At 38.6% G+C, this 72,089-nt stretch overlaps 3 protein-coding genes across 3 annotated transcripts; 2 read left to right on the top strand and 1 right to left on the bottom strand.

Moving 5' to 3' along the window:
- Positions 1 to 15,645: 15,645 nt before the first annotated feature.
- On the top strand, positions 15,646 to 30,543 carry C13H5orf46 (chromosome 13 C5orf46 homolog). Its single transcript, XM_004664668.2, has 4 exons — positions 15,646 to 15,728; positions 20,566 to 20,746; positions 27,194 to 27,251; positions 30,283 to 30,543. The coding sequence occupies exons 1-3, from the start codon at positions 15,659 to 15,661 to the stop codon at positions 27,240 to 27,242; spliced, it is 300 nt and encodes a 99-aa protein (XP_004664725.2). The 5' UTR covers positions 15,646 to 15,658; the 3' UTR covers positions 27,243 to 27,251; positions 30,283 to 30,543.
- Positions 30,544 to 38,935: 8,392 nt separating this feature from the next.
- On the bottom strand, positions 38,936 to 42,529 carry Scgb3a2 (secretoglobin family 3A member 2). The gene is made up of 3 exons (XM_004664743.1): positions 42,475 to 42,529; positions 39,318 to 39,520; positions 38,936 to 38,959 (listed from the first exon to the last, which is right to left on the bottom strand). The coding sequence occupies exons 1-3, from the start codon at positions 42,527 to 42,529 to the stop codon at positions 38,936 to 38,938; spliced, it is 282 nt and encodes a 93-aa protein (XP_004664800.1).
- Positions 42,530 to 47,261: 4,732 nt separating this feature from the next.
- On the top strand, positions 47,262 to 53,044 carry LOC123454055 (zinc finger and BTB domain-containing protein 18-like). Its single transcript, XM_045132134.1, has 3 exons — positions 47,262 to 47,301; positions 50,022 to 50,513; positions 52,929 to 53,044. The coding sequence occupies exons 1-3, from the start codon at positions 47,262 to 47,264 to the stop codon at positions 53,042 to 53,044; spliced, it is 648 nt and encodes a 215-aa protein (XP_044988069.1).
- Positions 53,045 to 72,089: the final 19,045 nt, after the last annotated feature.

The following is a 72,089-nucleotide window of genomic DNA, read 5'->3' on the forward strand; positions in this document are numbered from 1 at the left end:
GAGAGTGATCCTGCAACCATTTAAGTTTCAACTCTCTCAAACTTGACCTTTTCATTCCCTCCTCGCTCCAGGAGGGAATATTTCAATTTCGAAGAACTTGCTATACAACCCATTCTGATTGGTAAGATGGAATTTCTGAGTCATTTGGATTTGCATGTGTCTCTTGTAGCTAGTGAAGCTAAATTCTCTTCTATGCTTATTGGCCATTTATAGTTCATCTTTTGAGAACTACCTATTAATTTCTATAGCCTATTTATTGTAGATTATATTATTATTACTATTGATTTTCAATTAAGAAAAATGCAACACTACCCTTTTTATCTGTTTTTTTTGGGGGGGTGGATTCAAGGTAGGGTCTCACTCTAGCTCAGTCTGACCTGGAATTCACTATGGAGTCTCAGGGTAGCCTCGAACTCATGGCGATCCTCCTACCTCTGCTTCCCAAGTGCTGGGATTAAAGGCATGCGCCAACACACCTGGCTATCTTTTTTTTTTTTTTTATGTTCATCTTCTCATTACTCTGTAGACTAAAAAATAAAAGTGTGGAGCTCTAGCAAGGAGTACAAATGGAGGCATTAGATAGACAGCTGATGGAAAGTGGTATAACTCTTAAGACATTTATATCCTTGATATAAGCCTTCTTAGTTGCATGGGTACCTATATCTTGAATAGTTTTTGCACATACAAAGTTACATTCAATAGAGTATGAAAGCAGCAGAGTTAGCAAAAATAAATTTCTCTTTCTTATGTATGTCAAGATAATAAGGTCACCTTATTCTGACTCACATTAACTTTTTTTAATAATTTTATTTATTTATTTTAGAGAGAAGGCAGAGGCAGAGAGAGAATGAGAATGCTAAGACCTCTTGCTACTGCAAATCTACTCCAGATGCATGTGCTACTTTGTTGTCTGGCTTTACTTAGATACTGGGGAACTGAACCCTTGCTGGCAAACTTTATAAGCAAACTTGAGCTACTAGCTACTTAACTGTATCTGATCTTCAAACATTTTACATTCCATGTACTTCAGAAGTGGAAAGAGACCACCTACCTCTGTTTTTCACAGGCTTGGAAACAAGGCTCCACAGAAAAGCTAATCAAGGGATTTATTTCCCAGCCACCTATTCCCACTAGTGCCTCACACCACCACTTGGTGGTCCTACAGTCACTAGCCCTGGAAAGCATTCCAGCCTCACTCTTCAGGACTTTTTAGTATTAATCATGGAAAAGAACTTCTTCCACAAACCTGTATGGCCCTGGTTGCCATGGTATCTAAAATATCATCTTTTTCATTGCTTTCTTTTAGATAACATTTGCTAAATTTATCCTGAAGGTTCTACTTGTTTTGTGTGATCCTGCTTCAGTATTTTCTTCTAATTCTATCAACTATCTTTAGATAGTGCCATGTGCTATATGCCTTTGTTTCCCAACTGTACATCTATACATCTCTCATGACTCCAAAACCATACTCTAAGTAAAGTCTTCTTTTCTGAGCTTTAGACTTATAGCCATATAGTCTTTTTAAGTAAATAACTATGAATTAGCCACAATAATCATGCCTCTGATGCATTTTATTTATCTATTATTTATATTTATTTATGAGTGTGTGTGTACACTTGCAGAGGTTAGGGGTCCACATCGAGCCTCTTTCACAGTTGGTTTCCACCTTACTTTTAAGACAGAGCCTCTCACTGAGCATAGAACTCACCAACTTGGTCAGCGGGCCTCAAGGACCCTTGTCACCAGCTTCCCAGGGATAGGGTCACAGTCACACATACCACGCTCAACATTTTTATTTGGGTGTTGGGGACCACGACTCAGATCCTTCTGCTTGCATAGCAAACACTCTACCAACTAAGCCATCACTCAATCCCCATGAGCATTCTAAATTCAACATGTGAAATATTAAAGATATACGCTTTCCCATAGCCCAAACTCTTGTTTTACTTAAAATGCTCAATAGTATACCACAAGTAATTAGCCACCTACAATGGAAAGAGAAGTAACACACTTGATTTGACTTCTCTGTATCCTCACACAACAAATGGAACCATCAAGTGAACTGCCACCATGTCTATCTTGATATCATTTGGACCTAGCTGTCCTCAGTAACAATGACCGTGCTTCAGCAGAACATTTACCAATTTTCCAGAGGATTTGATTTTCTAGCTCTGTAGAGTTACTGGTACTTTATAAATTAGTATCTGGGATGAAAGAAAGAAAAAGGAGAGTGTGAGAGACAGAGGGAGTGAGGAAAGAAGGAATGAAAGAATGAAGGAAGGAAAGAAGGAAGAAAGAAAGAGAGAAAGGAGGGAAGGAGAAAAGAAAGTGGAGGTAGGAATGGAGGGAAGAAATAAAAAAAGGGAGGAAAAGAAAGAAATCCTAGAGCTGGAGAAATCATTCAGTGCCTAAAGTGCTTGCGTACAAAGCCTGAAGACCCAGGTTTGATTGCTTCATACACATGGAAGCCAGATGCACAAGGTGGAATGTGCTTCTGGACTTTGTTTGCAGTGGTTAGAGGCCCTAGCATATCCATTATCTCTATCTATCTATCTATCTATCTATCTATCTATCTATCTATCTATCTATCTATATGTAGAGAGAGAGAGAGACATGTGTGTATGTATATATATATGTATATATATTCTCCAGTAAATAAATAAAATATGTATTTAATATTTTATTTATTTAGTTGAGAGAAAGAGGGAGAGAGAGGGAGAGAGAGAAAGAGAGAGAGAATGGGCACACCTGGGCCTCCACCCTCTCCAAACAAATTCCAGATGCAGCACCCTGTGAAACTGGTTTATGTGGGTCCTGGAGAATCAAACCTAAGTCCTTTGGCTTTGTAGGCAAGTGCCTTAACTGCTAAGCCATATCTCCACCCCTCCATAAAATTTATTTTACAAAAGAAAGAAAGTCTAAGAATAATGACCATGTTCCCATTATTCAGGATAAAAATTAGTTAGATAAACTCCCCTTATTGGTATTGGCACCACATCACAATGAGTGTAAGTTCTAGCTTTGCCCTTTAATAATTGATTGACATTATATTTGTGAATGAAAATGTGCACACCTCATTTATTTGTCATTGTTTCTGTTAAGGTTTATTTTTATTCTTTTTAATCATTACAAAAGGAAGATAATTACACCCATCTGACCTACATTTCATGTAATTGTAAGGAATGCATGAGTTCCCACAAGGGAGTGGCCCTGAAGAATGGAAATTATTCTTACTAAATTGTATTGAGCTATTCAATCAAGATGAATAGAGAAAACAAGGTGTGATGTACAAGCTAAATGTTCAGGATTTATTTTACTTTGTTGTTTTAGAAATTTCTTCCCAGGCTCTGGGTTGCTATTGATAGCAGCTGTCAACAGCTCAGTCACAGACCATGTGGAAAGGATGCCAGTGAGCACTAAAGGCTGATGACCTGTAAAGTCTAGCCCTCATCATCCACAACACACACCTCCCTGCAATATATGGTAATAGGTCAGAACATGAGCCCAGCCCCAACTGCAGCAGATACCAGGTCTCAAAGAATGACAGAATATAATGATATCACAAGTTGCCAAGACAAGGAATTACATTTTTCTATCCAGCCTCCTCATTAGAAAACTGTAGAAACTAAGGACCAAGAAGGGAAAAAAAGAAGTGATCATGTTCACCAGCCAGCTGGGCATGGTGGAGCACGCCTTTAGTCCCAGCACTCAGGAGGCAGAGGTAGCAGGATTGTCATGCGTTTGAGGCCACTCTGTGACTACATAGTGAATTCCAGGTCAGCCTGGGCTAGAGTAAGACCCTACCTCAAAAAACAAACAAAAAAAGTTCACAAGCAAATTGGTTATGTAACCAGCACACACCATATGCAACCAGTACATAATTATTCTAACCACTTGCCCACAACTGTCATCCATAATGCTATTTTAATTTTTAAATTTTCTTTTGTTCAGGTATAATTTATATGGAGTAAGATATTAAAGTATATTTTATACACAGTTTGAAGTTGCTTTTGAAGAATGAGCCTCTGTGGGTTTTAGCAAACATACTTTTGCAACCCAGTCCAAACTCATGACATATTATCTCAATTAAATCATTCCATTTTACTATGATTTCCTCCTCACAGCAAATCCCCTGGTAGCTTCTGATCTGTTTTCTTTGTCTACTTTATTTTTTTTGTGGAATAAAATACAAATGGAATTAGAAATTTTGGGGAGATGGCACAATGGTTAAAAACACTTGCTTTTAAGTTCAATACCCTAGCATCTATGTAAAGCCAGACATCAAGTTGTGCACTCATGTGGGATCTCAACATGCATAGGACATTGATAGACAGATACAGGAGAATCCATAATCTTGGAATCCAGCTAGACTTGCACATGTGCAACAGAAAATACAATGGCGACCCTGTCTCAAAAAGGCGTAAGAAGAGAGCCAACATGCAGACCTTGTCCTCTGAGTTGTTCTGTGACCTCCACAGTGCCTGTGGTACACGCCCATAAAAACACATGCAGCATATACATGTACAAATGCAGAAATGATGACTTAAAACAGGAATTATAACTATACAGTGGGTAGCGTTTTGCTTTTGGCTCCTGTCACTGAGAATAATGTTTGAAGTTTACCCATGCTACTTCATACATGCTGCTGCGCTGGATTTTACCACAGGCAGGGACTTGCCTGTTTGTGCAAGTGCCAACTGAGGGACACTTGGATTGATTTTAAGTCTGAAGTTATTACCAAAACAGTTACTACCACCATTCCACAGAGAGAGAGAAAAAGAGAGAGAGAGAGAAAGAGTGTGTGTGTCTAAGTATTAACTTGACTTAAGTATATAGTCAGAAGTAGAATTATTGTGTCATATGGTTAAAGATATACTCAAATTTATAAGAAACTGTCAGAAATAAAAAAATATTTTCCTATTTTAGATTCCTACCTATAATGCATATGGTAAGAAGTTCTGTTTCTCTACTTATATTACATATTCATTTTTCACTTGCTTTAATTTTAGCCACTTTTAAAATAATTGAGTAGAGATATCTCATTATGATTTTAACTTTTATACCTTTCAGACAAGGTTTTGCAATATCTATACTGTTACTCATATTTCTAGTTTGATGAAATATTTTCTCAGATCTTCCGGATTATTTTTAAATTGACCTGATTTCCTACTACATAGTTTTGGAAAATAACATATATTCTGTCTATAAATTCTTTAATAGGTAGGTGAGTTTTTCCAGTATGTTACTTAATTTTGTTTTTTTTTTAATGTTTGTGTGTTTATGTTTTTAGGGTTATATGTAAGAAATTTTGGTCTAACCTATGATACAATTTTTTGTATTATTTTTTCTGCAAATTTTAGTTTACAGTTTTAAAATTGAAGTATATGATCCATCTTTATTTAATTTTTATAGATACTATGAATCCAAAGATGCACTTTGTAATGTATTATTTATTTATTTGAGAGATAGAGTGAGAGATAATGGATGTGCTAGGGCCTCCAGCCACTGCAAACGAACTCCAGACTCATGCCCCATACACTTGTGCATCTGGCTTTATGTGGGTACCATCTCTCCAGCCCCAAATTAACTTTTGTCTATAGTGCAAAGTATAGTACAAGATGCTTTTTCTCAGTCTGCATTGTCTCTATGCATGTCTTTAGCTGTCTCCTATAAATATTCATTTGGTAAGTGCTTATTCAAATTAAAATACCTGAGCTGGAGAGATGGCTCAGCAGTAAAAACACTTGCCTGCAAAGCCTAAGGACTAGGGTTCCATTCCCCAGTACCCACATAAAGCTAGGTACACAAGGTGGTGCATGCACCTGAAGTGCGTTTGCAATGGCCCTGGTGTGCCCATTCTCCAAGCCCTCTCTCTCTGACTGTCTCTGCCTCTCTGTCTCTCTCTCACACCAAACATGCACACATAAACAAATAAATAAATAGCTAAAATATTTTAAGACTATATTTTAGTTCCTCTTGAGACATCTTCCTTGATCTAATCTTATATTTGGTACATTTAGATTTAATTTATAAATATTTTGAGATCTTTGACACAAATGGCTATTTGACTTCTAGTTTGATTCCATACAGGAAAAAATATCCTTATTCCTTTAGTTTTGATAAATTTGTTAAGATTTAATTCATGATTCAGTTAAGTCTAGCTTGATTAATGTCCCATCTGCATATGAAAAAAGTGATATTGTACAATATGGTTTAGAGTATTGCTTGAAATATTTATTAGCAAATTTTGTTAGTTGTGGTTCAATTTCAGTTATTATAATCTGAACAAAGTTACTGTTGTCTAAAATTAACACATAAAGCTTTCTAGAAATTCTTAAATTTTAAATTGTTCACCATACTTAGTAGTAGATGAAATCTCATATTATTCTTTACCATCCCACCTGGGCCAAAAACTACTCTTTATTCAGAATTTACATTGGCTACATTACCCACTTTTCAGTCACTTAGTAACTCTGTCTATTATCAGATCAACTGTAACTTTATCACAGTGTTTATATACAAGTAACTTTTATTTTACTTAATAATGGCCAAAAGTACAGTAGTTACAGTGTTGTCTGATATTCAAAAAAGGAGCCATAAAATATTTATTTTAAGTGAGAATATGACAGTTCTTGAGTTAATAAGAGAAAGAAATCATATGCCGAGACCATTCCATTGCTGCAGTATTGTCAAATATGTTATAAAGGTCTTTGTTGTTATTGCTGGGACTCTTACTGGGTCTGATTCATAAATTAAATTTCATAACATATATATGTACATATACTATATACAGAGTTGTATAATACCTGCACTGGGGTCTTAGTATGTGCAACCTGTGGAGAGAGGAGGAGCACTGCACCCTTTTTGACTTTCTGTTTGTTTGCTCTGTGAATTAATGTAAAACTGCTTTGAAAGTTTAAAAAAACAGTTGTGTGAATATATTCCTTGCCTGTAAGTTTTTGCCTTTTAGGCTTTGGGACTCTATTGCTATTTGCCTAAAATTTCCCTATACTATTTCTTAGTTAATTAACTCCTTCATGATTTGGCAATAACTATTTTTATCTCTGATTGCAATTTGTTATGAATGCTATTTGTTTTTATTAGTCTTTGGAAATATACCTTTTTTTCATTCTTTTACTCTTGTGTCTATAGTCAAAGCTTATTTGTTATATAGAGTGTTATAATTAATATGTTCAGACTATTTATACTTCATGCAATTATTAGAATATTTATGTTAAAACTACAGTGTTATTAGATGTTCTCTTTGGTCTCACATCCTTCTTACCTACTTTTGGACACACACATGCGTATACATATGTGATAGAGAGAAAGAGAGATTACAAAGTTGACAAAGGGTAAAATGTGCTCAGGACCCTAAATTCAATTCATAAAAGTATACACACATGCACAAACACCTCTCTCTCCATCCTATGTATTAAACTGAGGTATGATAAGGTTCCTCTTCTATAAAGTTACCTACCTACTCAACCATCCTACTCAACTATAATTCAAGCTGTTAGAAAAATGAATGTCAATGTACTCTTAACTACCTCACTTGTTTATATTTCATCCTTTGACCTGAGCCTTGGCTGTCACCCCATGGAACTCTGGAAACACCTCTGACCTCAATTGTTCATGCACATACTCCAAAAACATCCCCTGAACACTCACTGCATTTATTCCACACCCTGTTCCTGCCAGTCATGATTGTAAGGAAAGAACTCAATGAAAAATAAGTTGTCGCTCATTCTTGAGGAGCCTGTAGCTTAACTGAAGTGGCAGACATGACTTATAAGCAATAACTTATGATTCACTGTAATGCATAGGATCATAGAGGTGCGTGAGGAGTGAGCTGATAGTAGTGATTAATTTTCCTTTAATCATATCATCACTGTAGTCACATTTTCTTTCTGAGGGATACAATATTTAAACAATTAATTGGTGGAATCTGGATAGTCAAAGGTATGAGGATGGGGAAGGTACTGCTGGTAAGGTAGAAGGAGAAGTGACATGGTTAAAGAGTGGTGGGAATTTATAGTATTTATTAGAAACACATGATGCCAAGCTCTTCACAGCATAATTTCATTTGCACCCATAGAATTTTTGAGGCTGATACTTTGATTATATTCATGTTGAAAATGCAGGTTTGAAGGTTACAAAACATAAGGAAGTTGCAAAAACAAACAAAAGAAGAACTCAGTAACTGAGGGGATGTTATATGATTTAACAATGGGGTACAGGCATCAGTCTAGCAGGGTGAACTAGATATAAGCATCCAATGTGTGCATTCCACTGCAGGCCAGGCAAATTCTAGTCCTAGTAAAGTCAGAGACAGGATGGAAGCCATCTGAGCAGTGCTCGAAGAATTGTCCATTATTATTCCTGGGAAGAAACAAAATAGTGAGTGTGGATGGAATATGAAAGACCTTATCTATAAGCAGTAAAGAGTAATGGAAACTATTAGATAAGGGACATGACAGAGTATGTAAACATAAATATACTTTAGATGGATTAAAATGACAGCCATGTGGAGGACAGCTTGAAGTGGGGGCAGGCACACATCAGATGCCTTAGTTTGCTGTTACCAAGCACCAGACAAAATTTCCAACAGTGACACCTATTGTGGAGGAGAGAAGTAGATACATTTTAAGGACGTTGGAAAGGACAATTGATAGGACTTGATGACAAGTTTCGTTCCTTTGGTGATACAGAGTTAAAGAAAGTTTGTGTTTCTAAATGATAATTGAGTGGGTAGCCATACCCTCATTAGAAATTCTGATTAGAAAAGCAGAGCAGAGAAAGTGCTAGCTAAAAGTTATGAACACAGTGATTTTTAAACATTTTTATTGGGTATCTCAATACATAAACATATTGTATTTTAATCATATTCCCATCCTGTTACCTTCTTTGGTTCCATCTCTCCAACCCCTGTTTCACAGTGATGATTTTAAATTTTTGCCTGGAACATTCCTCTACCTCCTCCATTATCTCCTCATGTGAATTAATTAAAGCAAATTTCTGGATTCAGTCAACTTACTTTAACCTTCATTTCTAATATGAACACTCAAGCATGAATAGTCCATCCCTGGAAAGGCTCTGATCTTTTATGTGCCACTGCCTTCATGCCTTTCCTCCTACCTGAAGTGTCTCCTCTACACCTGGCTTGCATGGGCAATGCTTACACAATTGCCTTTCAAGGACCAAATGACCCCCTGTGACCCTCTGGCTCCAAGCAGAAACACTGTGCTATTGCCCTGTAGGAATCTGTTCACAATCCATTAGCACTTCTCATATTTACAGTGTAATTATGAAGTCACAAGCTTGTCTCCTTAATAGATGGAGATCAGGATAGGTGTTAGGCTGTTTCCTTTTTCCCAGTGCTTGTCACAGGATGTATCAAATTGTATAACCCAATAAATATACATTGAATAAGTAATTAATAGATGAATCTCTAACACAAGAATTGGCCAAGTTCTAAGCTGCAGATAGAAAGGACTTACAGGGACACAGTACTGCCATTTTTCAGCAGGGGGATGAAACCATGAGAGTATGAGCCTTGCCGGAATCCATATTCATCCCTTCCAGGACCGATAGGAAACTTCAACTAAAGAAGAGAGAAAGGCTTATGATTTCTTTAAGATATACACAGAAACAAACATGTTCCAGATATGATTTTCTTATGGGATATACAGGGTAAAATATATTCTAAATGTCCTATTAAAGAGAAATTACGACTATTACAATCTTCAAGCTTTATATATGATTTGAACTTCTCAGACACTTTTCTTTCTTTAACATACTATTTTTAATTTTTTAAATTTGACTCCCTTCAGGATTTATCACTTCATTATATGAGTTTTTATGTAAAAAAGTTGTGGCAGCTAGGAAGATGGTTTAACAATTAAAGGCATTGTCTTTTTTTTTTAATTTTTTTTTTAATTTTTATTTATTTATTTGAGAGCGACAGACACAGAGAGAAAGACAGATAGAGGGAGAGAGAGAATGGGCACGCCAGGGCTTCCAGCCTCTGCAAACGAACTCCACGCGCGTGCGCCCCCTTGTGCATCTGGCTAACGTGGGACCTGGGGAACCGAGCCTCGAACCGGGGTCCTTAGGCTTCATAGGCAAGCACTTAACCGCTAAGCCATCTCTCCAGCCCAAAGGCATTTTCTTGAAACACTTGTTGACCTTGAGTCAATTTCCCATAAATCTCCACGAGGCATTGATTTGCAAGGACAAGAGACCCTGAAGCACTTGTTTGTGTATGCGCATGAATGAGCAAACACACAGAAGCAGCACACACACACACAAATAAATAACTTTTAGAAAGATTGTGTATTAAATGAAAAAGAAAGAAAAGAAGCCTTAGGTGATGGCTCAGCAGTTAAAGGTGCCCACTAGCAAAACCTACCACCTCATGTTCAATTCCCCAGGAAAAACCAGGTCCACAAAGTGGTCCAAAGCAGTTCCATTACAACAGAAGAGGCCCTGCAGCACCTCGTACACTCTTTCTCTCACACAAATAAATGAATCAAAATATGTTTTAAAAAATTGAGGGCAGAAGAGATAGCTTAGCAGCTAAGGTATTTGCAGGTAAAGCCAAACGATTCCTGTTCAATTCTTCAGTACCCACATAAGCCAGAGGCACAAGGGAGGCATGTATCTGGAGTTTCTTTGCAATGGCTGGAGGTCCTGGCATGCCCATTCTCTCCCAATCTCTTTCTCTCTCTCAAATAAATAAATACAGTATATTTAAAAAAGAAAAATTTAAGTCTACTTCAGTGATGGGCACTTAGGAGCCTCTGGATCTCTGGTTTGGTAGGTGGTGAATGTCCTCAGTGTCTATCTCCTTCACCTTTGTGCTGATACCACATTCACTAAGAAAGCAGCACTCTTGGTCATTTCCCCAATTCCTCTGTGGTTGCAGCTGGGGCCAGGGTGGAGTGTCCTGGGTTGGGCTGTTTATCTCCTCAGGTCCAGCTCACACCTGAAAAAAGAGAGAGAGATTCTCCAGTGGAAAATGAAATCAGCACCAATTATGTGGGGTAACCATTATTGATTTAGAGAGAATTTAAAGGATGTTGACCCTCTTATAGCCCAAGGTTAGTAGGATCTTGACAATGGAAAGCAGAATCATTATCTGGATATGATTCTGACTGGTTTCCCAAATCCAGATATGGTGTCCTTTCCACTGAGCAGATCTGTTAGCCAATTCAAGAGCATCCGGTTACCCACCATGGCTGTATGCCATTACTACACTTGTGTGAGCATCACATCAGGTTGTTTGCTTCTGAGTTGCTTACCAGAAGAGGGGCTAGAAAGACTGTTAGAGCCACAAGTTGGGACAGTTTGCCCACAGACATTGTCTTGCCCCTCCCCAATAATACATGACCCACAATCCCCATGGGGTTGTCCTACAACCCCAATGAGGAAGGCCTCTTCAGAAAAGGGGCAGGGAGGAGAGAAAGGATTGTACCAACATATGTTGTTTACATACTGAATATGTCAATATCTAATAAGAAAAAATTATGAGGTAATTTCTAGAGCAACAATAATTTTTTTAAAAATATTTTATTTATTTATTTGAGACAGAGAGGCAGAGACAGAGACAGAGAGAAATTCAGATAGGGAGAAAAAGAGAATGGGCATACCAGGGTCTCTAGCCACTACAAATGAACTCCAGATGCATGAGGCCCCTTGTGCAGCTGGCTAATGTGGGTCCAGGGGAATCAAACAGGGTCCTTAGGGTTCTCAGGCAAATTCCTTAACCACTAAGCCATTTTCCCAGCCCAACAATAAATAATTTTAATATAAATATGTTCTGTGGCTAATATTTTAGATATGCTTCTACTAAATGGTTACTCTTTAATATGAAATTCAAATTTAATTGGCTATCATACAGTTGAACTGAGATTCCTACAAGTATTACAAAGACACTGTGAACCCTATATGTCAAGCTGAACTCAAGCAAGCATGAGTGAAGAGGAGGTCAATATGAAATTAAGTTAGTTAGGGGGGAAAGAGCAAATGGAGATGAATCCATGGATAAAGAGGCTTGTGACTATAGTGTTCCCTGCTCTGCCCAGGCATTTTAACAGACATGCTCTGCACTTCCCAGAGCAATAGATTAGGAAAGTTAAGTACAACTTCTTTCAAGTTACACATTCTTGAGCCCAATACCCTGCTCTGACTCATACAAGATTTGCAACATTGGGAAAATTACTTAACCCCTACAAACAGCAATTTCATTGCATAAAATGAGGATAATAATGGTAGCCTCCAGCATCTTTATTAATTTGTTGTAACTAGTTTAGCAAAGACTAGAGTATTTGAGCCTATTAGTAGTGGCGGTGGTGATAGTCTTAATGATTCATGTGTAGTTAGATACCACTCTCTTCTCTAGGAAAATATAAGTTAATGGGATGGGATGAGATGGGATGGAATAGAATGGAGTACTGTAGAGTACAATGGAATAGGGCAGGGCAGGGTAGTATAGGGGAGGGGAGGGGAGAATAGGATGGAATAAGATAGGATAGGATAGGATAGGATAGGATAGGATAGGATAGGATAGGATAGGATAGGATAGCATAGCATAGCATAGCATAGCATAGCATAGCATAGCATAGCATAGCATAGCATAGCATAGCATAGCATAGCATAGCATAGCATAGCATAGGACAGAACAGGACAGAACAGAACAGAACAGGACAGAATGAATACAATAGAAAAGACAGTTTATCATGTGTCATTCCCTTAGAACATATGAGGGTTTTTTTTTTTCACTCTGAAAAACAACTCCAGCATTCTTCAATTAAGTATGATTATATCCATAGAACCACCACTCTGAATAGTATTTCCCAGTACTTTACAGCTTGCTGAGAGGAAAGTGGCTTCCTCAGTGTCCTGTGACTTCACCTTGTAGTGTCTTCAGCAGTAAGGTCTTACCATCTAGTTCTCATGGGTAACCCGCATTCTTTTGCAATAGCCAGAGGAATGTTTGTTTTTCTATGGATATGGCATACCTAATCTTTTCAGATACAGCATGCATTCCATGGAAGTAAATGAGTTCAAGTCAGTTAATCATTTTTTTCTTTCATTTTCTTTTTGAAAAATAGTTAAGGCAGATTTTACAACAACTGGATCCATGACAATAGATATGGATGGGACAATATACAATTTAGTGTAGGAAAGAGATTTGACTGCAAAAGGAGCTGCACTCACTGATAATCTACCTATTCATTCTATCTCTTCTCTATCTTTTTTCTTTTATTAAGAAAGAAAAAAAAAAAAGAAAGGAAGAGAGGGGGGGGAGGGAGAGAGAACGGGCACACCAGAGCCTTTGTCTGCTCCAAACAAACTCCAGTCTTATGCACTACCTTGCAATCTGGCTCACATGGGTCCTCAGGCCAGCCTCTTTGTCTTTGCAGGCAAGAGCCTTAACAGATAGGCTCTCTCCAGCCCTACTTTCTTTTTCTTTTAATGTTTGATAAATATCTTGGACAATATGATTTCACTCTTAAAAGATAACCTTGCCTTGGAGAAGTCTGAAGCCTATTGGTAGAGACATCTGTCAGGGATAGCAAAGCATCACTTATTTCTGCCTAGAAAAAAAGCCTGACCAGAGGAAGTGAAATCAAAGCTAAGACTAATGTCAGCCACTAGGATTCTTGAGAATTCCAAAGTGATAAGACTCTCTTGTCCTTAAGAGGGCCACAGAATAGGAATCAAAGTATATGTCCATTAACAGATGAATGGTTGAAGGAAGTGTAGTCTATGTGTTGGATTACTACTGACTCTTGAAAAAGAAGACAAGCTTGTCATTTGTGGCAACATGGACGAATCTGAAAGTCATTATGTTAAGTGAAATAAGCCAAACATAGGAGAGATCATAATTTTACTTTCACATATTGTGACATCCAAGAAAAGTAAACTCTTAAGAAGAAGAGAGAAGAATGGTGGTTGTGAGGTTTAAGAACGATGAGAGAGATGTAGATAAAACCAGACAAAATCTCAATAAATGAGCCAATCTAGTGTTGAGCTCTCAGCAGCCTCTGGTTTTCTGCTTTGATGAGTTTTAAGTTTCCTCAGTGTCTGCTACTATTTCCCTGGAGGAGGTTCTCAGGCTAGTAGAGAGCAGCACTCCTTTAATCTGCTACTTCCTGAGCACTATTTGCTGGGCCCTGACAGATGTGATAAAATGGCTTGTCTAGTGCTAGGTAGTTGGGTTTCTTTTCTTGTTCTACTGATGGGTGTTGGTATTCAATAAAATTTATAAAAGGCAGAATCTCTAACCAAGAATACAAGTGGCACTGACCAAAGGGGATACACATTGACAATTGGAAGACATTGATCAGCATACTTCCTCCTTTTAGCCAAAGAACAGTTTGAGTGTTCTTTTGGGTTCCATGACTTTCTAAGTCACAGGCTTCTGGCTTGATTCTTTTTATCAGGTGTGAAACCCTCTTGGTTTGTGTAATGTGTATCTACAAGTAGCACTTGTATGCATCTTCTGGTGAAGTTTGAAGGCAAGAATGGATAATCAAATAGATATTAGGTAGAATTAGTATTTATAGTAGAGCAACAAATCAGATTGACAAGTGTTCTGTATAGTCCTTGTATATCAGCTTCTCTCTATGTGGAACTGACATCCCATCCACATGTGAGCATGCCCTTTTGCATCATGCTCCTTTTCTTTGTGCATGCTCTTTTCTCTTGCTGGGATATCTTTCTCATCCTCATTCCTTTGAAACATCCCTACTTACTCTTCTGATTTACGTTAAAAATACCCCCCCCCATTTGGTGAAACTTTCATGAAAATCATTTTCCCTTCCTGAAACTAAAGCCGCTTTCTTCATCAGCTGACCTGAGGCACTTAATACCATTGCCCAAGAACTTAGTGATTTAGTAACTTTCTCCTCCTTTAACCTACAGATATATCAATCATCTACCTATCTGCAAATAAAATTGTCAATAAAATAAATACATAAATACATGTTTATGGTGTTTGATATGGCACTTTAACATATGCATATCTGGACAGCAAAATCAAACCAAAAAATATGTGCATTTATAACAAATTTACCATTTATTTGTGGTAAGAGCACTTAAAGTCTACTCAGTAATTTTCATGTATGTAATGCACTGCTATCCTTTATACCTATCATATTTTACAAGAGACCCCCAAGGCACAAGAAACATTCCAGAAGAGGGGACAGAAAGTGTGTAAGAACCACAGACTATCCTAGAATGTCCCCCTCCTCGGAGACTGACTGGTGCATGCATGACCCCACACTGAATATCAGTAAGCCCATCAAGTTGGGCTCTCAGTGGAATGGTGGTGGCAGACAGAGAACATAAGAGTATAACCAGTTGAGAATGTGACCAATATGCAATATGTTAATAATAAATAAGCATATTACTTAATCAATAATAAAAAAGAGAAATCAAGAAAGTCTTTTCTTTCCCACTTAAAAACTCTGAGTTTTGAAAGATAGGGCAGAGCTCATTAGTAGATATCCCAGAGCAAGCTGTTGCAGACTTCTTGTGCAACAGCCCAAATTCCACAGCAGATGATGTCACCTGTAGGTGCCCTATAAATGAAGCAAAGCTTCAGGTGTACCTGAGTAATTAATCTGCATTTATACTGAGGGCTGCAAGAATGGCTGTCTCAGTTCTTCGACAGACAGTTGTCCTGGGACTGCTTGCATTAATCCTGACATGTCATGCTGGTAAGTGTTTCTGATGACAGCCCACAAACTGAACTGTAGCTAGCAGTGAAGGGTAGAAGTTGGCACTGATTCAGAACAAAAATGAGGAAGGGCCTTTGGGAATCGATGAAATAGAACAAGACTGGGAAGTTGGAGGCAGATCTAACACAGAAAGCATTTTGATTAGGAATCTCTCTCAGTTAAAGCCTCTATTATTGTTAAATGTATAAAGTTTAGAATAACTTTTTTTCTAATATATTCATATGATATATTAGCACTACTATAATCTAAATTCTTAAGTGCTTAGAAATGTGGTTTTTATGGTTATAAATAATAATGTTGAATGGTGGAGAATATATATTCTACAATAGGACTCCTAGCCTGGCTCCAACACTAATGAGAAATTTAAACTTAGGCAAGTTATTAAATCTCTCTGGGCATCATACATTCAAGAGAACAGTAATAGATCTTTCATAAAGTTATCATGAAAGTTAAATAAAAAACAACAAATTGGAATAGTTCCTGCTCAAAAGCAATCAATGCATAATAAACGTTTCTATCATTTATGATTTTTACTGACTTACCTAATTATCATAAACATGCATGGTTTTGTCATGTCCATCAGTGCAGATTAATGTACAGCTTGCAAAGAAAAATTTCTTGTGGACATTTAGGCATAAGAGGAGGAAGTACTGTTCTCCTGAAAGCAGAGTTCCCAGAATCTTTCCATCCTAATGAAACATCTACTTCTTTCATATTTGATCTAAACATATAGAAGACCACTATGTAGCACACATTGTTCTAATAAATTAGCCCTTTAATCTGTAGAAGACTGAGAGTTCTTGATTTGACTCTTACCAGCATGATACAGAAAACAGAGTGTGCAACTATTTAGCAAGAGGGTCTTGTGAATGCAATTTGGCAGAACTCAAACCCACAGACTACTTACAACTATAACAGCACAACACTTACACAGATGCTGCAAAAGAATTACTCTAAAGGGGGACCCAGGGATATTTGTATCAACTGTGTTCCAAGACAAGCTAACACAGTGAGCTGAAAGGTGAGATTTGTGGTTTATGTTCCTTTAGGGACAATAAGTCCCAGTTCTTCCTCTCATCACCTCTGAAAGCGGTCACCTTGGTTTGTTGATTTTAGCCTTGGCTTCTTCACCTAAACAATGACAGAGCTATTCACTTTACCCAACAAAATGAATAGGTTTTAATAACTATTTTCTAAACTATGAGCACTATGCAAGTATCAACGTTGCTGTATCTGTTCAGAACTTTGTAATCACATTTCAATAAGAAGTCCAAGTGAACATTTAATGTAAATAAATACTACTCTAGGGCTATGGAGACGGCTCAGTGGTTAAAGGTGCTTGCTTACAAAGCTTACTGGCTGCAAGTTCAATTCTTCAGTACCCAAATATAGCCAGATGCACAAAATCATGTCTGTGTCTGGAATTAGTTTGCAGAGAAAAGAAGCCCTAGCGTTCCCTTATTCATATTCTCTCTCTTTCTCTGTGTCTCAAATAAACAAAAGTACTTTTAAAACACAGAAAAAGACTATTCCATATCATCTTTGAAAAGAGAAATATTTAACTTTGGAATATGCTGTTTCTAATATTATACATATTTATACATATTTTAATAAAATTTTAAAATTTCATAATCACGTAGAGTCCTTGAGATTGAAGGAAGTTGTGCATAATTACTGTTATTAATGATACTACTGTAGAACATTTGTCATGAACTTATTTGTGGTAAGTAGTATACATGTATAAATGGGTACATAGGTACACATATGTGTGACATATGTGAGAGATATGTAGAATAGCTTTCAATCTTAACAACAAGACGATGAAGAAACTGATAGTGGTTATCATGGGGAATTATATGGCTAACATTTTACTTACAACAAAGAGCATATTCAGCCTGTAGGACTCTACACAATGTAATGCGTCAAACTCTTAAGACCCCTGCATTTGACCCAAAGGCTGATGCTAATTCTGGTCTTCCTGTACTCCAATCTCAGACTTCTTGGATATTGAGGAGCTAATAGCAAGTGTTACATTAAAATACAAAATCAGTGAGACTTAGATATTATGCAAGGAGTTAGATAGGAACATGGAAGAAAAATAACTCCTTGATACAAGGAGTTAGTAGTTTTATACTTAGCACATATCTTCAGAGATCAATTCTGTGGAAGTAGTTTGATAGAATATAAATAATATATTCATAAAATTAAAAGAAACTGAGGCTTGCATGCTGGCTCAGCTACTTTTCTGCTAATTGACTTTTATTTTCTATTCTGGTTTTTCAAGGTAGGGGATCTTACTCTAGCCCAGACTGACTTGGAATTCACTGTGTCATCTCAGGGTGGCCTCAAACTCATGGCAATCCTTCTACCTCTGCCTCCTGAGTGCTCCAGCTAAGTGACTTTAAGCAAATTAATTTCCCAGAGCTTCTCTGTTCTCAGTTAAACCATGGCACCATCCCTGAATAGGGTGAAGATAAAGGCATGTGATGAGGTGCCAGGCCAGCAGTGCACAACCTGAGCTGACTTCCTCCTCCTCATGAGGAAAAAAAGCCCAGCTGGGTACTTTGGTCACCTTATGCTGTACGTGAAGGTCATGCCTCTATTTGACAAAGACATCAACAGCTGAATGGATGAATATTTGTTGATTAGTATGCCAGTTTTCATTATAGATGCCAAACTAATGTTTCTATTGATGCTTCCGTTATGACCTAGAAAACAATAAATGCTACTAAAATTAAATGTTAGTAGATTTGTATTGTTTCCAATTTGGCATATTACACAAATTCATGGTTTTTGAGCTTTGACAGCCCTACTAGAAGTCAGGGGTAGTATATTGTGCAGAAGTTGTAACTTCAGCCAGGCGTGGTGACACACGCCTTTAATCCCAGCACTCGGGAGGCAGAGGTAGGAGAACTGCTGTGAGTTCAAGGCCGCTCTGAGCCTCCATAGTGAATTCCAGGTCAAACTGGGCTAGAGTGAGACCCTACCTCAAAAAATCAAAAAAAAAAAGTTGTAACTTCATGAGTCAAATCTTGCAGTGCAGTTTACCAATAAATATCTGAATCGTCTTTTGCTTTAGATATATATATATATATATATATATATATATATATATATATATATATATGTATGTATGTATATACATATCATATATACATATATGTGTGTGTATGTATGTATGTATGTATGTGTATAGATAGATAGATAGATAGATAGATAGATATACTTAAAACCATGTCTTTATTAAAAAGAAAACAAAGTTTACTTCAGATATAAATGTTCATGAACTTCTAGGGTCAAGAGAAAAATAAATTCTTCTGTTTTAGGTAAAGTAGATCACAAGAGTTTAATTGATTTTTAAGAATTGTTTTTGCTAATAATTTCAAGGGCTTTAATGAATATTAAAATAAATACGTCCTCTTAATTTCGAGTTTCAGATAAGCAATACATAACTTTTAATAAAAGTTTTTGCTTAATAATATATGGATCATTCTACTAATTTTCTATCTGATATTTAAATTTCATTTGGCATAGTATCTATTAGGTCCAAAGTCTGGCCATAAATTTTCTTGGCAATAAAATATAAACACCATCATCCCACCATCAAGGTTCAGAGGAAAACAGGACACTGCATCTGCTGTATCTGTTCTAGTCTTTTCCATAAGATAAAAATAAAGACCACAAAATAAAGCCGAAATAGCCAGTGGATCTGCTTTTAACCATCTTGACCCTTTGGGCGCTTTGAATGCAACCGAGATGGCAGTTGATGAAGAACCAATGTACAAAGCCCACAGTCAATACCCTGCTTTCTCTTGCTTTATACAAGGTCCTAGCCTATTTTGTTCTTTAGTTCAATGAGCTAAAAACTGTTTATCCCGTGAGATTGTTCATAGGTAAAATTTCACAGCATTTGTAGAATAATTACTTATAAACTAATAGCAGATGTACATTACCCATTGTAAAAATGAGTGACAGAATAATTATCACAGTTTTCAGTCTCAGTAAAAGGAGTGCAAAGCCAAGTGAGGTGGCACATACCTTTAATCCCAGCACTTGAGAGGCATGGATAGGAGAATCCCTGTGAGTTTGAGGCTATCCTGAGAATACAGAGTGAACTCCATGTCTGCCTGGTCTAGAGTGAAACCCTACCTCATAAAACCAAACAAAGAAAAAATAGGAGTACAAATGTATAATCCTTTGGTCAGAGACTACACACTTTATCACAAAGTACTCAAAACTCCAAATTTTAATATCAGACAAGCATGGACTTGAATTCAGTTTCTACCACTTACTAATTCGGTGTCTTTCTAATCTAATTCTAAATCTCTTTTCCAGTTCCATTTCCTTATTTTTCAATCGGTAATAGTCCTTTTCCTACCTCATAGAGTTGTGGAGAAGCAATACCTCTGAACTCAAAGTTACTTCTTGAGAGTTCATGTTTATTATCATCATTATCATTGGATGAAGATCACATTGAGGAGAGATATTCTGTATTACATGGAAAGTCTATATATTCTGTATCTCAAGCCTTCCACTGGCATTAACTAGCTGCTTAACTGTAAGAAATAAACTTAACTTCTGGAACTTTTGGTTCTCTCAGCCTCAAAATATAGCTAACAGCTACCTAAGCAACTGTGTCTATACCTGCTTGTTCAGGAGTAAGTGTAATTACACATGGGAAGAACTGGGCAAACACTAAGCAAATGTAGCCTTATGTGATGATGTAATTAGTAAGTGGATACCCAGGGTTCTATAAAAAGACTTCCCTTTCTTATGGCTAAGAACCCCATGTGACCTTCAGATCTGTTTCTTTCAGATGATGTACCGAATGACAAGGAGAATCCAGAAGACAAATCAGACCATAAGTCAGATGACCACAAACCAGATGACCCTGGCAAAAGGCCAGAAGCAGAGTTTCCCAAATTCCTAAGTCTCCTGGGAACAGAGATCCTTGAGAATGCAGTGGATTTCATCCTTCGCTCCATGGCCAGAGGATCGTAAGCTCACCGACAGACCTTGATTTTGATAAGGACCACATTATACAAAAATGAGGGAAAATCATAATTTGAAACATAGGCATTATTTTTTCCTTAAAAACTGCTGTTTTTCCTTAAGATACATTTTATATCTGAAGAAATTGCCCCAAATTCTTTAAAGGAAAGAGCCATCCCATCAAGAGCTTTCATACAAGGTTTACATAGGAAATAGGAATAACACAGGGCCAAGGAACAGAAGCCAAATTCTGGTGAAGGATGTGAATCCCTTAATTAGCTTCTGGCTTGAGTAGCTCTAGAAGGTTAGCAGAGGTTGCTGACAACCTCTCCTTATGCAATCTGGAGGACCTCTCATATGAATGTGTTGACCATAATGGATTTCTTTAGAGGAAGATGGCCCAGCCCAGCCTTTCCAAAGTTCTCAGCATATTTATTACCCTTGTGCCCAATTCCTAAAACATACATGTCAGTCTCCATAGTTCTTATGTTTACCTAAGTGCTTCCTCTTACATTTTTTGCTTTTTGACTTGCTTAAGTCAATATGCTTAGTTGGATAGGGTTCTACATGTTATCCTTCTACACAAATTGTTAGATTTATAGGTGATTCTTTATTATTGCTTTACTCTCTTATCTGGATTCTTTTGCAATTCTTTTTCCTCGTTATTGTTAATACAAACAAGAAGAAAAGGAAAAAGAAGGTGATAAGTATAATATTCATTGTATACAGAGTACCAATTGGAATCTAGTTGAATTGATAATGTTATAGAGACAACATAACAAAACAAGGAAGTGGAATAGTAGCTATTCCTTTTGCTCCTTCTCTTGGAAATTTCCTAGATGTGAAATTGCAAATATTCCTGTGTCTTACCCTTGAAACTTTACTAACTGAATCCATACTGTGAGCTCTGAGCTCAGAAGTGGCACCTCATTTTCCACCATGTTCCTTTATCTCATGATATTGAGTAGATGTCTTTTATTTTTTATGATACTGAAATTTAACACTATGCCCTTGCCTCTCCCTTCTACCAGAAATGTGCATTCTTTTTCTGATGGTCACTGCTTGGTCCTACAGCTTGTCTACAAATACCACCTCAGAAATCCATTTCATGGTCCTCTTATTTATACTCCTCCCTTCCCATCCTTTGTTATCCTTTATTATTTTATTTTGTGTTGGTGTCATAATATTCGTTACCATCTAAAATGGTATTTGTAATCATGTAGTTAAACAAAAACTAGGAAGATCTGTCTATCTTACTTTGGTAGAATGGTAACTGGCCCAGAGTTTAATAAACCGAGGAACAAGACAAATGGATTAAACCTAATTCCATTTACTCTAATTTGATTAGGAAAACCCACAGGGTCTTTTCTCAAGAGAACAAATCTAGATGAGGTGGAATCAGGATGCTCCACATCTGGAGTTTTAACCCAAAGGAAGATCACAGATGTGATGTGGATGTGTAGGAAAAAAACCCCACAGGGGGCCCCCACGCTCTGCTGGATAAGGCGACACCCCAAATCACTCACGAGAAGCGGTCTTGATGCAAACTGCAAGAGGATTTTATTCCAAGCGCACTGGGGCCCGCAGTCGTACACCTCACAGGGGTAGAGGACTGCAGAGCCCCGAATGCAGGAACAGGACAGTTTTTATAGGGTTTCTAACAAAGCCTGTGCATTAGACCAATCATTTTCTAATATTAGGGTGTTAGCCAGTCAGTTTGTGCCACCCCATAGTTTCTAAGCCAATTAGTTTATGACCTTGGTGGTCAGCATTTGCGCAGGTCCTTGGGTGGGAGTAGCAGAGTGTGGTACCAGCCTCCTATGACCTTGGTGGTCTGAGGCAGGCTGTTATAGCTTATGGTGCGAGCTACTAAGGCTAACAGTGTGGGCTATTAAGGCTTATAGTGTAAGGCTTATAGTGCAGGCTATTTACAGAAACCAAATAAGTGGTTCACTTCATTACTTATTTCCCATCCTCGAGGGCTATCTCATGCCCTTTTACCTAGTTTTATATTAGGAGCGGGCTCTGATATAATGAGAAGAGGGATTCTTTACTTGCTTCCAACAGAGAGTAAAGCCTGGAGTTTGAGGTATGCAGGGAGCCCGCTTAAGCTCCCCTTAGAGCGTGATAGTATTTCTGAGCTTCTGAATTCTTGGGCCTTTCAGATGAGGCATGGGAGAAGGCTTCCAAAGGCTTTGTTAAACAATTAATATGTAAAGCAAGGTCAGGGGTTATAAAAAAAAAAAGTTAGCTGGGTGTGGTGGCACACGCCTTTAATCCCAGCACTCGGAATACAGAGGTAGGAGGATCACCATGAGTTCAAGGCCACCCTAAGATTACCTAGTGAATTCCAGGTCAGCCTGGGGTAGAGTGAGACCCTACCTTGAAAAACCAAAAAAAAAAAAAGAGAGAAAAAAAAAGTTGTGGTAAAATAGCATGAGCCAATCAATACAGTAACCACTATAAATGTCTAAGTTAAATCTTGGCAGAATGTCACAGGTTATTTTTGTTATGCCTAGTTCTCGGCACCCCCAGTGACCACCAAGGAGAACCAAACACGTATGCAAGGGCAAGGAGCTTTATTTTCAGGCTTAAGCTTGGTCTCTTGACTTCACCAACACAGTGGGTCCATACAAGAGGCCCTAGCAGCAAGGGGCAGGTATTTTTTATAGGGATTTGAACAAAGAAGTAGGGAATGGGTACATGATTGGTTGATTTCTTAGGACATTGGCTGCAAGGTAGGCAGGCGGGAGCTAGGTAACTAAGCAATAAGCAGTAAATAACATTTGTATGTATTTCAATTGGCTGAGACAGGGAGGTAGGAGGGACAAGTCTTTGGAAAGTCTCAGGTGTCCTGGGCAGGGGGTAGGGCAGCTGCCCCTTTGTTCCTCTGTCTAAGCTGAAACTTGTAACTTAGGTCTAACCAGGGCAGCACTCTATTGAAGCCTGTCATGGTGTCATTCAGTTTCCGGGTCCTTCAATTTCCAGAGTAAACAAGGGAGCTAGTATAATTATTAAAGTTTTTATGGAAAATGTAAACAGTAACTTAGGCCTTGAGAATAATATATGATCAAAAACAGGTGAGAGAATCATAAATGTAGGAAATTTGTTTTGTATACTTAAGCATATGTGGTGCCTAATGAAGATGTCAGGTATATAATAAATGTTATATAAATGCTTTAGGGACACTGAGTAGGAAAGTTTACTCCCTCCCTGTGATGGTTTGAATAGATGGCCCCCAATATATTCAGTTGTTTATTTGTTTGTAGATTGCATCTACAGTCACCTGGCTGGAGGCAGTGTCACTGGGTGGCTCTTAAGGTGTGGTGGTGGGTTTCAGATTTCAATCTAAAGATATGCAAAGATATCTGGAGTTCCTGAAGTGTGCTGTGTGGCTTTTTGGTTTTTGGCTTATACTTCTCTCTCTCTGCTTGGACCTGTTAAGGCAAGCCAGTTTCTTCTGCCATTATGGAACTTCCCCGGGGTCTGTAAGCTTCAATAAATATCCCTTCCTCCATAACTGTGTCTGATCTGAAAGTTCATCTCAGTGAACCTAAAGCTGTCTGCTACACTCCCCTTGCCTTCCTGTTTTATTGCAGTAATGGAGACTGCATTCCACTCACCATTGTTGTAAAAAAAAATAGATAAATAGATGATTAACTAGATAGATAATAGATAGATAGATAGATAATAGATAGACAGAAAGATAGACTATGTATTCCTTTCAGTATTCTTTTTGAAACATGGAGGATAGCCCTGGTTGAACTCAGACTTGCAATAATATTCCTGTTTCTGCTTTCTAAGAGTTTGGATTATAGGTTTCACCACCATTACTATCTTAACATATATATTCTTAACTCCCCTGTACTATTAAAGAGCCTGGGATTTTTTTGAATATTTTTCTCCCTGAGTATTAATAGCACATTTTCCTTGTTCTTTTCTTACCTCTATCTATTATTTCTCATTATTTTTATTTGATATTTCTTTAAGCACTTGCCTTTTTTAAATTTTCCATCACTCACCTGCTCTTTAAGTATTATCACTCTATAAGACTCCAAATATGTATGACCCTTTACACAGTGACGTACTCACTCGAATATTGAACATAATCTACCAATTAAAATCAGATTTCTATTTTGACCCCCTTTTTGGTCCTGACCTCCCACCTGAAATGACTAGTTCCTCATTGCAGAAATCTATCTAGGTTTTTAACCACCACCTCAAATTCAGTGTTAAAACTCAAGCCTTCATCTCACTCATGCTAAGTCCTTTCATGAATTTCTGCTTAAAAATACAGGGCTGGAGAAGTGGCTTAATGGCTAAGGTGCTTGTCTGCAAAGCCAAAGGACTCAGATTTGATTCTCCAGGACCCATGTCAGGATGCCCAAAGTGGTAAATGTATCTGAAGGTCATTTGCAGTGGCTGAAGGCCATGGGGCACACATTCATTCTCTCTCTCTCCCCCTCTCTTTAAAAAAATTAAAAACCAAATTCCTTAAACTGATGGTAAGGGATGATGTCCATTAATTTTCATTTACATCTTCCACCCTGTCCTACACCTGGATCTTTGTTTGAACTCTCAACATCTCCACACATGCTTATTTGTTCCTATGTCAAAATGTCTAAGTCCCATGCTACAAGTCTACTCAGTTTACTTGTGAAGATTATCTGCCAAGCTTAATCATTGTCTAAATTCCAACTCAAAAACAAGCTCTATGAAGAAGTCTTGGATTCCTACATTTTAAAAACTCAGTTTTTGTCACATTGTAGGATTTCATAATGCTTTCGGAGAATACTTATGACAGCATCTCACACTTTATTTTATTTTTTTATTAATTAGTTTTATACTCAGTGAATACAGTCAAGTTGATACCATTGTTATGCTTTCCCATGCCCTACCCCCCCACCCAGCCTCTCCTTGTTGAAGCATATGGTATATATTGTAGAGGTATATATTGTGGAGTTAACCCACAGTTATGAGTAGGAAAAATGTGTCTGCATATCATGACCCAACCTGTGGCTCTGACATTCTTTCCACCCCTCTTCCACAAAATTTCCCTGAGCCATGTTGGATTCATTTTGGGTCTGCTTCAGTAATGAGGTGTTGGGAACCTCTGTGTCACTGGATATCTGATTTGGTAGGAGTTGATTGTTCCCTGTGTTGATCTCCTTCACCTTTGTGCTGGTACCTGGTTCACCAAGAAAACATCACCCTTGCTTGTTTAGCCAATGATTCTTAGTTTCAGCTGGGACCCTTTTGAGGTATGATGGGGTGGTTCTGTCCTTAGGATCTGCATCTATCTGGAAAAGAGAAGCAGATTCTCCAATGGAGAGTAAAGTTAGTACCAGACAAATAGGATAACCCTTATTATTTTTTTATAGAGAGAATTTAATAGGCGTAGGCCCTCTTGTAGCCCATGATTGGTGGTATCTTGATAATGGAGAGTGGATATGGTTCTAACTTGTTTTCCAGCTCCAGCTATGAGTCCCATTCTACTGAGTGGATCAGTTACCCAAATCAAGAGCAGTTGGTTTCCACCATGGCTATGTGACACTGTTGCACTTTTGAGAGCATCACAACAGGTTTTTTGCTGCTAAGTAGATTAGACCATGTGTTGCTTGGACAGATATTGGTCATTTCCCCCCAGTCGCCTATGTAGCACCTTCTGGCACTAGACACGCTGACTGTCTGGGCACTGACTCTTTATTTTAAATTACATTTAGTGGATGTATCCATTAGATGATAATCTCTTCAAAAACCAAATTTTCATCATCTTTTATCTTCTCAGAAACTACTCAGCACCCAATTTTTGAGCAATACAGTACAGTGCTTCTGGCCTGTAGTAATTTCTATGGAGATCTCAATTTTTGCCTTTCCATCTATAAGCCATCTCCTCTAGAAATGTAGCTTGATCATTTTGATGTTGATGGTTTATTTGACATGTAAAATGGGAATATAAAAATGAAAAAGAATATTTCAACAAATATTTATTATTTATTAATTCACACTATATGTTAAGACTTGTATTAAGCACTAAGGATATATAGCTGCCTTTATATAGTTTGTATATGAAGGGTCCCTCAAGTATCCAGTTTGCCAAAAAGTTCAGAGATACTTCTTTTAAATTTTCAGAGATAATTACATATAAATAGCTGGTCAAATATAAGCCTTTATGAAATTCTTGAGTCTTAATTCATTTTGATAGAGGAAAAGAAATCATGGTTCAATCCTAAGACACTTCACTGCTGAGTACAGTGGCACAGCCCTATAACTTTACCTGTGAGAAATCGAGGCAGGAGGACCTCAAACTTGAGGCCAGCCTGAGCAACACAGTATGACTCTACTTTAAATAATAATAGTATATATATATTAATAAAAGAAAAGGACACATTAGTGATCACTCTAACACTCCTAGTAAATCTAAATCACAACTCTTTATTTTCTCTTTCAAGAACATTTATGGAATTTATTGATAAAACAGGAGAGCCAACCACAAAGTGACCTTCTCAGGTGAGTTTAATTAAATAATTTACTACAAAAACAATAAGACATTTGACACAAAAAAGAGGATTTGACTCACTTTAATGATTTGGGGTACCCATGTATAACTATAAGCAGAAATGTATAAATTTTGTTCCTACTTTGTTCTTATTGTAGTTTTTTTCCCATTTACTTTTTAATGGATATATATTTATTTTATTACTTGCTAATTTAGTGGGTTAATGAAGAAGAAAATTGTGGAATGAAACAAGTAAGCACTGAGTTAAAATATCAGGTTTCTATTCAAATTCTCCTAGGAACCTGCTGGTAGTTGTCTGTCTGCCCCTTTAGCAAATATGCAATAAAAAATAAAATAAATAAATAAATAAATAAAATAAATAATAAAATAATAAAAATAATAAAATAATAAAATAAATAAAAATAAAATAGAAAAAGTTTATTTTGACTCCAACTTTCAGAAATTTTAATCCATATGTGTTGAGTCAGTGGTAAGGCAGCAGGTCACAATAGAAACATGTTTTAACAGAACCACTCCATTCATGCCTAGAAGAGGAAGAGAAAAGGAAACAAGCAAGAGGTCCAGGGCTGAAGCCCAACAGTAGACCCACATTTTTAAGGTACCATCTCCCAACAGAGCCTTATGACTAAGCCTTTAACATCTGGGTTTTTGGGGAACATTTGGTATCCAAACTCTAGCTTACTTTATGCAAGTCGATCTGGGAAATGAAAGGTTAGTACACACTAAAAACTTAGAGATCCACATGATCATGAGAAGAGTAAAATCTTCTAAACTTAATTCAAGGAAACAGAACTAGTAATCTCTCTATCCCATGTAATCATATTTATGTCAAAACCATAGTATGAGTGCTCAGAAATACCTATTATTTCTTCACTCATTTCTCTCCTAATAATGTATATTGAAATATAAAAATAGTCATGTTAGAGATAGAAAGATAATAGCATGGCTAATGTAAACAAAACACGGTTTTAAGCATTAGATGTTGGGCATATAGCTATCAATCTAATTTGTAGCCCTATAAAAATAAATATCATCATCTTACTTCACAAATAATAAAGTTCAGGCTCATGAAGAATTGTTAATGTTACCATATTAGGAAAAGTGGAAAACACTATAACTCAAGTTGTGACCTCAACATTTGAGCTGTTTCTAAGCCATGCTGTTACTGGGAAACAAAGAAGAGTGTGAGGAGCAGGCAGCTCAGAGCAATGATTAAGCTACAATGCATGCTACAAAACAACACTCCCTTTCTGATTAGTAAATTTGACTTATATACATCTCCAGAAAGCACATCCTTTCCCTATTCATATTTGTTACCTAGTCTGGGAAAGTTCCTTTTCTCTATTGGTTCCATTTCATAATTTACATCTGGTTAGTGTAAGTAAGCTTAGAAAACTATTATATGACCCAGAAATTTAGCCTATCTTTTCCCATAATGATGAGAATAAGGCCTCAGTATTGGATTCAATATATACCCAAGCCATATAATCCTGACTCTCACCAAATATGCTCTCACTAACACTTACTTATGTTTTTGCATGATTCCCTATTCACCTTCTCAAGGAAAAGCTTCCTCTTATAGGCATTTCAATACCTCCCTGCATTTGGACTGTTGGTAAACATGGGTTTGCTGGTGTTCACATCCCAAATCTTTGGAATGCAACCCTAGGATTCAGTGTATGTGGCAGTGCAATGAAGAACATGTCAGAGTAAAAAGAGGAGCTGACACAGAGAAAATGGAATTTCAACCTTTAGTTTGGCACATACTGGGTCCCTGAAACTTGTTCCTCCTCTTTTGAATTTGAAAAGTATATGAGGAACTATACATTTAAAAGAACACTATGTACAGGACTTTAGATGCCCTTGTGGGTGTGGATGAATGGCACCATGTGGGAATGTAAACAAATTGGATTATAAAGAAAAAAACCTGAGAGGATTAACCAGCCATGGAGTGCCTTTAATGGGTTGTATAAAAGGTATACTTGGATAACTATGTTGCCTAATCAAAAGAATTGCATCAGTTTAGAATTGACTGATTCACCACAATGCGTGTTTCTCCAGATTAGAACATTTGGCTGTAATTATATTTGTCTCCTAAACTAAGATGGGTAGATGGATGACAGACAGACAGATAGATGATAATGCCCTGTGTTTTTCCTAACAACACATGTATCACATTTTTATAGTCCTTTAATGAATATGAAATCTATGCCTGTTATGTGTAAAATTCTGTTCCACCAAAGCTACAAAAATACATGATAGCAGCCATCCATGGAATCTTTATCACCAAACACAGTGTACCCCACAACTGTGGTGGAAACCGATGAGGCTACCTCTGAAAAGGCCTGGGGAATGCTGTGGGGAAAGGCTGCAAGCAGAAATACCTGGAGGAAGGATTTAGAATCAGGAAGGCTTTACAAAGAAGGGGAGCTGCGAGGAATTCTATGCATAGTCCTGAGGATGACCAGAGAGCAATAGCAGTACCATATTCATAAAAAAAAAAAGGTTATCTAATGAGTGAACTTCTGATTGATCTGAGGCCCTTTCAATCTCTACTCAACCATACTGCCATAATCTCCAATATTACAATGATTAATATCTTCCATTATGTGGAACCTCAGGGATTCAAGCTCAAGTCACTTGACATATTTTACATTTCTTGCATGAAACTACTGTGATGAACTTCACTAGATAAATTATGAACTTTATGAACAAAACATGTATTGGTCACATTACCCTCTTATTATCTACTTATATTCCCTCTTCCTCACCACCATTCCACTGAGGACCCTCCTCAGTAGAGTTACTGGTATTCCCTGTGGAGTCATGAATGTATCAATCAGCCTGGGGGTAGGAAGTGCCTCTGAGTACACCTTACTACCCTGTAGCTCTTAGAATCTTTCTGCAATATCTCTGAGCCTTGGTAGATGTGTTATAAATCTGCTTTAGTGTTGAGCTCTCTGAAACCTCTTAACTTCTCTCAGGATGGTAACTGGTTCTCTCTCTGGCTGTGTTTCAAAGGGCACACCTACCTGGCAGCTGGACAAAACCCAAGAAGCCAGATCCTGCTCTTCCCGTTCTGCTCCCCATGCCTTCCAGCACAGATCGCCCACAGCACTTCCTGGCGTGTCCTCAGCAGTCAGGCCCCAGCTTCAACCACATGTAACTAATGAACTCCTTCAGTTTGCAATTCTGCTTCTACAAAATCAGAAGAAAACATGTGGAGTTTCAAACCATACTTCACAAAGACTTTTGTTCTGTACTGGCAATTTTTTCCTGGGAATGTGTAAGCAGTGTAATGAGGCAATACAAATCAATCATAGACTGCATACGCACACATATACATTAACTTCAAAGTCATTATGCATGTTTATGCATGTATGTTAACAAGTTCAGAAAGAAAAAAAAAATAACAAGTTTGAAATCACAGAGCCAGTTGGTGATAGAAAGAGGATTTAAATCTTACTAAAAATTAAACAATTCTTAACTTCGGAAAATACATGAAGTTTCAAAATTTTACACATCTGTTTGTTTTGGAAAGTCTTCCAAAACTATCAGTACCTGATTTCCTGTGCAAGTAAACTAGCATTGACCTTAAATTTCTTTTCATTAAAAATGTTGTTGCTTAAAAAAAAGATATTTCTCTTCCAGTCATTATTATTACCAAAGAATAGCACTGTGTAAGGGACTGAAGAGCCCTGCGAAAGCTTGAGCCCCTTCCTGCTACCACTTGGGTGCACAGAGGAGAGTTAGCAGCCATTCTGGTGTTTCATGCCCACTTGCTAGAAAAAGTCTCCCAGAATCACTTACTGTGTACAGTAAGATAAGACTGAAATCAGAGAACAAGATGAGCATTGGGGTAGCTCTCTTGTCTAGGACATATTCTCTAAGCAGCTCTCTTACTGATTTCTCATGAGTTTTCCTAGGTCCTGTCCTTCCCAAATATTTGGTCTCTCAAAGCAATCCCACTGTATTTTGACAAATCTTGTGTTTGTCTACTTCCTGTTTTTACTTAGCCACAATAGAATCATGTCCAAAAGCAAACAACCTTTAATTATATAGATGGAAAAGCCAAGAGTGAATAGCAAACCTCCTAAAAGGAAAGAAATGCTACTTACCTTGTATAATAAATTCCTTCTATCACTTCCTATCTCTTGTTGAGAAAAAAACAAAATCTGTTTCAGTCACTTTTTAGTAGTAGCTAAGATCCTGAATAAGTTGCCCACTTGTCATCCTCTCCTATAGCTCACTTTTTTGCTCCATGCAGTCAGCTACATTGGGATCCTTGCTAATTTTTAAGTGTTCCTAAAATAATCTTTCCAGAGGACTTTCAATTTTTCCCCTCTTGTAGAAGTTAACCACATGACTGTGCCTTCAGTTTTTAAAATATTTTCTCGAAGACTGACACAATAGGGCTGGAGAGATGGCTTAGCAGATAATCACTTACCTGCAAAGCCTAAGGACTCATGTTCAATTCCCCAGAACCACATAAGACAGATGCACATGGTGGCACATGCATTTGAAATTTGTTTGCAGTGGCTGGAGGTCCTGGTGTGCCCATTCCTCCCCACTTTCATAAATAAGTAAGTAAATCTAAAATATTTTAAAAAGGGGGCTGGAGGGATGGATTATCTGATAAGGCATTTGCCTGAAAAGTCAAAAGACCCAGGTTTGTTTCCCTAGGACTCATGTTAACCAGATGCACAAGGGGGAGCATGAGTCTGGAGTTTATTTGCAGTGGCTGGAGGCCCTGCTGCTCCCATTCTCCCTCTTACTCTGTCAAATAAATAAATAAATTAAATTAAAAATTTAAAAAATATTAAAGAAAAAAAAGAATAAGGGGGCTGGAAAGATTGCTTAATGGTTAGGGCACTTGCCTGTGAAGCCTAAGGACCCATGTTCCACTCTCCAGATTTCACATAAACCAGATGCACAAAGGTGAGGCAAGGGCAAAGTTGCACATGCCCACAAGGTGGCACAAGCATCTGGCTTTCATTTGCAGCAGCTGGAGGCCCTGGCATGCCCATTCTCTTTCTCTCTGTCTCTCATTTGCCTCTCTCTCTTTCAAATAATAAGTTTAATATTTTTAAAAGAATGATACAATGAAAAACCATTCATATATGTTTACATTCAGGCACTGATGTTATATAGCTTTATAAAAAGTTATATAAGTAAGCATATTTTCAAATATTGTAAGAAAGACTTAGAAGCATAGCAATTACTTTAGTGACTCAAGTAGGTAATTTAGAACTATCAAATCATGACTTATGTATAATTTAAATATAATTAAATTGGGGCTGGAGAGATGTCTCATCAATTAAGTCACTTTACTACAAAGCTTAAGGACCCAGGTTTGATTCCCTAGTACCCACATAAAGCTAGATGCACAAAGTGGCACATGAATCCATAGGGTTCACTTACAGTGGCTCGAAGCCTTGGTAATTTTTTTCTCTCTAGCTGTCTTTCTCTCTCTTTTGCAAATAAATAAATACAAACATTTAAATGTAATTAAATTGTATTTAAATGTTAAATTAAAAATAATTTAAAGAACACATGACAAATTTTTAAAATGTATGTTTATGCGCAAGTGAACAAGAAAGTGAGTGAGAGAGAGGGAAAGACAGAGAGAGAGAAACCGCAGGGGCTCTTCAGGGCCACTTGCTGCACCACTTTGTGCATCTGGCTTTACACTGGTCCTGGGAAATCAGATCCAGCCTGGCAGGCTTTGCAAGCAAGCAGCTTTAACCAAGGAGACTTCTCTTCAACCCAAGGAACTATCACCTAATCAAAAGAGTGAATGTATTCATTTCCTCCAAGTTTTCTCTTGTGGCTTGGAATCTATTCCTCCTTTTCACTTCTCCTTGTTCTAGCCACAGAAAAAAACTGATTTTCCATCTGACTCTATAGATTAGCTTACACTGTTTGGAATTATAAGACCGACTTTAAAGAACTAATTCGTCCTTTACCACTCATTCAATGCTGTCTCATGCACTGAAACAGCCATTTCACAATACCTTGACACTTGTTGGCTTTAGTGGATACTGAGATACTTTGGGAAATTCAAATCCATTTTTAATCTGCCTTCAGCTCCAGGTATCGTGGGAAAGATGTCAAGGATTTTCTTCCTTTTTATAATGTTATTGCAATTATTTTTCAACATGGAGGGAGAATGTAATGCTGTAACTTAAAGTGAAATGACTTGAAATTTTAATTGAAAATTATTCCATCGCCTATCCTATCTTCAAACAAAGCACCTGGTAGAGTATCTAAAATATGGGCCATTCAAGGAGTTTATGTTTTATCATGTTCCTCTTTCATCCATGAAATTTTCCCATTATCATTATACTCCCTGTAATATGATGGATACTGGATTGTGCTCCCCTATAGCACTCAAAAAGTGGGAGATACAAGTAATAATCAAATATGCATACACAAATATATAATCCTGTTTTGAATACATACTCAGAAAAGAAAAATTACGGTTCCCTAGAACCTTATCCAAATACATTCCACCTGGGCAGATATCACACAGGTTTATTTTATTTTATTTTTTTAATAAAGTGTGGTGAGTTGAGCTTTTAAAAAAAGGATGTGCCAAGGCAATCATATAGAACAAAACCCAGGAGAAAATGAAAGAGAAAAGACCTATAAAGCTGGGCGAATGGCATTTATTAAGGCCCTGTACCAGGTGTCCCAGGCTCTAGCATGAAATCAAGCCAAGACAGCTACAAATTAAATAAGAAAAACAGAGTCAGAGAGAAAAGCACATCTGATTGAATCTTGGATGTCATAGTCAGATTGCTTCTTAAGCCTGAGCCAAAGGGTTATAAACATGGGCTGAATATGGTCACTTGTGCACTTTTGAAAGATGAGGGCAGACCAGAGCAAAACACAAAGGCAGCTCAGAAGCATGCATAAGAGATAGAATAGACTTGGACAAACAGTGTCAGTACCTATGGGGTGATGTGGGAAGATTCAGGAAAGTAGTAGGAGGTGATCCTGACCTGATGTGGTGATAAGTCATGTATGATGTAACAGGGAGGGGGGAGCATCAAAAACGATCCTAGGCATGTGACTAATGTGATCAGATGCAAAGTAGTACCATTTAGGGTGACGGAAAACATTGGTCACAGCACTGCCCTAGGTATGGCCTTGGCCCTGACAACCTACACATGGTTTCCCCCTTTCTCACCAAGCACTCCCAGCTCATTTTCCTCTGGTCAGCAAAATAGTTAACATTTAATTAGCATGTATTGAATAAAACTGCATAAGTAAAATAAATGACTCATGTCTATCACCAGTCTTGTTATCTACCCAGTAAATAAGTTCTCATTTAATCAATATAGAACATACCTTGACAGAAGCATGCATACAGGTTGTCTAAATATGTGTTATGAATATGTCTATTGGTTTAAAATATCTGATGTTTTTCACTCAATTAACATTGAAGAATTTGAACTTGGAAGATTATTCTTATATCTTAGGAAAACACCTTTTATTGTGTGGCTGATGGATTGAAAAAAGAACCTTTGGAAACACTGAGACAATTTGGGAGATAAATGCACTAGTCTGGAAAAACACTAATGAGGCTTCAAGAAGAGTAGTCAAAATAGTGGAATGAAAAAAGCATGTGATGGGTGTGAAAAAATATAATAAACACAATGTGCTGCTGACTAATTGGAATAGATTATTGATAAAAGGAAATACTCAGGGTAGTTCCCAAATTTCTTTCTCAGGCAACTATGAAAATATTTGTGCTATAAATGGAGATAGGAAAGTAGAAAATAACAGGATGTTTTGGAAGAGAAATAATGAGCTTAAATGCAGATCTCTTGAGTTGAGCATTAGAAAAGGTATGTGCTGGAAGTGGACTATAGATAATTAAAGTCATCCTCAAAAAGGAGACATAAAATAGCTACAGACATCAAACTTCAAACCAAGGAGATTATATTGGCACTCATGGGAACACATGAGCTCTACCAGTGAAGTATATTAAATGAAATGAGAAGAAAAATAAAGTTTTGAATCTTTGTGGGCTTCAACCTAATCTATGGGGGAAGTCAAAATAATAAGAGTGATTCAAAGAAAGTGACAATCAATGATTCAGGAGAAGGAAAGTAAACTAGGAGAAAAATTACACACACACACACACACACACACACACAGATATACATATGTGTGTATATGTGTGTGTATATATATATATATATATATATATATATATATATATATATATATGCTCATTTTGTGTTCTTATAATCCTTGCAATCTTTCCATCCCCTCTTCTACAATGTTCCCTGAGCTGTGGCAGATCTGTGTAGTTCTCTGTATCTTTTGCTTTGATGATTTTTGATTAATTATTGTGTCTGTCACCATCACCCTGGAGCTGGTTGTCAGGCTAGCAGTAAGAGCAGTGTTCATATCACTGCTTCCTCTGCAATTTCTCCTGGGCTCTGACAGATGTGGTAGAGGTGTCACATCTTGTGGTGGGCAGTTAGCTATCTTTTTGTCTTATCAATGAATCTTGTTTCTCCCCTGTTTTCTCGGCCTTCTGTAAAACAAAGCAGCTTCTCCAACCAAGAGTGAGAACAGCTTGGATTATAGGGCATATGCAAAGCTATTTGAGACTTTTGGTGTGCAAGCTCAGTCTTGTTCTCCAAGGACTCCTCCTTGGACTCTATGAGCTTCCTTACCATGGGATTCTGATTTGATTGCCAGCACTGGATGTGAGTTCTCTTCCACTAAAGAGCCTCATGTCCAATCACAGAACACTTAATTACCCACAGAGGCTGCAAGCCACTATTGTATAGGTATGTATTTCTTATCCAGCTGATTGATTTCATAGTTTTCAGGGTTTCCTACTTATTCATGCTGTTGATGAGCATTGTTTACCAGCAGCTCCCATAGAGCTTTCCAGAACTATGAGGGCTAGCCATAAGGGAGCTAATTTCCTTTTTGGTTCCAAAATCGCACTCTGATGTCCTGTGACCACAGCCCATGGTATCTTCAGCAATAGGATTTTAGCTTTGGCAGGTAATCCAGTGTTTCGGCAATGGCCTATATTGTTTAGGGGGCCTCATGAGTCTCCCTGGCCAATAGCTCACTCTGTACTTGGCAATACACACTTCTGATCCTGGGATTTAAGGACCAAAGTTTGTGGCTTGAAGGTTAAGCTTTTTCCACCTCTGTCCAGACTGTCCCCTTTGAGGCTTTATTGGCAGCTATGTCTTTCAGAATGCTAGCCAAGAGAGTTTCTGTGGCACTGACTCATGTTGTCTAACATTTATGTAATTCTCTCTCCACCCTCCCTAGCCCCTACCCCTTTAAGGCCCTACCACCCCTATGTTCTGTTCCTCCCCTGGAGAAGAAGACATTTTAATAGAACAAAAAATTATAAGTAGAATGTGGGCAGGTTAGGTGATAATTACTTGGAGGTGATTAAGTTGTATAATAAAGTACATTATATTAATCCATAATTGGCACTTTTATTTCCTCTCAGGATATTATGCATCTTCTTCTAAAATGACTCACATGACTCAATAAAATAGAACATGAATTGTGTATCAACTCTACATAGAAGCCTTAAAAGTTAGCTTATTATTCAGAATTTTGTTGTTTGCTGTTATTATGATAATCAAAATGATAGAGATAGTGGTTCATCAGCTCTGTTTTCAAAGTTCAGATAATGTATGGTAAAATTCTCAACCAAAAATGGTCACATACAAAAAACATCAAATATTGTTGTGCAAATGGCTCTGGGATTTGAGGTTGTTTATTATAATATTAGATAATCTTATAGATTATTTTATCTAGAAAAAAGATGAAAAAGTAAGATAGGAAGTTTCACAAAGTATAACTACAGATACTCCTAACTTTACAATGTTATAATAGCATTTAGTAGGAATGGCCCTTTAGGTTTTAAATTTCTGTCTTTCCTGGGCTAGCAATATATGATTCGATGGTCTCTTTAAAACTTGGGACCTGGTGCCAAGCCCAGCTTCTGTACAGCTCCATGATCACCAGTATCAACATCAGTGCTCTACGTTGCTACGTGTTGCTGAGTTATGAAGCTCAGCAGTCTTGGAGTAGTGAGTACTTTGGATTTATGATGCTTTGACCAACTGGATTGACTATGAGAAAATTCCATCATATGACAAGAAAAACCTATATTTACATGGAAAAAATGACAGTGGGAAAAATATACAGAGAATATTAATAGAAATGTCTTTAAAATTCTATTAGTCAAAAATCCAACCATGAGACAGAAATCATCATAAATACTTAGAAAATAAAATATAATAAAAAGAATTGATTGAATAGATATTAGAATTGACAACACTTAGAAGAGATAAAGTCAAATAGGTATTGTTGAGCCTCAGGAACTGACAGTAGGAAGCCACTAACTACCATGGTTGGACAGAGAATGTAAACACAGATACAAAACATAATGAAAGCCCAGAGAATGGAAATGGAGTATCCTGACAAAATCTGGAACCATTTCCATCCTAACCAGTAGGACCTGGTACCCCAGAAGTGGTAATCCAGTTCCAGAGTTTTTCCACAAAGAGAAGCACAGGATGTTCCATGCAATAGTTTTCCTCAGTAGAAGTGAATGTGAATGCTATTGAATGGCCCAGGGAACACTACAGGCTTAAGGGAAACTGGCACTCTCATGATTTAGACTAAATCAATGAAGCTAGAAAGGTCTTAGTAGTATTAAACAATACCTGGAATCATTCTCTCTTCAGAAATATAGTAATTTCTTTAAAATTGGGAGACTATGTGAATGAGGACCCTGGAAACACTACCAGGCAAAGAATCACAAAGAAAGAGGGAAAGCATATCCTGCTTCATATGCTGGAGTACTTGTGAAGAAGGCCCTCACTGGGCTGGAGAGATGGCTTAGCGGTTAAGCGCTTGCCTGTGAAGCCTAAGGACCCCGGTTCGAGGCTCGGTTCCCCAGGTCCCACGTTAGCCAGATGCACAAGGGGGCGCACGCGTCTGGAGTTCGTTTGCAGTGGCTGGAGGCCCTGGCGCCCCCATTCTCTCTCTCTCTCCCTCTATCTGTCTTTCTCTCTGTGTCTGTCGCTCTCAAATAAATAAGTAAATAAATTTAAAAAAAAAAAAAAAAAGAAGGCCCTCACAAGACTACAAAGCAGGGGGAAAATTATCTATTTAGAGGACAGAATGAAAGCTTTAAAAACAAATTATCTCAATCACACCTTCCAAGGCTCAGGGTCAAATGCTGAAGAGGTGGCAGAAAGAATGTAAGAGCCAAAGGAAGGGTAGGACTCCATACAACGTGCTCCCTCCAGACATAAAATGGCCTGGATATCCATGATCTCATAGTGCCTGACACTACCTACACAAGACCATCATAAGAGGAGGGAAAGACCATGACATCAAAATAAAAGAGAGACTGATTGAGATGGGGAGGGGAAATGATGGAGAATGGAATTTCAAAGGGGAAAGTGGGGGGGAAGAGGGAGGGTATTACTATGGGATACTTTCTATAATCATGGGAAATGTTAATAAAAATTGAGAAAAAAAACAAATTCTACTCATTGCTTTATTATTTTCTTTGTATCTATGATTGGATAGAATGAGGTACAGCCAATGAGAATGGAAACGCCCATCTCCTTCTATTTTCATCCTTGTTTTCTTTGTTCAGATGTCACACCAAGTATGATAGGGCCTCCTGAAAGAAGGGGGACAAAAATGAAAAATGGTATCAGCTTACATGTAATTAAAATGTTTTAAATAAATATTCACTCTTACTATCCTATTCGGCCACCTTTTGCTGATGTGGAAGCAAACATTCAGAACTGCTGTCAATAATCACAAAGTGCAATAGAAATGTCACAACTAGAACACAGATCACTTTCATTCAAACTTTTATTCTGTAAATGTAAATATTGCACTCTCTTTGAGACTCTAGGACATACAAATTTGATGATTATAATTAGTAAATGAGAAATATACACTTATAAGTGAGAATGCAATGGAGTCAAGTGGTTAAAAACTCCCTGTGGGTGACTATACCAAGATGTAATTACCAGCAACTTCTTCACAGCCTCAGATGCCTCTGGCCCCAGCTCATCCACACATTTTCTCAGCCCTTCCACCAGATGCTCCACAGAAATGCCCAGGGTCTTCAGAAGCATCTTTAATGGATCAAATGAGGGGATAATATTGTCCAGAGGTAATGGTAAATTTTTGTTGACAGGAAGAGGCAAACTGTTGATGAGAAAGGCAGTAGCTGGAGAGCAAAAGAGAATCAAGTAAAACATGCACATGTAGGCTGTGACACTGACCCCATCTCTAGGGCTGTCTAAAGCTCCATCCCACATCCACTTATCTGGATTGTTCATGATACTTCTGCCTCTGGGCCTTTTCATTTGGTATGATATCGCCCTACAAGTTTCTCTCCCCAGAGAGCAACAAGTCTTCTTTCTCAAATTATATGTTCTCCCTTTAAATGTCTCCCACACCTCCCCTGCAATCAGGAGAGCCTTGCCATGGCCACTATATCTAAAATAGCACCACCTGTCATCTTCCCACTTTTATTTTTAGTGCTATCTAAAATATTAAATGTGACTTATTTTATTTTGTTTGTCCTCTTGTGAAATGTAGTCTCCCTAAAAGTAAGGAATTTATGTTCGCTTTTGTATCTGATGCCCATAACTGTCCTTGATATGTAGTAAGAGAACTCAGTAGGTATTGATGGGAGAGTTAATAGAAAGGTGCTTTGTATGTAGCCATGTTGGCAGCTTTCAGGCCAAAGTGTAGAAGCCATAAGTCATCTCCATTCAAGGACAAGAATGTGTTAAATCACAGTCCAAAAAAATATTTTCGTTCAATGCTCCACCATGACCGGAATGAGTGCATGCCAGTTGGCGCAGATGCACTAACGAGACAGAATTGTTCTGCTGGAAACCTGGTTCAGTGCAGTGGGCAGTGAGGATTCATGAATGCCAGTGTGGAATGTGTTATGCTAACTGTGGACAAAGCTCTATGGAAACACAAAAGCAGGAATGAGTAATTCTAATGCAGGAAAATATTGTAGGCTTCTTCTCAGAGCTGCTGGAGCAAATCCTGAGGCAAAGGTCCATGAGGTGAAGGAGAGAGGTGGTATTTTAGAATGGCCAACAAGGTCACTGAAATGAATGTGCACTCAAAGAATGGCCAGCTTTCTGCCTATAGAGAGAGACTGAAGTGCAGAATCTCAGTGACTATGGCCAGTAGGTAGAAAATAAAGGGAGTGGAGCTGCAAAAATCCAGTAAGTCCAGAGTCCTGAATGCCTCAGTCTCCATACTAGCATTGGCTTTGGAAAGATGACTTCTACTAGAATGAACAGTAGTCATGAGAGATAAGGAAAGGAAAAGAGGAGGAGCAAGAAAAAAATACAGGAGCTTGGAGAGGCAGAGCATCTGAGGAGGCCAGAGAGTAGAAGAAAAGAAAAGTGATATGATTAATGCATGATGTATAAAAGTGTGGAAATGTCACAGGAAATCCCATTAATTTATACAATTTTACAACTTAAAAAACATTTTTAACTTTTCCAGCTTTAAAACAGTAAAAGGTAACTTTTGCATAGAAGATAAATTGAAGAGAAGCATTAGAGACTCAGGAAATATGTATTTTTTTATAAAAATATGTTGAAGATATATAACTAAACATATATATGAAAGAATACACATAAGAACACACTTCCTCCTTCTTGGTATGACCTTCCATAGTTACTTTTATTTTCAAAGTCTTTTTCCCTCATTAAAATTATAGAGATGGAATCTGACATATATCCTGCTTCCATCTTCTGTCCCCCTCTCATATTCTCCTCTAATATGAAGATCCTAATTTTCTTTGTTTTGCTCCTTATTTTCTTTTTCATGTGTGTATATGTGTGGTTACGCATGTGTGTTCCTATGTGTGCAGGGAGGTGAAAACCAGAGGGTAATACTGAATGTCTTCTTTTATACTCTCCAACCTTTATTTTGAGTCAGGGTCTCTCACTGAGAGAATGTTCAGCTAAACTACATTGCTACCAAGCAAGGATTCTCCTGCTTCCACCTGCCTAGCACAGACACTTACCACCATACCTAGACTTTTTTGTGGGTGTTGGGGATCCAAATTAGATCACCATGTTTGTGCAGCAAGCATTTTTCCCATTGAGCCATTGTCCCCAGCTCCTTATTTTTATCTATCTTCCTTTTAATTGCCATCTTTGCCCACAAATACTAGTCCTTGGATATGAAAGAACAAAACCCCTGATGTTACAGACTCCTCCAAAAATTCAATAAAAATCGTAAGTTGAAGCTGAAGTTGGCAGCTTATGTGTAGGGAACACTAACAATCTTGTGGTTAATCTTCATGCTGTTCACATTAGACATTTTGATTACTATTTATATTTATTTTGGATAAGAAGCTTAAAGCCTTTTATCCTCTCAAAGAATGGTGGCCCTCATGAGCTCTTTACTGATGCATCCACATATAGCTTTCTGATAGTAATGACTCCCTCCAAGCAAGTGAATCACTCCTGCAAGAAACCAGCTTTTAAATCGTTACTTGGAAATTAAACACTTGGTCCCTCAGTGTACCCACAAAGCTACACATGTTTATCTTATTGTGCATTGATAGCAGGACATACTGTTGTAATTTCTTTAGAAGTCTTGTCCCCTACCAGACTAAAAGCACCTTTAGAGCAATCTTCATGTCTGAATCTTCCAGTTAGTATCCAGTGCCTAAATAGTTGAAGGCCTTCAAAAATTATCTGTTGTGTGGACACATGATTAAAAAGTAACTGTTTCAAGAGAATCATCCTGGCCACCTGAATAACTGGAGATGACAGCAAGAATAATACCAAGTACCTTCGAACACATAAGAAAAATAAGTAACAAAGTCAAATTTTGACTTAATATCTTACTATTAAACTATGGTGACCAGTGTTCAACAATGAAATGTACTTCACTGACCCTTCATGGGAGTTGGCCAACTTCCTATGTGGGGATGCATCAAGGGGAATACTGATGTTGGCGTAGAGCTGGGTTGAAGAACTCTGATGCCTTCCAAAAAGTATTAACATATTCTTTTTTTCTAAAACTCCTACAATATACCACTTTCAGCAAACCAGGCTTAATGGTCTTGTTTTTTTTTTTTTTTTATCAACAGAAACAGAAAAATAGAGAAATAGTCATATATTACAGACTACTTACCAGAATAACTGCAAATGCTGATGGTCACCAGCATGAAGATAGTCACAAACTTCATACTGGGTATCTGTGATATTTTCTTTATGTTGAAATTTAGTCACAAATTTCAGTGACTCTATGGAGCCAGTAGTTTTGCTCACTGTACCAAATAGGACAGCTGCTTCTGCACACACTAATTGATGTACATGCTGAAGACCTGAACTTCAGTCACAAACCTTTTAATTTGTTGACCAAAGAAGATCATGAGGGTCATGTTTCTTCACCAAACAAATAGTACTTTCCACTTTTCCTCATGTTCCCAAGAGAAACAAAGCTGCAAACAAAATCATTCTCAAAGAGCTTTTGCGCAATCTCACACAGAAATGAGGACAGAAGGAACAAAAGAGGAAATGCCTAAGAGTTCCTCCCCATGAAGAATATTTACAATAAATAAAGGTTTTCTGATTTCCAGTTTTCTGATTTCCTCCATTTTCTATTTTTTTAAAGTTTAGATAAGTGTATTACCTGATGAGCTTCCCAGGTAACAAACATATTAGCCCTAAGATAGCCATATTAGCTCCACTTAGGTCCATCATAACATGTAGATATCTGATTGAACTTCATTCCCAACATTTTTCTTTAATGTGTCTGCTATTCCATATTCATACATTGAGTATGGCAAGATTACCTGATCTCTATTCCCTTTTCTAGTGCCTTCTGGATGACAGAGAATCCTCAGGGCCAATATTACCTATATCTACAACTATATCCAACCTATATGTCTACCTACTCTGTATCTGTTTCATCAATAACATTTTTCTAAATCATTTACATTATTCTATGCTCTTCTGGCCATAGGAGAACTTCACTTCTAAGACTATCCTTCTGAAAACAGGGATCAACCTTGAGGCCCCAGGATGGCTTCATTGGTCAGCACATTGACTGGGATCATTGGACCCTCTAGTCTGCCTTAATGTAGGGAAGACTGTAATACAGAACCTTGAGGGGAGATACAGAGGAAAGAGCTTACATGGTTCTGGGAATGAGCTCAGAGTCCCTTGGCCATATGGCACTGTGATAGTTTGATGTAAAATGTCTCCTATAACTTCACATGTCTGATTACTTGCCAACTGGTAGTGCTGTTTGGGAAGTTTGTGGAGCTTGTAGGAAGTGGAACCTTGCTGGAAGAAATTCATCACAGGGGGTAGGCCTTAAGATACTGTGATCCATCCCTACCTGATGCTCTTGGCAGTTGCTAAACATGCTGGCTGCCAGCTCCTGCCATGCTTTCTCCACCATGATAGAAACTTCCCATGAAACTAAGCCTAATTAGACCTTTGTATCTCATAAGTTTCTTCTGGTTGGGTATGTTTTCCCAGCAATGAAAAATAAACTGCTGTAAGTAGTATCCATATCCAACACCAAAGAGGAATCCAGAAAATGAAGAAGAGACAGAGCATTGTGCTAACCCTTTAATGTATAAGACCATAAACTGGGCACTAGTTTGGTCTCAAATGAGGGTATGGTACTGTTACAAGGATTCAACAAAATTATACAGAAAGAACATGCTTGTCAAACAAAGATTAATGCTTAATGTCACCTGCTATTAATTTGTACATTTCACCAGATATAACTGTCATAGAATTCAGCTAAATGAATTCTTGATCAATTACATGAACAAGACAATGCATTATGCCCAAGAGCATTCCAGTTTTGCTTTTTCTGTTATCTACTGCTTCTGTTTTCTTGATACACTACCATGTGATGATGGGGTGGCTATGATAACCCCTCAAAGGCCAAGGCCATATGACAAAATAGCAGTTAAGATTGGTGTCACCCTAAATCTTATGTCATCATCTCTTTCAGAACACTAATCTCTTATCCAAGCTGCTGTTGGTACTTTGCTTCCAAATCTTATCATTGCTTTTCTCTCTCTTGTTGTAGAAAATGGAGTTTCCCTATTGTGATTTCCAGAGTTTCTTTCTTTCTGCTTCAGTACACATTTGAGGCATCTACTGTACTGTATACAGCCTCCTCTGGGGTTCCTATGTTCTTAACTATTTTTCTGTTTTAAAAATATTTTATTTATTTCTTTATTCACTAGAGAAAGAGAGATAGACAGAATGGGCATGTCAGGACCTCTAGCCACTGAAAGTGAACTCCGGACATATGTGCCACCTTGTGCATCTGGCTTTATATAGGTACTGGGGAATTAAACCTAGGTTCTTAGGCTTTGCAGGCAAGTGCCTTAATGACTAAACCATCTCTCCAGCCCTATACACATTTAAATAAATATTTTGGGTACTTAGGAATATGAACCCTAAATACTTCTCCAACCTTCCTTAATTATATAAATACTTAATTAAATAAATACTTCTCCAACCTTCCTTAATTCCTACAGGTAGAAAGCAACTCATTTGTGAGTTCCTTTTCATGTGCAAACCAACCAATTCATAGTCTTGGGCCCCAAAGATCTTCACTGGGCTTTTATATTCTCGGTCATTCTTTTCCCTTCCTTCATCACCCTAGCCATGCACTATCCATTAAGGACAGTACTGAAGATTCAGAGCCTACTCAAAGCATCCAAATTTGCCAGTTTTAATCCTTGTACACCATCTTGCCTGTTTCTTCCTTTGGAAACCACCATATGAACTGCAACCTACATTTTATCCACTCCCTTGCTTCCTCATAAATCCTGCTTTTGTGTCCTATATGTTCCCATCCCCTGTGGTGTGGCATGCTTTTGGGCTGGGAATCCATGCAGATACTGACCTCTGTTTATACTATGAATCATCTCCTTATTTCTTAACAAGAATATTTATGAACCAGAAAGTTTTAAACAGTCCTCAATTATTGGGTGCTAGTTCTCATACTGCTAAGCCTTTCCTTCAGAATAAGTATTTATACTGAAGTCTTCTGTCTAAGAAAAAAGTGAACATTTTGAAAAGGTTTGTTTTCTCATGTCTGAGTCCAAACACATTGCACAACATAGTTGATAATATTTTTATGAACTCCTCAGTGTAAGGTACCAGTTATTATTATTTCATTATTATAACTCCTTTAGTAAGTGATTTTATCCTATTTTATAAATGAATAATCAGAAACTTAAAGTATTAAATTGTTAAGGTCATTGGATAACAAATAATGAAATGTAAGAAGACACATTAATAGACACAAGAACAGAAGTTAGATGATCATTTCAATAGAAATAGAAAGGCTATTGATAAAGTCCATAATAAAATGCCCTGAAGAAATTAAAAGCAGAAGGGAAATATCTTCACATAATAAAAACTGTATTTCATAAGCATATAGACAACATTACACTAAATAAGTAAAATTCAAAGCATTTTTACTAAAACCTAGAATGAGGTAAGGGTGCCCAAATGCTCCATTCTTATTCAATGCAGTCCTTGAAGTCTTAGACCAATAGGACAAGAGAAAGAAATAAAAGATACAAAAATAAAAAAGGAAGGAGTTGGGGCTGGAGAGATGGCTTAGCGGTTAAGTGCTTGCCTATGAAGCCTGAGGACCTTGGTTTGAAACTCCTTTCCCCAGCACCTACGGAAGCCAGATGCACAAGGTGGTGCATGCATCTGGAGTTCGTTTGCAGTGTCTGGAGGCCCTGATGTGCCCATTCTCTCTCTGCCTCTTTCTCTATCTGTCACTCTCAAATAAATAAATAAAAACAAAAAAAATTTTAAAAGGAAGAATTCAAACTATCCTTATTTTCAAATAATATGATTTTGTACACAAAAGACTGTTAAAATCTCCAGGACACTCATAGAGTGAATAGACATTGTCAACAAAGTAGCCCAATATAAAATTAGCATGCAACAATAAGTAGCTTATCTAATCTACATAACAGTACACAACTGGCTAAGAAAGAAATCAGGAAAGCAATTCTATTTTGTTTATACTCAAAGCATGGCTGAATTTGTTTCATATGGTTGATGTAACAAATTACTACAATTTTAGTACTTCAAAACATACACACATTTAGAAGCTTAGAGGTTTTGAGGCCAAAAGTCTAAAGAAACCTCTTCCTTGTTTTTCCTGCCTTTAAAAACTGCTCACATCCTTAACACCTTCAAAAAAGTTAGCCAGCTAAGAATAGACCTAAGAAAAGAAGTGAAAGTCCTCTTCAATGAAAACTTTACAATATTGAAGAAAGAAATGGAAAAATACACAAGACAATGGAAAGGCCTCCCATGACCAAGAATAAGCAGAGGCAATATTGTGACAATGGCTAGCCTACCAAAAGCAATCTTCAGATCCAATGCAATCCCCATCAAAATCCCAATGTCATTCTTCACAAAAATAGAGTGACGCGATCTCAAAATTCATATGGACATACAAAAGATCCCCTCTCTAGTAGCCAAAGCAATCCTGAGCTATACTGGGGAAATTATAGTGACTGATGGCATGTTATTTCATAGTAACAAAAATAGAACATTACTAGCATAAAACACATACATATCCATAGATTAATGGGAAATAGAGGATCTAGAATTAAATAAACAGCTATATTCACCTTTTGACAGATATCATAATATGTGTTGGAAAAAAGACAGCCTCTTCAACAAATGGTTCTGAGAAAACTTGAGACCTACATTTAGAAAAATGAAACTAAATCCCTATCTCTTATTCTGTACAAAAACCAAAATGAATGGTAGACTTGAATGTAAGACATAAAATTCTGAAAATGTTATAGTGAAACAGCAATAAAACACTTCAAGATATAAGCATAATCAAGGACTATCTCAAAAAGGGCTCCAAATCTAAGGAATAATCATAAGAATTAACTAATGAGAATGCATGAAATTGAAAAGCAACTGGATAGCAAAGGAAACAGTAAATTGTGTGAAGAAACCACTCACAGAATGCAATAGAAACTTTCCTAGCTACGTATCTGTTGGAGGATTAATGTCCAGAAAATACAAAGAACACAAAAGATTAAATACCAGAAAGCCAAACAATCGTTCAATAACTGAGTTAATGAAATGAACAAATAATTCTTCAAAGAAGTACTAGTGGGTGTCCCATTCACAACAGTCAAAAACTAAATTAAATATTTTGAAATACTCCTAACCAAGAAAGCAAACTACTTCTACAATGAAAGCATTAAGAATCTGAACAAAGGAATTGAGGAAGACATGAGTAGATGGAATGATCTCCCATGCTCATGGGTTGGGAGACTTAATATGTTGATTAAACAGGTTGATTCATTGTTGAGAAATGAAATAAAAAATACATGAAAGCCAGTGTCTGAAAATTAATTCAGACATCCTTTTCAAATGTAATTTTTGTGGAAATTGAATTTGAAGCCAGAGTAGAAATTCAGTCAGTCATTTATCAAGCTTGTACTGGGCATGTGTGTTGTGTCCTTCTCCAGGGTAGATTCATTCAGCAAGTATCTACTGAATATGTTTGGTGTGCCCCATCCTGGGTAGATCATAGAATAAAACAGTAACAAAAGTATGAAGCTTGTGCTTCATTTCAACTGTGTTCGAGAAAACTGTTAGGAGCAAGTCAGTGTGTCACATATTTTCCCAGTGAGGAAAATGACCATTATAATGATGCCAGCTGAATATGGATACAAGATATTAGAAAGAGAAAAGAGCTGCCATGAGCTCCTCTGACACCATTCCTTCTAGCTAAATGGAAAGAATCTGGTCTCCAGAGTTGCACTAGAAATGTCCCAGAAGGGTGGGTTTTCTTCTTCCTCTATTCACTGATAAGAGTAAGAGAGGAGAAATGTCTTACAACTAATCTGTGGTGGTTTCAATGTACGGCCCCATAGACTCAGGTATTTTTTTTTTTTCAGTTCATATAATTTATTGCAGTTAGCACACAGTTTAAAAATTCACCAACACACCAATAGTACAAAACTAAACAGCATTATAAGTTATTCCCCCCTCAGGAAAATAAAACATACTATGATTGTCAAAGCTAGATGTCAGTCTAAATTTTAGAACAAAAGAAGAATGTAAAACTAAGAAAAGGAAAAAGCAATCATTCACAATGACTGCAAAAAGAAAATCCAAAAGAAAGTCCGTTTTCTCACAGACATTGATTGTCTCTTCTAAGTTAATAAAAATTATTTTAACATAAACTGTATTAAAACAAAGACAAACTAGAAACTCTTCAAATAACTAAAGATAATGCTCCAAGGCCATTTTCACAGCTTTTTTGTTTGTTTGCTTTAGATGCCATTACAGCCAAATTAACACACATTTGACCAAATATTTCCAAAACAGTCCAGCAATACACAATGGAGTTTTCCATTCAGTATCTAAGCACAAAAATAGGCTATGTTTACAGTAGTTAAGGCGATCAAATTTTAAACAAAAGCAATTAAAAAAAAAAAAAAAGGGAAAAACAGCAAACGTTTTCCATGCTACTCCCATAGACCTTATTTGTAAGTGCAAGACAGGAAAACAAACACTGTGCAAAGTGCTTTCCCGTTGTGCAGGTCACTCGAACCACACGCTGGGCCGCAGCCTCTGCTGCTGATACACACAGTCTACTAACCCCTTCCCCATGTCAGTCAAGGCAGGCCAGTCCTTTCAGCCTGGGGCTTTTTCAGTCCATAGAATCTTTTCATGAGTTGGGGGGTGGGGGGGAAGGAAGGGAAGGAAATAAGGGAGAAAAAGAAAAGAGGAGCAGAGAGAGAGAGAGAGAGAAAATGACCTATTGTCAATTTGTGCAGTAGTTACTCTAAAATTGCTCAACTGAGTAAATGTGTACACCTAAACTTTGAGCTGGATGGGTTCTGTGCAATTAGAAGTTTGTTATAAATGCACACTGCACATGCAAATCTTCAAGCCGTTTGTAAACATTTATATGTTCCTTGTTATGTAGCGAAGTTATCAATTTGCAGCTTAAGTTTTTATTCAGCTTAACAGTTTCAACTTAAAGACAGTAGGAAAGTCAATTTAAATTATATAAAATAAAAATAAAAACAGTGCATTTACGTTCTTCATAACACCAGTTTTTTTTTCCCAAATGGTGCTATTTTTCTAAGGAAATTAAATAATTTTAAACTCACTCGTTAAAGTTATACAATGCAAACAAAGACAAAAAATATATTGAAACTCATGCATTTCTGTAGCGTTAATATTTACTTTTCAAGACTCAACTAAGAGCATCAACACAACCTGTCAAGTTCTTTGACACCCCCCCCAGCCCGTGTAATCAATTACAGTATACAAGAACAGTAATTCACATTTTTAAACACACAGTTCAACACTGCTGAAGCTGCAATATCCTTTTCATCTCAAGCAAACCTTCACGACAACAGTGTCCCAGTGATCCCAGTGTACTTTCAGAATTTCTCTCAGTGGAAACCGTCAAAAAACCAGAAGTTGCCACAGAAAGTTTTAAGTCAACTGCTTGTTTAAAAATAGATAATCCAGCATTTCAGAAATTTTCCATTTGGGTCTAAAAGCATTCAGGTTTCCAACAGCCAGAAAAGATTCATGCAATTTGAGACAGAGAAAGAGGCTAATAGAACTGGAGGGAATTTCTACTTTAAAAAACGAAAAAACAAAACAAAACATTGTGGGCACAAGAAAAGAGCTCACGACAACGCAGTGTCTCCAGTTGTGACTGCACTGTTCTGGTGGGAGATGCCCAGTTCCGCGCGCACCGAGCTGTACTGGCTTCGTGCAGCATGCATTTCCACCTCTTTTACAAGGACCAGCTGGACAAAAGAGACATTGTTCATCTGAACAGCGACATTGTTACAGCCCCTGCTTTTGCTCTCCTGCTTGAATTCATGTATGAAGGGAAACTCCAGTTCAAAGACTTGCCCATTGAAGACGTGCTAGCAGCTGCCAGTTATCTCCACATGTATGACATTGTCAAAGTCTGCAAAAAGAAGCTGAAAGAAAAAGCTACCACGGAGGCAGACAGCACCAAGAAGGAAGAAGACGCTTCAAGTTGTTCGGACAAAGTTGAGAGCCTTTCTGATGGCAGCAGTCACATGGCAGGCGACCTGCCCAGTGATGAAGATGAAGGTGAAGATGATAAGTTGAACATCTTGCCCAGCAAAAGGGACTCAGGTATTTTTTAAAATTGAGCTTATAGCTTCATCCCCTAGTAGGTAGAGTCCTACTACGGGGGGGGGGGGGGGGCGTAGGGGGTGTCTGGAGGTGGCTCTGAATTCCAGCCCAAAATCATGCCCAGAGGTATGAGCTCAGGTGGAGTCCCTGCTTGTTGCTTTTTGGTGTTTGCTAGCTGTTTGGTTTTACCTCTCTACTTGGATCTGTGAAAGGGATCCAGTTTCTTCCACTATTAATGGAACATCCCTGGATCTTTAAACTTGAAATAATTCTCTTCTTCCCATAAACTCTGGCTAACTGGAAACTCATCACAGTAATGTTGGAACTGACTACAAGTGCATATAGTATCTGTTCAAATTTAGTCAAAAGCTCCATATATCTACCTTACAAAGTTTGGAGAAAAGCAAAAGCAAAGCCATCTCTTTCCAGCTTCCTTCTATGCAGATTTATTCCTGTTTAGGGATATCACTACTGTGCCATTAGGAGCTAGCCTTCCCTGCCTTTCCATGCACTGAAGAGAAATCCAAGTGGAAGACAGGTACTAGAGGAGGAGACACACAAGATGCTAGGTAAATCAAGATGGAATCAAAACAAAATTTAGGAGGCATCAGAGGGGGACATGAATTGTCAATGCATTTTTTTTCAACTGAAGCTTCTTGAATTCAAGTGATACTTTTTTCATTAAATCAAGGCTTTATGAATTCACGTGACTTTTGAGTTTAAAGATTTGGATAAGAAGAAAGATGAAAGAAAAAAAAAAAACCTAGAATTTTTTAAAAGGCCTTATTATTGAAGACAAACTGAGGCAACTTTCTAGACTGGAAAGAAAAGTGAGTGGGGGATCTCTAGTCTTCTATGCTTACTACTGTTCTACTCACAATATCCGTGCATAACAGAAATGAAACATACCTACAGTAAAAAAAAAAAAAAAAAAAAAACACTTAGTAAGTATGTCTGATGAGGTAGACGGGGAAATGTGGCCTTAAAATCCAAAACTTCCAAAACTCTTATTGATTGAAAGACTTGTACTTATTCTTGTAAAAACAACCAACAAGAAGAAATGTGGAGGTTTGGCTGGGAAATGAAGCTGATTGAGAGAGGAAAGGCAGAAAGACCTGTTCATATCTAGAAAGATCTTGGGCCCACACATTGCTTATAGCAAATCTCGTAGGGATTTCCCAGCATATGGTACTCTACAACTTTCTCTGTAGTCATCAGCCCTTTTGGCTTTGTGTGTTCCTTTGAGATGCATGGGAAAACGACAGGGACCTGTCACTTTTGGCTCATACTTTTGCAGACCAAGTCAGAAACTAGTGAAATATAAGAGTGGCTCCTTTTCTTTTTTTTTTTAACTAGACATATCAGACAGGGTTTGGTTTTTGCCCTATCTTGTATGTGGGAACTCTTCTTCTTCCCAATAAGTGTCCAGCTGCACATTGATCACGTGGGAGTAACTCAACTTAAAGGATCTCACCAGTGCAGGTAGCACTTTGCCAAGTTATATGGCCGCAATCAGTACTTTGGCTTTAAATCATTTCCCTTTCCCACATGTTTACATTCTCTGTGGTTTTTGTGACCATGGAGCTGACCTGGGGAGATGCAGGGGGCCTCCTGGTAGGTCTGGTGTTTGCACAGCACTGCTCTGGCTACATCAATCCCTCTGATTGCTGAGGTTTTTCTGTTTTTCCTTGAGAGCCTTGTTCTTGACTCAGCGAGCAAGAAAGCCTAGTGTTAGGCTGGAGGGATTCATGGCCAGCTCCTCCACTGGGGAAGCACCTTCATTGAAACTCTGGGTTTTATTACTGTTCTTCGGTTTATAGTTGAGCAAAAAATCATACTTCCTTATAAAAATATCATGAGGTCTGAGTTAACATCTATAAAACACTTGAAAAAATAGTACTAAAGAATGAGCATTAGACATGTAGATACATATGAACCCAACATGGCTCAGGGAAATTTGTGGAAGAGGGGGTCGAAAGAATGGTAGAGCTACACATTAGGCTGTGACACACAGAGACATTTCCTCCTACCCAAAACTAAAGGCTACCCCCACAATGCACGACCCATATACCCAACAAGGAGGATCCCTGTGGAGGGGAGAGGACAGGGAGGAGGTTAGCAATGGCATCAACTTGACTGTATACACTGACTACAAATATAAAATATAAAAAACGTTTCAGGCATCGAAAAAAGATTTGAGTACAGTATAAATTTTGGTTCAGGATCCCTAGAGGGTCAGGGATAAGTATGCTATTATTCACAGTTGCTTAGTGATTACTAAAAGTTCCTTCCTTTTCTCCCATATGGTAGTGTGGGTTAAGTCAGTTGGTGCATTGCAAGCCTGTGGATTACCATGTAGAATGATGCTAATAGAACTGTAGTGGTCATACCATCAAGTTGTTCTTTGACTGCCAGGACAGGGAACTGAGGAACACATCATAGACTCAGTTTCAGTAGTCGTCTCTGCTTCAGCCAATATAAAGAACAGCAGTTCTAGTCATAGCAATCACTTCAAATATGCCAAGTTATAAAGGCATAGGCTTTAAACACCTACTGAAATTATAGATATGTAGAATTAAAATCAAAACAAAGAATCATTCCTCAAAATAAACACATTAATTAGAACTGAATCCAACAGTTTGGTGTTATTTGTCATGTGGAGCTCTCAGGTATCTGACTGCCACATTGCAAAAAACTCTAAATCCTGCTGGTTTAAAACAGCCTATCGTTTCTCACAATTCATGAACATAATCACATTCATTACTTGCTTCATTGATTGATATTTACTGGGATATTGAAATGACTCAAAACAGAAAATACTGGTTTCAGCTAGAAACTCAACACAGAATGTCTGTAAAGGACCTAGTAGCCGATTCATTCTAGGAAAGTGAACTCCAACAGGTTAAAACTAAAACCTGATACTCTCAATATTATCCCCTACATATACAGAAATTGATATCTCTCTTCCCCTTTCCATCTCCCCCATCTCTGATAGCATCCACATATGAAATAAAAAAATGACATTTGTCTTTCTTTTCCCCCATTATCTTCTCTTTCTCCTTCCCTATCCAATTAGTCTTCTTCCTCATCCAAACAGTCCCTTTTATACTATCAGGATATATAATTTAGATTTCACATATGTAAGGAAACAAAATTGGGATTACCAAAGATTAGAAAGGACCAGCAGGTGTGGACAAAAGAGGGTATGAGTTGAATCTGAGCCAAGTACTACCATATACATGTTGGAAAGTCTAATAAAAGCATGACTTTGTACCAACATGCTCAGCACCTCTTCTGGTACATTGTATTATTCCATTGGAGTAACAGGAACAGCTCATATTTGACATAAGAATACGATGTACTAAAGATCATATGACAGGATGGAGAAATGGCTCAGCAGTTAAGGCACTTGGCTGCAAATCCAAAGGAGTCAGGGTCGATTCCCCAGGATCCACATAAGCCAGATGCACAAGGTGATGTATGCAGCAGGAGTTCATTGATGGAGGCACTGGCATGCCCATTCTCTATCTATCTTCTTCTCTCTCCCCCTCAACATTAAGTAAAACATTTTAAAATTCAGAATTTATGAAGCTCCATTAATCAACTCTGGAATGCTGACTCAAAGATAAAATGAGCATAATAATGTTCAAATCTTTGAGAGTTAACATAATGAAACTAGAATACACTTGAATTTAGAATAGAATTTGAGAGGCTGTGATTATATGATTAAAAAGTGTTGAGATTTATCACTAACTTTGTTCTGTTACTATATAAACTTCATGAGTCTGTTATCATGTTGAAACATGGAATTTAAGGTAAACGGAAGCTGTGTACCCAGACCATGGTCACTGATATTGGGTTTCAGAATAAACTACTTCTTTTTCCCTTAGAGGTGGGAGCATTATCAATAGAAATGTACTACTGGACTTGTGAGTATGTCATATATAGCAGCCACTGGGGATGAGGGTGGGGACACGTTTCTTAATTAAAGAATTGCTAATGTTATGCCCAGTTCTGTGCACCCCCAGTGACCACCAAGGAGAACCATACAGTATTCAAGGGCAAGGGGCTTTGTTTCTGGCTTAACCCTGGTCTCTTGACTTCACCAATGCACCCTGGTCTCTTGACTTCACCAATGCAGTGGATCCAAACAAGATCCCCGAGTTACAGGATGGTAGGGTCTCTGTAGGGATTTTAATAAAGAAGTAGGGGGTGGGTGCATGATTGGTTGATTTAAACAGCAACTACACTTGTACTCTTCTGATTGGCTTGGGATTTTGGCAGGCAAAGTTGGGGGCAAGAGTTAGGGGAACTCCAGGCAGATGAGGTAATCTCCATTGTGATTGGCTAAGCAAGCAGTAGTATCATTTGTATGCTTTTGATTGGCTGGGGCAGAAAGGCAGAAGGGACAGGCCTCACGCATGTCCTGGGATATGTCTAGGGGTGACTCAGGCCATTGGCAGATATCTGTATCCTGTATTCAAAATTTACTAAGAGAACTGGGGAGAGAGGGAGAATGGAGAGGGGAGAGAGACAGAAAGAGAGAGAGAGAGAGAGAGACAGACAGACAGATATCAAGCCAGACATTTAGCTGGATCTTTACAAGCTGGCCTCAAAATTTTTATGCAACTAAAGCTGGCCTTGAACTCCTGATCCTTCTGCCTTCACCTCTTAAGTGCTGGAACTATTAGTGTGTACCACTACAAACACCCTAAGAAGATGAATGTTAAAATTATTTTTAGGTGTTTTTGTTTTTGTTTTTATTCAAGGAACTACATAACTTTCCTTAAATAACCCCCATCTCCTTTTGCTGATTATTCTTGAACCAGACCCACTGGTTTTTTTTAGGTTGTCCTCTAAAGCTTGGCTAGTGTAATGTGATTTAATGAGGAATGGTGCCATCATTTTCTTGTCTCTTGGTAGTTTGTAAGGCTAACACTTAATAATGGTTATACTACCTGTATTCATTCATCCATGAACTAGTGCTGAATATTTTTAAAGGCTAGATTTCAGTCACTATGGTACTGTTTCCATTTTTATTTTATTTATTTTTATTTTTTATTTTTTGGTTTTCAAGGTAGGGTCTCACTCTATCCACAGTCTGACCTGTAATTTACTCTGTATTCTTTGGGTTGCCTGGAACTCACAGAGATCCTCGTACCTCTGTCTCCTGAGTGCTGGGATTAAAGGTGTGCACCACCATCCCCAGCTTCTGTGTTTCTATATTAATCCCCACTGAATTATTATTCCCACTTTATGAGTAAAGAAGTTGAGGTACAGAGATTTCAGTTTTCTCCTCAATAACCATAGAGATAAAACACAATTTTTATAAATTTCAACTCAAGGACATTGCTAGAATACTTAGATTTCTGGAATTCAGGCTTCTGTATATAATACTGTCATTGAAAACCTGTGTGATATTTGAAGACTCTCTTTAGTCTATCAACTTCATTTTCCTTAGACATATGTACTGCTAGTGCTTTCTACTAAGTTGCTTGCTTTAGGGCCTCTTCATAATGCTTGTTGAAGAAAAAAAAAGTTTGTATTTTTTTAAATATTTTTATTAGATATTGATTACTTAGTATGTAAGGAACACATGTTAGTGCCATCCATTCCCTAATCCCTTCACCTTTTCTGAAGAGGCCCTCCCCATTTGGGGTGCAGGGCAACCCCATGGGGATTGTGGGTCATGCATTGTGGAGGCAAATGTCATAGTGCTGAGGCAATGTCTCTGTGTACAATGCCCCAAGCTGTGGCTCTAACAATCTTTCTGCCCCCTCTTACGCAAAGTTCCCTGAGCCATGTTGGGTTCATTGATTGATATTTACTGGGATATAGGAATGACTGCAAAATGAAAATACTGGCTTCAGTAAGAAACTCAGCACAGAATGTCTGTAAAGGACCTGGTAGCCCATACATTATAAGAAAGTGAACTCCAACAGGTTGAAACTAAAACCTGATAGTCTCAACATTATCTCTCCATATATAAATTGATATCTCTCCTTCCCCCTCCACTCCCCCCTTTCTGAGAGTATCCACATATGAAAGAAAAAATGACATTTGTCTTTCCTTTCCCCCATTATCTTCTCTTTCTCCTTCCCTATCCAATTAGTCCTCTTCCTCATCCAAACAGCCCCCTTTATACTTTCAGGATATATAATTTAGATTCCATATATGTAAGGAAACAAAATTAAGATTACAAGGTACCAGCAGGAGGGGACAAAAGAAGGTATAAGTTGAATCTGAGCCCAGTGCTATCATATACATGTTGGAAAGTCTAATAAAAGCATGGCTTTGTACTAACATGCTCAGCACCTCTTCTGGTACATTGTATTATTCCATTGGAGTAACAGGAACAGCTCAGACTTGAGATAAGAATAGGATGTACTTATAATGCAAATAAAGGTCAGAGGCAAATGTTACCATATACAATTCACAAAAGGCTCATATTAAGAAATGTGCTCATGTTTTGAAATATCATATGACAGGCTGGAGAAATGGCTTACCAGTTAAGGCACTTGGCTGCAAATCCAAAGGAGGCAGGGTCGATTCCCCAGGATCCACATAAGCCAGATGCACAAGGTGATGTATGCATCTGGATTTCATTGCTGGAGGTACTGGCATGCCCATTCTCTATCTGCCCCCCCTCCCTCCCTCCCTCCCTCCCTCCCTCCCTCCCTCCCTCCCTCCCTCCCTCCCTCATAATAAGGAAAACATTTTAAAATTCAGAACTTATGAAGCAGCATTAATCAACTTGGGAATGTTGACTTAAAGATAAAATGATAATCTTTGAGAGTTAATATAATGAAACTAGAATACATTTGAATTTGGAATAGAATTTGAGAGGCTTTGATTATATGATCAAAAAGTGTTCAGATTTATCACTAACTTTGTTCTGTTACTACATAAACTTCATGAGTCTGTTATCATGTTGAAACATGGAATTTAAGTAACCCAAATCTGTGTTCCCATACCATGGTCATTGATTTTGGGTTTCAGAATAAACTATCTCTTCTTCCCTTTGAAGTGTGAGCATTATCAATAGAAATGTACTTCTGCACCTGTGAGTATGTCATGCATAATAGCCATTGGGGATGAGGGTGGGACATATTTCTTAATTAAAGAATTGCTAATATTATGCCCAGTTCCCAGCACCCCCAGTGACCACCGAGCTTAAACTCGGTCTCATGACTTCACCAACACAGTGGATCCAAACAAGAGCCCCGAGTAGCAGGAGGGTAGGGTTTCTATAGGGATTTGAACAAAGAAGTAGGGGATGAGTTCGGTTGGTTGATTTAAATAGTAACTGCACTTGTACTCCTCTGATTGGCTTAGGATTGTGGCAGGCAAAGTTGGTGGCAGGAGCTACGGGAATGCCTGGCAGATGAGGTAATCTCCATTGCAATTGGCTAAGCAAGCAGCAGTAACATTTGTATGCTTTCGATTGGCTGGGGCAGAAAAGCAGAAGGGAAAGGCCTCAGGCATGTCCTGGGCATGCCTAGGGGTGACTCAAGCCCTTGGGCAGATATCTTTACTGACCATATGTCAGGGCAGTTACCTTCTGCTTAAGCAGGAACCTGAAATTTAGGCCTAGACAGGGCAGCACCCTCCTGAATCCCTTCATGGCATCAGTTTAGTTTCTGGGTCTTTCACTATCATCAATCACATATTAGAGACAAAGACTTAAATTTGAGTACTTGTGTGACTTCTGACAAGACACATCTAAATGGTGGCAGAGCCAAACATTTAGAGAGCCCAGGTGTTCTAAAGCAGATCCCTTAAGCTTTATAATAGGCATTTCTCATTGAGCCATAGCCAGTCTCTTTAATCTTCAACCAATTAGTGTTATGACCAGTTCTCTGCACCCCCAATGACCAGCAAGTTGAACCATACACATATGCAAGGGCAAGGAGTTTTATTTCAGGCTTAAGCTAGGTCTCTTTTCTTCACCAATGCAGTGGATCCATACAAGAGCCCAGAGCCAAAGGGGTTAGGTTTTTTATAGGGATTTGAACAAAGAAGTAGGGAATGGGTACAAGATTGGTTGATTTCTTAGGACATTGGCAGCAAGGTTGGCAGGCAGGAGCTAGGTAACTAAGGAACCTCTGTTGTGATTGGCTAAAGAAGCAGCAATAAAATTTGCATGTATTTCGATTGGCCTGGGCAGGGAGGTAGGAGGGACAAATCTCTCAATTGGCTGTGGCAGGGAGATAGGAGGAACAAGACTTTGGCAAGTCTCAGGTGTCCTGGGCAGGGCCTCAGCAGTTGCCCCTTGTTTCTTTGTTTAAGCTGAAAGTTTGAATTTAGGCCTAACTAGGGCAGTGCTCTACTGAAGCCTGTCATGGCATTGTTCAGTCTCTGGGTCCTTCATTCCCCCCTCTACTTGTAACTTCAGGAGACCCATCCTTGGGTCTTTATTGGGGAAGAGGGTATAGAGGTCGGTTCTGAGTTCTTAGCACCATGAGCTGCACTACATTAATTCATTCTCTAACAAAGGTAATTACTCTATTAAGAATATAAGGTCCTATTGTAATCAGCAACAAAAATATAAGCATTGGCCCCACTAAAGCAGACAACAGAGTGGTCAACCAAGGAGAATGGCTGAACCATGACTCAAACCATCCATGAGATTCTTCTCATTCTTTCTTCCTTTTTAATAATCCCTCAAGAATTCTGGCTAGTGACTTTTTAACAACTCCAGAATGATCAGCATAAAAGCAACATTCTTCTCCCAGGGCTTCACATAGTCCTCCTTGTTGGAGAAAGAGTAGATCTAAACCTCTTCTATTTTGCAGGACTACCTCCACTAGAGACATAAGTGACTCTTGCAGGTGGGAAATCCATTTTTCTAATTCCTGAATGTCCAAATCTATAGCTGCTCTAAGGTCAGCGTACTGTTGCTTCTGGGTTACTAAGGAGGTTATTTCTGTTCCTGCTCTAGCAAGGCCCAAACCTATCAGTAAGCTAACACTTAGGTTCTGTCTTTATTCTAACTGGATCTGCACTTAGTTGTTGGTCTATTTCTTCAATTAAGTGATAGGTTATTCTGGGGACTAGCTGTACCTGTACACAGAAATCTTTAGCATTAGCCAACATAGATGATCTAACACAGGGGGCAAGTCCTGTGCTGCAAGCCCACCAGGAGTTTTTGGGAAGGAATAAGATAAGAGGGGGATGTGTTGATAAAGATGATTTGACTGCACAAGGTGTGGGGGGGATTGAATTGGGACTGGCACCGCTAATGCATAGTCCTTGTCCTGATACCTGTTGGAGGGTGAATCTTATAGTCCCTGATTGTTGCCATGTACATCTATTTACATCTGGTGACACACTATATGAATTATAGACTGCTAGTCCTTCATAGAAAGGGGGGCAGTGTCATAGCAGAGCCAGCAGGCCGTAGTAAGGTCTTGTCTGGTGGCATTCAGGACCACAAAGGAGTGATGAAGGAGAGTGAGAAGGGGATTACCTAGTTTAGGTATTTGTGGAAGGATGCTGTGCTGAGAACTAGAACTAAGGATGTTTCCTGGTGTAGGAGTAGGGTCAGAGGCAAGGGCTGGTTCTGGGTGTGGTGGTGGTGCTAGGATCTTGTTTGGGCCTATGGGCAATCCTTTAGGATGTGATACCCACAGCTGAACACTTAATAACCCACCTGGGTCACGCTGGTCAGGCGGTTCTAGTCAAAGATTATTATTCCCCAAATTAGTCCCTATAGCCACCTATGATCTTGTTTCCCCCCTTCAGTAATTGATAGCTTGATTGGGTTACAGTGTCCCTCAGTCCAAGTCCATGGAACATATTGTGCTCCACTTAAAGAGATAATGACTGACTTCCTACCAAGTTCCTGCTTACACTTGGGGGTGGTGCCCCTGGTTATAGACAACAGGTCATCCTTCTTTGGGGCTGCCCGCCAGATATGTCCTGTAGACACACAGTCCCGAGCCCCACAATAGTATTCATCTGCCCTCCATACTGCTGACGATACGTCTTCCCCCCAATATAACCAGGGCAAGCATAGAAATGAAGCTTTTGAGTTACCAAGTCAGACCAGGGAAGCTCGAGAAAAGTGGCTAGATCAAAATGTAGATCTGGAAACCAGGTCCAAAGGGGATAGAAACCAGTGGTAGAGTTTAGAACCTCCTGAGTAGCTAGGTTATAGATTTCCCAAGTCAAGTTGACTGGTTGATGGGGATTAAGGGAAGAAAGGAGGCTACAGTAGGCACAAGTGGTGAATAGTACAAACATTAAGAGCATATAAGCTTGAGTTTGAGAGGGGATTTTTGATCCTGCCTCACTTTCCATTGTGGCTGGTAGTTCTCAGGTTCAGCTATTGGATCTGCCAGTCAGACGTGGGTGTGATGGATCCAAGTGGCAATTCTGTCCACCTTCACCACGGTAGGCGTGGTCAGAATGATCATGTAGGGACCTTTCCAGTGGGGCTCCAATGTCTCACAGTGATGACGGTGAATAAACACCCAGTCTCCCGGATTACAACCATGAGTTGGTGGGGGAGGTCCAGTCTCATATATGGCCTTCAACCTTGGCCATACCTCTTTATGAGTTCTAGGAAGAGATTGAAGAGATTCATGCAATTGTTGATTATCAAATTCAGCAATTAACTCCGCCTTTAAATCGTGCAGAATTGGGGGTGGTCTCCCAAACATTATTTCATAGGATATCAAGCCTATCATGTAGGGTGTATTTCACACCCTGTAGAGGGCAAAGGGAAGGAGAGATACCCAGTCCCCGTGATTAATTTAGTAAGGGTCTCTTCTAGAGTCCTATTCATTCTTTCTACCTGTTCTGAGCTTTGGGGTATATAAGCACAATGTAATTTCTAATTTGTCCCCCAAATCTTAACAACTTCCTGAGTTACTTCAGAGATAAAGGCTGGTCCATTGTCTGAGCTCAAAGGAGCAGGCATTCCATACCTGGGAAAGATGTCCTCTAGGATTTTCATAGTTACCACTTGAGCTGTTTTGTGCTTGGTGGGGAAAGCCTTGGTCCATCCTGAAAAAAAGTATCTACAAAAGCTAAAAGAGGGCTGGAGAGATGGCTTAGCGGTTAGGCGCTTGCCTGTGAAGCCTAAGGACCCCAGTTCGAGGCTCGGTTCCCCAGGTCCCACGTTAGCCAGATGCACAAGGGGGCGCATGCGTCTGGAGTTGTTTGCAGAGGCTGGAAGCCCTGGCGCGCCCATTCTCTCTCTCTCTCTCTCTCTCTCTCTTTCTCTGCCTCTTTCTCTCTCTCTCTCTATCGCTCTCAAATAAATAAATAAATAAAAAGCTAAAAGATATCTGTAACCATATTTACCAGGTTTTACAGCAGTAAAGTCCAATTCCCAGTGTGCTCCGGGCTTGGAGCCTCGCTGCCATGTCCCATCTCCTTTAGGATGATTGTCTGCATTAGTCATCTTACAACTTAGGCATTTGTTAGCAATTTCTTCAATGTGAGATCTTAAGTTGAGTATTTTGAGGTGACTGTACCTTATCAGTTCTTCAGTCTGCTTTGTGCCCAGATGTGTAGACCAGTGAAAATGTTGGAGAAGCTGCTGAACCAGGTGTGTGAGAAGGATCAATTTATCATCCCCACTTTTGATCCAACCAACAGTGCCCTCTTGTGTTAAAGGCAATTTGCTAATCTGTTTGGTGTCCTCCTTTGAATACCCTAGCGTGTCAGGTAAAGTTGGAGGTCCTGGGTGTGGGAGTAGAGTCAACACCAGTTCAGTATCTAGGGCAGCCCTCTTAGTGACTTCCTCTGCCCTCATATTTCCTGTGACCACCAGAGTATCATTTCTTTGGTGCCCAGGGCAATGCATAAGGGCCAGTTTTGTGGGCAACCATAAGGTAGCTAACAAGTCCAAAATTTGCTCTTTGTTTTTGATTGTCTTTCCTTCTGCTGTGAGGAGGCCTCTCTTTTGATGAATAGCCCCATGTACACGGGCAGTCACAAAGGCATAACGGCTATCTGTATACACATTCAGCTTCTTGCCTTTGCCTAGTTGCAAAGCCTTTGTCAGAGCAATGAGTTCTGCCCACTGTGCAGAAGTCCCTCTAGGTAATGCTGCCATCCAGACAGTCTCTGTCTCACTCACCATAAAAGCCCCCACATACCTTTGTCCATTTTTCATAAAGCTGCTGCCATCAGTATGCCAAGTAACTTCAGCATCTGGCAGAGGCTGGTCAGTCAGCTCTTCTGTGATGCTGTAAACCCAGCTCAGATCTCTGTGCAATCATGTAGGGAGGGGTCCCTCCAGGTCTGGGTCTGGCAGCAGGGTGGCAGGGTTTAAGGCTGTGCTGGGAAATAATTGTATCTGCAGTGGGTTCAAAAGTAGGCTTTGATAAAGGGTTATGCAAGCATTACACATCCATTGATCAGGAGGTTGTTTGAGAACTCCCTCTAAGGCATGGGGAGTGACCACCTGTTAATTTGTTGGCATCTTTTACCAGAAGGTCTATAGCTGCTATTATTCAGAGGCACGGTGGCCATCCTGCCACTCCAGGATCCAGTTTCTTTGACAAATGAACAACTGGTCGATTCCAAGGTCCCAATGTCTGAGTTAACGCTCCTTTAGCTATTCCATTTTCTTCATCTTCATAGAGATGAAGGCCTTGTTAATGTCAGGCAACACTAGTGCAGGTGCAGTCAGTAGGGCATGCTTTATTTTATTAAATGCCTGATCCTGGGCTGAAGTCCACTGGAAGGGACTCCCTTCCTTGGTCAATTCGTATAAGGGCCTGGCTTTCTCAGTAAACCCATGGATCCATAAACGGCAAAACCCAGCAGATCCCAGGAACTGAAGCACTGCTCTGCGGGTTGTGGGAGTTGGTATGATTAACACAGTCTCTTTTCTGGCCTGGGATGGCCATCTCTGTCCATCTTTAAGAATGTATCCCAGAGATGTTACTAACCCTTAAACAAATTTGGGCCTTTTTGGCAGAAGCACAATACCCAAGTCTCCTAAAATTGTTAGTAAATCTTCCGTGCCTGCTTGGCAAGCCTGAGCTGTATCTGCAGCTATCAGAATGTCATCATCATATTGCAGTAAAGTCAAATGTGGGTGCAGTTGCCAGTACTCACCCAGATCCTTGTGCAAAGCCTCATCAAACAGGATGGGCGAGTTTTTGAATCCTTGGGGTAGCTGTGTCCAGGTCAATTGTCCATTAAACCCTTGTTCTGGGTCATGCCATTCAAAGGCAAATAGTGGCTGGCTTTGTGCTGCCAGCGGTAGACTAAAGAAGGCATCTTTTAAGTCCAAAACAGTATACCACATTCTGGAAGGAAGCAAGGATCTTAAGAGAGTATAGAGGTTTAGCACTGTTGGGTGGATATCCATCATCCATTTGTTAACTTCCCTTAGGTCTTGGACTGGACTATAATCCCCAGTAAGTAGCTTCTTTACTGGTAGGAGCAGAGGATTCCATGCAGAGTGGCAGGGGACAAGCACCCCAAGGTCTTGGAGTCACCTAATATGGGGGGTGATTCCCATAAAGGCTTCTCTCGACATGGGGTATTACTTCACTCTGATGGGAGTTGCTCCAGGCTTTAATTCCACCCAAATGGGTGGTCAATGGGAGGCCAGTCCCATCCCTCCTGTTTCTGTCCAGGCCTTGAGGAACTTTTGCAACCACTCAGCAATGTCCATCATGGGACTTGGTTATTGGTGGAGTCTATATTCATCTTCCAATTGCATGGTCAATATTTGTACTGGATGACCATTTCTATTGGTAAGATGAGGCCCATCCAGTTCAAAAGAAATTTGAGCTCCTATTTTGGTTAGTAAGTCTCTTCCCAATAAGGGGTAGGGGCATTCATGTATGACCATGAAAGAGTGGGATACCTGGCCCAAGCAAGGTCCACAGTTCTTTGGGTAGTCCATGAATACTGGTACATACCAATGGCCCCTTGCACCCAAGACTTTTTATCTGACAATTTCCCTTGGGCCTTTATTAACACCGAATGTTGTACCCCCATATCCACTAGAAAAGTGATAGGTGTCCCCCCACTCTTAAGGTTACCCTCGGTTCTGGGAGGGGGTCCTAACCCTGTCTCCTTCAGTCATTAAGCACTTCTAATTCCAGGACATGCACTTGTTCTGTGTGGCTGATTTTCTGAGGGTTCTTGGAAGATGATTTCCTGGACTCACTGTATGATCGATAGGTGGAAGGTGCCCTCTAGTGGCCAACACACATTAAAGGTAGGCCACTCGTTCCTGCAGAGAACGAGTTTATTTATTTATTTATTTATTTATTTATTTATTGTTATCTCTACATTAAAGTTATGAGCTCTAACTTCAACATCCTGAAAATGGTCCATCAGTAAAGAAAATGGGGTAGTCTGCGTCTGTCCCATCAGTCCAATCACACAAACAGTAATTCCAACAAAGAACAGAACAAAGAGACAGCAAAAGAGTTCAGCTGGCCAGCGACTACAAAACTGAAATTGAGACAATGGGCTCTCGCCGTTCCTTGGTAGTGATCCACGTTGCCTCTGCAAATGTACCAAAGGGATGGGATCCCCTTCAGGCAGGCCTGGGGCACCAAGAACTCACCATGCAAAATCCCCTTTGGGCGAGCCTGGGTCAACCAGGACTCGCCATTCAAACAAAGTGGCCTCCAGGGATGCATCTGCCCAACCACAATTTTTCTGATGAACAGAAGGACAGAGAACATATCCACAGAAAACAAAACACAAAGACACACCTACCAGCTGGCAACCTGAGCTCCACATGTTGGGGGTCCTCAGGGTCTCTGGGATAAAATCCAAGACAAACCGCCAAATGTTAAGCCCAGTTTTCGGCACCCCCAGTGACCACCAAGTAGAACCATATACATATGCAAGGGCAAGGAGTTTTATTTTGGGCTTAAGCTCAATCTCCTGACTTCACCAACTCAGTGGCTCCAAACAAGAGCCCAGAGCAGCAGGGTTGCAGGTTGTTTATAGGGATTGGAACAATAGGGAGTGGGTACATGATTGGTTGATTTCTTAGGTCATTGGTGGCAAGGTTGGCAGGTGGAGGCTAGGTAACTAAGCAACCTCCATTGTGATTTGCTAAACAAGCAGCAATAACGCATGTATTTTGATTGGCCAAGGCAGGAAGGTAGGAGAGACAAGTCTTTGGAAAGTCTCAGATGTCCTGGGCAGGGGGCTGGGCAGCTGCCCCTTTGTTCCTTTGTTTAAGCTGAACCTTGGAACTTAGGTCAAACCAGGGCAGCACTCTACTGAAGCCTGCCATGGTGTCAATAAGCTTGTGGATCCATTGTTACAATAAATATTACCCTTTGGGCCAATCAGAGGTATATTCTCCTATTTTGTGCATTTATGTAACAAAATAATTTATTGACCACCACCAGGTGTCAGAAACCATCTTCAAGTTTGCGATTTAGAACTGAAAAACAGGACAATGTTTCTGTTCTTTGATATTGACATTTTTAACTTTTTAATTGTATGTAAAACCACCAGTTCTGAGGGTTTTCCTTTCAGCAAATTTTATTCTTCCTTTGACCCACTCTCATAGTGTTACAGGAATTTCTGGGAGTCAAGAGACCAGCAGCCTAGTCAGGTAAAGGAGAGGAGGCTTATTTATGCCAATGGAATGATACTCAGATCTCCCTGCAATGGCATTAGCTCAGAACTCAAGTTTGTTACAGATTTTAAAGTATTAGCAAGCATGGGTTACAATGGGTTACACATGGGTTGAGTGGGCAGGGTACAAAATATTTACAAAAATGTAACAGTTTGGCAAACAAAAAATACAAGGAAGTATACAGGATAAAGTTAAACCTGCAGTAACTCAGGAGGGAGAGGGAAGAGGAGAATGTACTGAGATGGTGCAACTGAACCAAAAGATGCTCCTCAGATTATGGTAGACTAGACAGCAAGAGACCCAAGGTGTTGAGAGTGCATCTTTCCTGAGACCTGGGGTTGGGGCCCAAAAGTGGTTGAAGGAGGGCTGTAGCCAATCATGCGGACACAACTTCCATGAGGAGGGATTAATCTGAGATCAGGTCAACCAGAGAGTGACCTTACAGAAAGCAAGATAGAACATTGTTTCTCAAGAAGATACACATATCTGCCTCTTTATTTTCCCTTCCTGGGTATCTGTCCAGACACTGTTCTGAACTAACAAAACAACTTATTCTATAGCAGCAAGAGCCTATAACCTGATGGCCAACGGAGAGATTCTCGTTAACTTTAACTTGAACCTCCATTTTGGAAAACATTTGAAGACAGACAACAGACTACTTTACCAGGTTTCTAGGTTTGATTAATTATGAGACCCATATATGCATCTTTTATCTTTGTTATCAACCAGGTTGAGTAAACAGAGCATTGAAAGACCAAACCCACTAATCAGGGAAAACCCAAATCTTTCCTCCCCTACTACACACCTTAACTAACTTACTGTTGTCTTTACTACCTAGCTCATATTGCCTCTTTTGGGAGAAGACAGAGTTCCACAGTATTGGGGGTTTCACATTAGCCTAGGCTGACCTGGAATTCACTATGTAGTCTCAGGTTGGCCCCAAACACACAGTGATCCTTCTAACTTCTGCTTCCTGAGTGCCTAGATTAAAGACATGTGCCACCATACTGTACCAGGCTTTAAAATTAATCATGAATCTGCTGTTGCTCCTTTTGCTCTTAATACTATTGTTGTCACAATCATGTTTTCTTGTTATCTGATGCCTAGGCCATGGGAGGACTTCCTAATTGTTTAACATGTCATCTTAGCAGACAGGAGTCCACATGTGCCAGGTAATATCACTATCATCTCCACCATGGCAGTCAGTACTAAGCACCCTCTCCTCCAGATGAAAACCTCTCTGCCTACACATACCACCCTTATGAAGTCAGTTTTCTGTGCTTAAAGCTAAATATCCCCCAGCCATATAATTATTCTTCACTAGACACCTTCTAGATTGCTTAGTCATATGTGCATACAAAAATTCTTTCATTTCTCTGTTTTAGTACATGCATGTTCTGGACTCTCCTTTCTGCATTTGAAGAGATTTTAATGTTTTCATATCCCTCAGCATTAACCTGTGACAATGCTGTTTCAGTCATTCCCTGAAGTGCAAACATGCTAACACAGCATACTTGTCTTGTTTTTACAGCTATGCTCAGCATACTGTGGGCCAGTATGCCCATTAACCACATTTACATACGTATAGTCAAAGTTAAACACTAATTCAGTTTGTTGGTCATACTAGCTGCAGTTAAGTGCTAATAGTTAGTGTATTGTGTATGGGGGCTATGTGATAGCTAGTGGCTGTATGGTGCTAGGGACTATGTGATACACAGACAGAGAGCATTTACACCACTACAGAAAGTTCTGTTAGACGGCACTGATCTGTAGGAAAGCATCATCAATACAGCTTCTCTGGGAAAGGACAAAATAATATAGGAAACTTCATGACTGAACACACCTGTCCTGCTCCTAGTGACCAAAGCAACCATCATATGCACAGCCCATTTGATGTCTCCAGCTCATTTCCAACTCTGACAGCTAAGGTCACTGGAGGCTCGTTACTAGTCTGAGGATTTGGTTTTCTTTTTTTTTCAAGATGCGTGCATGCGTGCGTGTGAATACAGGCACAAGTATTCCACACAACACAGGTGGAGGTTAAAGGAAAACTTTCAGGTATTGGTCGCCACTTTCCACCTTGCTTGAGGCAGAGTCTCTTGCTGTTCCCTTTTCACTGCTGAGAACGTCACGCGTGAAGTCAGCACCAGTTAAATGGGATAACCATTATTAATTTAGAGAGAATTTAAGTGGTGCAGCTCCTCCTATATTCCACAATTAGTGGGAGCTTGACATTGGAGAGAAAATCATTATCTGGATATGATTCTGACTTGTTTCCCAGTTCCAGATATGGTTTAGTTTTCCCTGAGTAGATCCATTAGCCAATCCAATATCATCCAGTTATCCACCTGGGCTGTGCCACTATTTCACTGGTGTGAGCATGACATCAAGTTGTTTGCTTCTGAATACCTTAGACTTTGAGTTGCTTGGACAGATGTTGGCCACTTTCCCCAGGTAGCTCCTGTATTGCCTTCCAGCACTAGATGGGCTGTCTGGGGACTGGCTCTCTTCCAGAATGCAACCAAGTCTCTCCATGGTCCATGCCAACAGCTTTTAGCATCTTCAACAGTATGGTCTTACCATTAAGCTCTAGTGAGTCATCAAGTGCTCTGACAGAAGTCTGTCTTGTTTGTTTTGGGAGACCCTGTAGGTCTTTCTAATCAACAGCTCATTGTGGATGTTAATCACATCCTGGTGCAGGGAATTACAGGATATCTTCAAAGGAAAAGAAAAAAGCAAAAGAAACAAAAAGAGAGAGAAACAGGAGAAATTTAAGGTTAGGCTTCATCTCACCCTCTCCAGGACCCTTTGATTCAGGAACTCCCCAGAGGGTCCTGTTGAGGGTTCAACCTTGTAGTCTAACTTCAGGATACAGTTTTCTATACTACCAGTTCCATCTGGGTTCAGTTGTGTATCCCTCCCCACTCTCCTTCTTCCCCTAAGTCTTATCCTCCCTACTGTCCAAGCTCTGAGATGCCATTCAGGTATGTCAGCAACTTGGGATGATACAGGTTAGGAACGGTAGATGAGTGAGGACATGCACAAATTTTCTTTCTGTTCCAATTTTTGCCATTTTTCTATAAATTTCATTGTGTCATTTTTTTTCTTATGCTGAGTAGAATTCCATCATGTAGCTATCATGGGCCCCTGGGTTGCTTCCAGATCTTAGTTCCTATGAATTAAGTAGCTATCAATATGGCTAAGCAAATATTTCTGAATTGAGGTGTGAAGCTTTTAGTATGTATGCTCTGTAAGGGAATAACAGTGTGTGTTGGTAACTCTATATTCATGCTTTTCTGGGGTCTCTATACTGATTTCTATAATGGCTATACCAGCTTATATCTCCATCAACAATGAATGAGTGTTCCTATTTCTCCACATACTCACCAATATTTGTTTCCATTTGATTTTTTAATGTTTGTTATCCTTCCTGGGGTAAGGTGGAATCTCATAGGGTTTTGTTTGTTTGTTTTGTTTTGTTTTGTTTTTAATAGGTAGCTATAAGTTTTTTCTCATTTTTGAATGATGAAGAGTTAACCTCTAGAACAATAAAGAGTCTATGATAAGTGTAAAAATTAGTATCTTATAGTTGTTTTAATTTGCATTTCTCCAATGGTTAGGTATGTTGAACATTTTCTTATGTGTGTATTTGCCATTTGTATTTATTCCTCTGAGAACTCCCTATTCAGTTCTCGGCTCCACTTTTGGAGGTTTTTTTTTTATTGTTTAGTTATTTTGAATTCCTTGTAGATTATAAATATTAGCCTTCTGTCTGTGGTATAGATGGTGAAGATTTTCTCCCATTAAGTGGGTAATCTATTGGCTTTACTGTCTCAAAGCTTTTTAGCTTCATGAAATCTCTTTGGTTGAGTGCTTGTTTAATGTCCTGGGCTACTGGGGTTTTGTTCAGGAAGTTTTTTCCAGTCCTGTATCATACCACATGCCTCCTCTTTTATTTTTTTCAGTAGTTGAAGTTTCAGGTCTTATATTGAGGTCTTTAATCTATTTGGACTTTATTTTTGTGTATGGGGAAATCAGTGGGTTTAATTTTATTTTTCTACATATGGTCATCCAATTTGTCCAACACCATTTGTTGAAGATGCTGTCTTTCTCCAGTCTACATTATTAGAACCTTTGTTAGAGATCCAGGGATTGTAGTTTATTGACCTAAAGACTGTGTCTTCAATTATCTTCCATTTGCCTATGTTACTTTTTTTTTTTTTAATTCCAGCACGATGCTGTTTTTGTTACTATGGCTTTGTAATATAGCTTTAAGTCAGATATGGTGATACCTCCAAAATTGTTTTCTTTATTTGTTTGTTTGTTATTTTTGCTGGGCCTATGTTTGGATATCTGAGTTCTGCTATCATTCCATATGAATTTTGAGACCCTTTTTTCAATCTCTGTGATAAATGATGCTGTGATAAATGATAAATATTTTTATCAGTATTTCATTAAATCTTTATATTGCTTTTGGGAAAATCGCCATTTTCATAATATTAATTCTACCTCTTCAGAAGCATGGGAGGTCTTTCCATCTTCTCAACTCCTCCTTGATTTCTTTCCTGAGTTTTTTTTAATGTTTTCATTATATAGGTCTTTATATCCTTGGCTAGTATTTTTATTCCAAGTATTTATTTATTTTTTTTGTTTCTATTGAAAATGGGATAGCATCACTGATTTCTTTGTCTGTATATTTGTCCTTTGCACATAGAAAAGTAACTGATTTTTGTGCATTAATTTTGTATCCTGCAATTTTACTGAAGGAATTAATAAACTTTAGTTTTGAGATGAGACTTTCTGCTCATTTAAGTACAGAATCATGTCATCTGCCAATTGGACTAACTTGGCTTTTTCCTTTTCAATTTGAATCCCTTTTATTTCTTTCTCCTCTCTTAATACTTGGGCTAGTACTTCTAGTGCTATTTTGAAGAGCAGTGGTGAGAGTGGAAACCTCTGTCTTGTTTCTGATCTCAATGGGAACTTCTTGAGCTTTTCCCCATGAAGTATTATTTGGGCTTTAGGTGCTTTATATATAGCCTTAATGTGTTGAGATATAAACCCTCCATGCATATTCTTTCCAGCATTTTGATCATGAAGTGGTGTTATATTTTGTCAAAGGCCTTGTCTGCATCAATGGAGATGATCATTTGGTTGTTATGGTTAAGTTTATTTATGTGGTGTTTTACACTGACCAATTTCCTTATGTTGAACCATCCCTGCATTTCTGGGATGAAGCCTACTTATTTAAGGTGGAAAATGCTTTTGTTGTGTTGTTGAATTAAGTTTTCAAGGATTTTGTTCAGGATTTTTGCATCTAAGTTTGTTAGGGTCATAAGCCTATAGTTTCCTTGTTGTATCTCTGTCTGGTTTTGGTATTAAGGTAATGCTAGTTTCATAACAGGAGTTGGAGAGGATTCTCTGGTCTCTCAATATGCTAAACAGTTTGAGAAAAATTGGTTTCAGTTCTGCATGAAAATTTGTTAAAATTTGGCTGAGAAGCCATCCAGTCTTGAACTTTTCTTTTTGGTGAGGCTTTTTTTTTTTTAAATTACCTGTTAAATCTCCATGAATGTGATAGGTTTGTTTAGGAGATTAATCTTCTCTGAGTTTAGTTTTGATAGGTGGTATATGTGTAGGAATTCATCCATTTCTTCCAGATTATTCAATTTTGTGGAGTTGAGAATTTTTTTTCACTTTTTTAATTTTTTTTATATTTTGCTCTATCAAATTGGCCAGGGGTTCGTCAGTCTTTTTATTTTTTCAAGGAAACAGCTCCTCATTCCATTGAATTTAAAAATTGTTTTCTTAGTTTCCAGTTAATTATGCTGTTCATTATTTCTTCTCATCTAGAGATCTTTGGGTTGAATTCTTCTTGTTTATCCAGTGCCTTTCAGCCAATAGAAGGATCCATGTTTTTGATCCACCCCCAATAACTTTTTTTTTTTTTATTTCTGAGGTAGGGTCTCACTCTAGCCCAGGCTGACCTGGAA

This window comes from Jaculus jaculus, chromosome 13, assembly GCF_020740685.1.
Source record: "Jaculus jaculus isolate mJacJac1 chromosome 13, mJacJac1.mat.Y.cur, whole genome shotgun sequence".
In the NCBI taxonomy this organism is placed as follows: domain Eukaryota; kingdom Metazoa; phylum Chordata; class Mammalia; order Rodentia; family Dipodidae; genus Jaculus; species Jaculus jaculus.

Bases quoted from the DNA above. Each gene is read 5' to 3' on its own strand.
- C13H5orf46 (XM_004664668.2), top strand. From the start codon at position 15,659: ATGGCTGTCTCAGTTCTTCGACAGACAGTTGTCCTGGGACTGCTTGCA. The intron at 15,729-20,565 runs GTAAGTGTTTCT...TGTTTCTTTCAG, and splicing joins AATCCTGACATGTCATGCTG to ATGATGTACCGAATGACAAG. The intron at 20,747-27,193 runs GTAAGCTCACCG...TTCTCTTTCAAG, and splicing joins CGCTCCATGGCCAGAGGATC to AACATTTATGGAATTTATTG.
- Scgb3a2 (XM_004664743.1), bottom strand. From the start codon at position 42,529: ATGAAGTTTGTGACTATCTTCATGCTGGTGACCATCAGCATTTGCAGT. The intron at 39,521-42,474 runs GTAAGTAGTCTG...TTTGCTCTCCAG, and splicing joins CAGCATTTGCAGTTATTCTG to CTACTGCCTTTCTCATCAAC. The intron at 38,960-39,317 runs GTAATTACATCT...CCCTTCTTTCAG, and splicing joins AGGCTGTGAAGAAGTTGCTG to GAGGCCCTATCATACTTGGT.
- LOC123454055 (XM_045132134.1), top strand. From the start codon at position 47,262: ATGCATGAAATTGAAAAGCAACTGGATAGCAAAGGAAACA. The intron at 47,302-50,021 runs GTAAATTGTGTG...TGTGGGCACAAG, and splicing joins ACTGGATAGCAAAGGAAACA to AAAAGAGCTCACGACAACGC. The intron at 50,514-52,928 runs GTATTTTTTAAA...TTTGACTGCCAG, and splicing joins GCCCAGCAAAAGGGACTCAG to GACAGGGAACTGAGGAACAC.